The 69,542-nt window shown below is 54.1% G+C and overlaps 3 protein-coding genes across 3 annotated transcripts; all 3 read right to left on the minus strand.

Moving 5' to 3' along the window:
• Positions 1-23,831: 23,831 nt before the first annotated feature.
• On the minus strand, positions 23,832-25,842 carry ADRA2B (adrenoceptor alpha 2B). The gene is made up of 2 exons (XM_054575513.1): positions 24,401-25,842; positions 23,832-23,992 (listed from the first exon to the last, which is right to left on the minus strand). The coding sequence occupies exons 1-2, from the start codon at positions 25,744-25,746 to the stop codon at positions 23,902-23,904; spliced, it is 1,437 nt and encodes a 478-aa protein (XP_054431488.1). The 5' UTR covers positions 25,747-25,842; the 3' UTR covers positions 23,832-23,901.
• A 6,627-nt stretch (positions 25,843-32,469) lies between these two features.
• Positions 32,470-41,679, minus strand: ASTL (astacin like metalloendopeptidase). Its single transcript, XM_054575516.1, has 9 exons — positions 41,634-41,679; positions 40,906-41,031; positions 39,088-39,149; positions 37,850-37,940; positions 36,962-37,079; positions 36,049-36,230; positions 33,497-33,578; positions 33,250-33,404; positions 32,470-32,876 (listed from the first exon to the last, which is right to left on the minus strand). The coding sequence occupies exons 1-9, from the start codon at positions 41,677-41,679 to the stop codon at positions 32,470-32,472; spliced, it is 1,269 nt and encodes a 422-aa protein (XP_054431491.1).
• Positions 41,680-45,560: 3,881 nt separating this feature from the next.
• DUSP2 (dual specificity phosphatase 2) lies at positions 45,561-47,611 on the minus strand. Its single transcript, XM_054575515.1, has 4 exons — positions 47,224-47,611; positions 46,984-47,105; positions 46,505-46,724; positions 45,561-46,407 (listed from the first exon to the last, which is right to left on the minus strand). The coding sequence occupies exons 1-4, from the start codon at positions 47,609-47,611 to the stop codon at positions 46,193-46,195; spliced, it is 945 nt and encodes a 314-aa protein (XP_054431490.1). The 3' UTR covers positions 45,561-46,192.
• Positions 47,612-69,542: the final 21,931 nt, after the last annotated feature.

Raw genomic sequence — 69,542 nt, forward strand, 5'->3', positions numbered from 1 at the left:
CAGGCATGTGCCCTGACTGGGAAATGAACCAGAGACCTTTTGATTTGCCGGTCGGCACACAGTCCACTGAGCCACACCAGCCAGGGCTTGTGAATGATTTAAAGATTTTCTCTCCACCTTCCTTTTCTAGCTTGATTGTAATGTACCAAAGTATAGACAGCCTTCCTTGTGTTTACCCTGCTTGAGTTTCCTAGGATTCTAAAATCTGTATCGACATCTTTAATCAATTTTGGAAAATGTTCAGTCATTCTCTCTTCAAATATTTATTCTGCCCCATTCTTTCTTCTCCTTCTGGGACTGTTAGGTAGGATAGATGGCAAACCAAGGCAGGGAGAAGGAGGGAGACATGTTTCACTCACTGACTCAGCAGTCCTGAGCCTGGTCCAGGAATATTCCTAGGCGTTCTGACATCACAGGAAACACCACACTAAGACGGGAGGAGGGCAGTTCTTGAAATTCTATGTATCGACTCCACTATCTGGGAAAGAAGGCCTTCAAACTGTGCTTTCATCCCAAGACCTAGAAGGCAGGAGAGGGTCCACAGTGCCCAAAGGAAGAAGCCCATAAAACAGCTTTGGTTAATTGCCCACCTCTGGTCACTGTGTATATCATAAGGGAGTCCCTAATGCTTACAGAAAGAGCCTGTAAATAACTTTGAGTTACTGTGCCAACTTTAATTAAATGTTTCCTGCCACGCACCTATTTTACAACAAGATGAGCGAATGGAGTTCGGAGCAAGATGAGGATTTGGGCTAACAGATCCCCACCCACGCCTATGTTTGGGTAGTAACGTCTCCCTGGGAAAGCTGGGACCACCTTTACCCATCAATCAATATATAACTTTTCACCCCCATCCTGCCAACTATATAAGTCCTCAGAACAAAGGATTCTCTCTCGGGTCTCTGGCCACCTGACCTCAGACCACCTGACCTCTGGCCACCCAGGTGTGTGCTTGCCTTCCCAGTCTTTGGCCACCCTTGCTTTTGCTGCCCTTACTCTGTTTTGCCTATGCCTTTCAACCCCCCACTGTAGCTAGGCTGTTCTCTTCCATGGGAACAGATCACCAATAAACCATGCTTGTATGTTAATAGATTTGCTCATCTCTGATTTTTTTTTTTACTGTGTTGGTGAAAAGAACCGAATTTCTGGGAATTTCTCCCATAACAGGACTTCAGTTATACATATGTAATATTGCTATTCAATATTATTTCATATACTTTTGTTCCTCTACTCAATGTGTTGTCAAGCTTTTCCTCTAGAGGGTTAATGTGTAAATATTTTAGGTTTTACAGACTATGCAGTGTCTGCCACTGTGGCACTAAAGTAGCCATAGATAATACTTAAATAAGTAGGAATGGCCATGTTCCAATAAAACTTGATTTATAACAAGAGCAGCAGGCCAGATTTGACCTCATCTGAAAAGCAGGATGATAATGACACCTGAGATGAAACAGTGCATGTAAACGGCATACCCAGTGCACAAACAGGTGTTCAGTGACGCCCATGGTCTTCCTCCCTTTTTTTCTCTCCCCTCTGCCTGGCCTGTGAATGACAGAAGCTTAAAGATGTGACCAAGCACCCACCATCAGTGACCTTTGAAAAGATCAGGGAGACATAAAAGGTGCCAACAGATAAGTAACGGGGAAACTTTGTACCCATTTCAAAGAAGGGAACCAGAAACTTGCACACAGATATACTTGAACTGTATCTCTAGCAAGGTTCTCAAATTATTCAACAGTTTAATTTGTAAGAATTGAGAAGCAGCATCTGCAGACTCTTCTGGAGGGAGGCAGTAGTCACTGACATGCCTCCTAGTCAGGCTCCTAGTCTGGTCATGTTAACCGGAGCCCCTTCCTTTCCTTGATATTTGAGCAGCATTAGGAGGAGGAGGTTAGGACAGCTTTCTTGATTTTTCAAACTATCTCGATACCCTGGAGGTGATGTACACATGTTATAGCTCTGTGGTACATTTTCATAGATGACTGAACAATTGGCTAGTGAGCCTCTGACACTCAGCCATAGGCTCTACCCTGTTTTGAAATCTAGGCAACCAGTTAGATGGGTCACAGAGTACATTTTTAAAAATCTCAAGGATTGTGCTGTTTGGAAAGTATGGTGAGCTGACTGAAAGGTAAGATCCAGATTCAAAAGTAACCCAAGGATGAGGAGCAGTGGGCACATTCCAGACATTGCTGGTGGGAGTGAAAGAATACAGCCACTTTGAGAAGAGATCTATTGTTTTGTCTTAATTTTGTATAAAATTAAAGATACACCTACCTATGAGCCAGCAGTTCAGATATTAAATATGTACCCAAGAGATATAAAGACATATGTCTACACAAAGGCTTGTACACAAGTGCCCTTAGCAGGTTTATTCATAATAGCCAACTGGAAACAACTCAAGTATTCATCAATAGAACAATAGACAAACATATCGTGGTATAATCATACAACAGAACACTAGTCAGTGACAAAAAGGAACAAACCACAGATACAGGCAATACTCTGGGTGAATCTGAAAAATATCATGCTGATTAAAAATAGTCTGATACTATAAAATTCCATTGACATGAATTTCTAGCATAGGAAAAATCCATCAAAACAGTGCTTGCCTTGGAGGGTCGAGATGGACACTGGCTGGGGAAGAGCTTGAAGGAGCTTTCTGGGGTGATGGAAATATTCTGTCTTGATAGCAATTTGGGTCACATAGGGGTCTGAATTTGTCAAAACTTATGTGTGTTTCATTGTATATACCTAAAAAAATGAACAAATATTGATCTCCACTCAAGATATTCATACTGAAATATTTGGGGTGGAGAAGGGTTTTGTGTAGGTACTTGGTCTGCAAGTTACTTGGAAAGTTGTCAGAAGATAAGATGGATTGATAAGTGGGTGGAATGCTTCATAGAGAGGTAGATATGTGACAAAGCAACATAGTCCTACGTAAATTGTAGAATCTATACTTGCCGGTGAAGGGCAAGGGGTCCATTCAAGTATAGGTCTCCTTTGTTGAAGCAGGGGGAGAGAGAGTCCTGATTCACCAGCTGTGCACAAGGAAAAGGTTGTGTTCAAGTTTATTATGAATACATGTGCTGCTGCTGTAAGAGATGCTGAAGTAACAGGTGTACTCATAGGCCCTGCCCATGGAGGGTACCCCATACGCCCCACATTGCTCACATCCTCTTGAGACTAGAGACCCTACTTTCAAAGAGACATCAGCAAATACACAAGTACCTATCAGCCAGGATAGGCTACATTTCATGGCAGTAACAAGAGCTCCCCAAATCTCAGTGGCTTCTCTCTTATATTCCTCATCCACTAGGGCTGGCTGTGGCTCTAAACTGTGTTGTCTTTGCCCTGGGACCCAAGCTGACAAAGGAGACTTTATCTGGAACATTCTCTCTACCCGGTGGCAGTGGTAAAGACATGGCAAACCACAAGCTGCTCTTACAGCTTCTGCTTGAAAAGGACATAGATGGATTTGTCCACTATCATTGGCAAAAACAAATAACATGGCTGTGCCTTGGTTCGGTTGGCCATGAACGTCCCACCTTCCCTCAGGAGTACTGCTCACTGTGACAACAGTGATGTGCTCTGTCCTGAGGACTCTCTCAAGTGTTATGATAGATGATGTGATGAATTTCTACAGACACTTTAAAAGAAGAGACTTGCTCCATAGGGCAGGCTAAGGACATTTTCAGTAGCTGGGGATGACTGGCTTCAGGTCACCATAAGAAGCACTTTTTAACAAAAAGAACTGCCCAGCAATGGAGAGCAAGGTGGGCACACATTACCTGGGCACCTCCCTGGGCTCAGTATGGTGGCCGGTGCAGAAGGTATCATTGCATTCCATCCTGCCTACTCACCTGCAAATACTGGGCCCAGCTGCCTTCAGAGTAGTGAGTTCCTTGTCCCTGGAAGGAAGGAAGCAAAACCTGGGTGGCCAGGTAACAGTACTGTGGATGGAACCTCTGCATGGGCAGGTGAGGTCAGGCCAGAGTGAGGCTCCACCAAAGAACCCTTGGGAGAGGCACCTCGGTAGGATGCTGTGTCCCCTCTCCCCATCACCTGCCCCTCACAGAACTGTCCACAGGGCTGCTGTGTAATCAGCTTCTAAACAAACATACTTTCTGGGTGGGGCCTCAAGGTGGAAACCCCCCAGGCTTGGGCAGCTGCTCAGGGCTCAAAGACCTTGAATGCTAGCCAGGACAGTTACTGATCATCCCTGTGACCTTGGGCAAGGGGCTTAGCTGCAGGAGAGGGGGTACTGAACTCTAGTACTTGTAACTCAAGCACCAGATCTTTGAGACATGTGCCACAGCCACACCTGAGCGTGCTGACCAGCTGGCCAGTGCAACTCCTGTGACTGTCTCAGGGCCTCACTGCTGAGCAGGCTGCTCTCTCATTGACAATGTGCTTCCCAAAGGTCTCAGACCTGTCTTGCCATTGTAATAACCCTCCTCATGAGGACAGTCCTTTCTAGTTTGCAAAATGCAAACTGACAGTCTCTGAAGGCGCTAAACATGTGCGTGGCCAGGGCTGCTATCCAGCCCCAGGGCTAGTGTGGAAGGGGATGCAAAAGAAAAGGGCCCAGCCTGCAGACCAGACACCTGCCTGCCCCTGGGGCCACTCTGCTCAGTTGGATCACTGGCTGGAAGGCCAGTTCTCCACTCCACCTCCCACTAGGGCAGCAAGTTACAGCACAAAGGAAGTTCCTCCACCTCCAGGAGTGAATCTGACCTCGCAGCTTCCGTGGAGAGGAGGCAAGCAGCTTGTCGAAAGCCATGCCACTGGTAGAGCAACCGGCAGGGACGGGGTCCACATTGTCTGTCTCTCAGAGCGCAGTTTACCACAGTGGTCTTCCCTCCCACTCATTTGTGAAATGGCTTCTGCAGCGGGTGGGAAGCCCACCTGTTCCTTCCCCCAGCCCGGGCATGGCTGCCACATCCCAGAGTCAATGCCCAATGAATACAACATGCACTGGGAAGTGTCACTTTAATTAGGCAGTAGATGAGGTCAAGCTTCCAGGCATTCACAGTGACTTCCCGTCCCTTCTGCCCTATGGGTCCCTCCAATTGCAGCCCCGCCTCAAGCAGAGCCGTTGGCTTCCATGGTGGTGGATGATGGGGAAGGAGGGGGAAGAGTCCAAGTCTGGCTCCAGGCTGGCCGGACAGAGGCCAGGGCCACCAAGAGCAGCTCACATTAGTGCATTTCTTAGCATCCACATCCCTTGGCTGGCTTCCAAAGGCCAAGGTCCCTGCCCCTCATTGGGGACAACTGCCTTCTACACTCAGCCAGAGGAGGCCCAAGAATTCTGGCTGGCTCAGCCTTCTGCCCGACCTCAGCAGAGAGGAACGCAGAAGGTCACGTCTTCCAAGCCCTTCAGCGTCTGGCCTGCCTGGTCCTGCATAGTCAAGAGGCCGGAACTCCAGGCTGCTGCGCTGCATGGGCTCCCCTATCCCTGCTCCCTGCAAGGCCACCTGCAATTGCCTCACAGCCCCTGCAGCCACAGTACCCTCCCCAGTCCCCCCTTCTTCCTTTCCAGCACTTGAGTTAGGCACCTGCCTCTATTCATGTTCATGGCCTACCCTCATGTGCAGGCTCTGCAAGGTGCCACCTGTAGGATTTATTTCAGTTTTCCCTTATCCTCCTTCCTCCTTCTGTTTCTCAATGAATGTCCTTAAACACCCATGAATCCTTAGAACTATCCAGTGTGACTCAGGTGTGCTTGTGTATTCAGTCGGCAGTTTCGTGGTATAGACTCCGTCCATCACAGTTTTTCCCTCAGCATTATACCTGTGGGATCTTTCCATTGACATGTGTACCTTAAATGGGCGAATATGGTATACAAGTTAAATCTCAGTAAACGTGTTTTTAAATCTCCTTGGAGGGGGCATTTGCAGCGTGGTTCTCTTTTCCAGGCCACAAAGCTTGAAGGGGAGGAAGGAGCAGCAGATTTCTGGGTCCAGATGCCAGCAGCACCACATGCCTGCCAGTCACCTTAACCAGGCCACCTCCCTTCTCTGGACTTCATCTCTTCTTGAGGATGGAGGGACCAGGTCATTCCTGAGGGCCGTTCCCCCTTGATGTGTGGCAGCTCAAAGCGCGGGAGCCATCAGAGCCAGCAGCCCCCGCTCAGCGAGTCTCCCCTGGAGGGCCGTCGTCATGCAGGAGAAGGCTCTGTGCTCAGAACTGTTCCACAGCACATTTTCTCTTGTGCTGAAAAACCAGATGCCACGAAATTTCCAACAATAAGAGGACAATTACATAAACTGCAGTTGTGCCACTTAAAATGGGGACTGAAATCACTGACAAATGTGGGGTTACACTGCTACTGTGACGTTTGGTGGAAAAGCAGGAGAGGACTGAGTGAGGACAGTGGGGACAGACCATGTAAACATTGCCAGAGAAGGACAGGGAACAGCTGGATCATGTCACCCTCTCCCATTGAGAAACCCACTGATGTCCCTGTAATGGTGTTTGAGTGACCTGCGGGTTGTAAATCAGATGCTCAGCATGTGAGCTCTGTGCACAGGTTTCCTCAGGCCACAGCTGCCTCATGGGGCAGGTGGGCTTGGGGGTAAGGAAGGTAAGGAGGCTTGTGCTCACTCCCCAGGCTGCCTCAAACACAGGCTTCAGGGTGGGCAGAGCGCTCCCAGAGGCAGCTGCCACAGGCCACAGCGTGCTCCCGTGGGGAACCCTGCCTGCACACTCTGCAGAGCATCAAGAACCCCCAACTCGCTCTGGCTGGTGTGGCTCAGTGGACTGAGTGCTGGCCTGCGAACCAAAAGTCTGCCACTTCTGGTCAGGGCACAAGCCTGGGTTGCAAGCCAGATCCCCAGCTGAGGACGTGCAAGAGGCAACCACACATTGATGTTTCTCTCCCTCCCTTCCCCTCTCTCTAAAAATAAATAAATAAAATCCTTAAAGAAAAAAAATGTATTTCTAAAAAAAAAAAGAAAAACGCCCAACTCTCGGTGGTTCAGCACAAACAGATTATTGCTTCCTTCGTAGTCCCGAGTGAGTCAGGCAGCCCTCCTCCAAGCGGTGACTCAGGGACCAGGCTCCAGTCTGCCTCTGGCGCCACCACCCCTTGCCCATCTCTTGCCTGAGGCCTTTGGGGTGGCTGCAGAGGGAAGCTGAGTGGCAGAGTACACATGGGAGACTTTCATGGCATGGGTCTCAGCTGTCCCCCTCCCAGTGGCCCAACTCATGCCCAGGTCAAGGGGACTGGGAAGCGCGGTCTAAAAGTGCTCAGGAATAAGGAGCGCCAGGATGTCAGGAGCCTGGACAGTTCCTCCCTGAGCATCCACCTGGTGCTTCCTCCCACACACCTGGGGGAGCCGGGCATCTTGAGGGCACGGCCAGCAACTGTGCTGGCTCAAACACAGCAGTGGACAAGAGCTAGCCCCCGGGGGGCTGCAGACCAAACGTGAAGATCTCCAGCACCGGTCAAGGCGTCTGGACTTTGTCTGTGGGCAGTGAGGAGCCACTGATGGGCTTTAAGCAAGAAAGTGCCGTGGGCAGATCTGGGTTCCAAAGAGATAAAGCTGCTGAGGAGACGGAGGTAGGGAAGGCAGGGGTGAGGAAACGAGGCCAAGAGGTCACGTGAGCAGGTCCCTGGTGACCCAGAGTGGAGCATCTGGACCCCGGCTCCAATGCGTACCCTCCTTTGTCCCTGCCCTTCACAAAAGCCTGGGCCACGTGGTCTCTGCGGGGGCCCTGGCAGGACACCAGGCCTCACTCGGAGCCGCTGAGGGGAGGCTGCCCTGGCTCTGGGGGGGCGTGGGGGTGAACAGGATACTGTAATTCTATTGCGAGCGTCTGGGAGCTGGCAATGGCAGCAGGACCGATAACCATGTTTTGTTCATTGCAGGCACTGGGGACATCACTCAGGGCCAGAGAGGAGCCGTTCACCCACGCTGAGTGTGCCCTGCGGGGAAACCATCTTCCAGCAGCCTTATTAGGCCAGAGCCTCGCAGCGAGGGATGGCATGGCTGCGGTGGGGCCACTGGGAGGCTGGGGAACTCCTAAAGGGGGAGCCCTGGGGGGGTGGTAATCTGGCCCTGGAACATTGTGGAGAAGGACAGGTATTTCTTGATGTGTACGGGCCACCTGGTGCCCAGGGTACCAGCTCCTGTGAACCCCATCCCGCCCCTTCCTCTCTCTCTGCTGTCCCTCCAGACCCTCTCTTCTTCACAGCTGCTCCAGGCTTCCCATGAGGGGGTAGATGGGAGGACGCCGTGCGGGATTCCCGCAGCCCCCGACCCCGACCACAGCCGATGACTCTTCTCCTCCCTTGTGCCCACTCCCTATCATTGTCCAGCGAACCACAGTGGCTGCCATACCACGCGGCTCCCCAGTGCTGCCCACGGGCTGCCCTGTTCTCATGCTTTAATTGCTTTATCTCACCTCATTTTCATGAACAACCTTGTGAGCACTGTGCTTCCCCAATCCACAAAGGATAGGTTACTGCCCAGAGAGGGGAAGGAGCTTGCCTGAGGTCACACAGCAGCAGCAAGGAGAGCCCGCATTGCTACCTCTTCCCCTTCTCCCACCTCAGCGCTCTGCCCTCCTCGTTCACTCCAGCCACCCCTCATCCCACCCTGGGGAGCAGAGCTCAGGCTCCTTGGTGGGTGCAGCCCTATCTGCGAACAGACCTGCCCCGCTCAGGTCTGGAATGGGTGGCCTTGGAGTTTCATCTCAGTGGGCAGGAGGAAAGTGACAAGAGGAGTAATGCGCAGGAAACCAGCCCCCGGCTACGGGGGCTGCACACCGTGGGCCGTCCCCATGTCGCTGAGGATGTCATAAAACACACACACACACACACACACTCTCTCCCTGATGGCCCAAGAACACTGGGAAACCAGATGCCTGTCTTCTACCAGGAGAAGCAGCCAGAGAGGTCCTTCAAAAGGGAAGCGGGAAAGGCTGGCAATGAGAGGCTTACCTGCAAGGGGCTCTGCAGGCTCTCCGCCCAGCGGCAGAGGGGGGGCAGCAGAAGCTGAAAGCAGCTGAGGAAGAGGGCAGTGCTCACTCCCAGCAGCAGGCTGCTCCCATGTGATGCTCCGTGACAAGTGATGGTGTGTCATTTGAAAGGCATAAAAGGACCCACCCACGCAGGGACACAGGAGGGCAGGAGAAGGTCACTGCAAGAACTGAAAGATTCAGCATAGAGATGGGGGTGGGTAAGGCATTTCCACCATCCTCGGAGGAAGGGAGTCAGCACAGGCACTCAGCACACTTACTGTAGGACCCAGTAAGCTGGGTGTTAGGACCAGCAGCAGCACGCTCTGACGTGCCTGAAAAAGCTGGGGACCCAACGGGGCCCACACTTGGTCATCCAGTGGTTCCAGCTCAAGCTGAGAAGGGCCTGGGGGGCTTGGAGAAGGAGCTACTTCCCTCAGAGGCACAGAAAGAGAAGGGGTCCAGGGCTGGTACCAGCTGGACCAAGCAGGCCAAGCCAGGCCTGGGCTCCCCGCAGTCCCCACGTGGCACATGAGCCTCGACAGCTCCCAGACCTGCAGCCTCAGGGCAGGGAACATACATGTGGGGGGATACTGCCAGGCCCTCCTCAGGGTTGACAGCCAAGAGGCAGCCACCTTGTCAACCCCAGGGCCTCCACAAAGCCTGTGAGGCTCTCCGGCCTGGGAGTGGGGGCGGGGGCAGGGAGAGGGTGGGAGGACCTGGAGTTTTGGTCTCCACCCTTTCTTGATGTCTCTTCCCCTGGCCTGGAAGAAGCTCTGTCGATGAGTCTCAGCTGTTAAAAATAACCCGCCTCTCCATCATCCCGTCAGCCACACTCCGGGACAGTGTGTTCCAAGGCCCAAGCTTTTCTCTAGGGACTAGTGCAATGGGGCAAGAAGGGCTGTGGATGTTCCTGGCGCCCCAAGCCAGGAGAGCAGGCGCAGAGGCCAGGGCCCTACAGGCTCCCCAGCCACATGTCAGCTCTCGTCACCCCCAAGATCCTAAAGGGTTAGGTCCACTGATGGGATCCCGGGGTGCTTGTGGGGCCTGAGGTTGCCTCAGAGGCCTGCAAGGCACTAGAAGATGTGTGGGCCTCTCCTGGTGACCTGGAGCTCCCTCCCCCTTACCTGGATGCTGTGCCTACCTATTGCCATGTGGCTTCCTCCTCTGATTCCCAAAAGCATGCTGGTTGGGCCCGGAGCGGACTTAATAGGGAATCAGGAAGGAGAAGAAGGGGCTTGGATGCATGTGAAGCCCATGCCCCTGTCTCTCTCTGCTGTGGTCCCCTCCGCATAGGAGAGAAAGAAAGTAGCGACCGCACTTAGGCCTAAGAGACCAGGCTCTAGAAACGAAAAGACCTGGTTTGAATCTTGCCAAACCCCTGAGTACAGAGTGATCTTGAGAAAAGTACCTACCCTCTCCGAGCCATGATTCTCTCACTGGTAATAGGGATACTCGTGGTCCCAACTTGCAGGGTTTCTGGGAGGGCTAAATGAGTTCCAGATGTTGCTAAATGCACAGTGCCTGACCGAGTGAGCTCTCAGGAGATAGCATGGTTCTTAGAGCACCACAGTTGAGAGCACTGGCTGTGGAATGGAATTTCAAATCCTGCCTCATCTATTGACCAGCTGTGTGGCCTTGAGCAAGTTGCTTGACCCCTCTGATCTTTCATTCCATGGTCTATAGCATGGAAGGATTCTCGTCACCTCCTGGAGCTGTTGCAAGTCTTCCTGTGAAGGTGCCCTGAGTCTGGTCTGAGCATGTAAGGATCGCTCAGTAAGTACAAGACCCCAGCCAGGACAGCATTCCAGCTGAGCTGCAGGGAAGGGCAGGCAGAAGGCAGAGGGCTAGGCAGAGGAGAAACACATTTCCCTTGGCCCATGCTTCTTTAGGAGCAACTGAAGGCCTTCCTGGCCACACAGCACACAGCCCTGAGGCTCTCAGGTGTGCCTGCCCAGGGTGCCCCCCAGAACCCCACAGGTCTCTTGAAGCCCCCGCATAGCAGATTTGTGCCAGCCGGCAGGCCCTGCCAATCCCCACCCACCTTCATGTTATCCGGCTGCACCCAAGGGTGGGAGGAGAAGGAGGGAGAAAGATATAGAGATAGGCAGGGAGAAAGAGACAGAGGGAAACCAGGAAAGAGGCTGGGGATCCAGGGGAGGGGAAGGAAAAGAGGAGGAGGAGGGAGAGATGGGAGAGGGTGAGGGAAGGGTAGAGGAGGACTGAGAGGGAGACCCACAGACACAAAGTGAGACAGAGAACAAGGAAGTCACAGACAATCTGGAAATTTAGAAAATAGGCGTGACCTCTCTGAAAGGCCAACTGGGAGGCAGGGAGAGGCACCAGCTGGGAGCCCCAAGGTCAGGGGGACCTGTGAAGGAGCTGGAGACAACCGACTCCCCTGCAAACAGGGCTTTACCTAAGGATGGGTAAAATGTTGTCATGACAACGGATATAGCATTTAGGGTAATTACTGTGAAGAATGGAGAGAAGAGGGGGCAGCTCTGGCTGGTGCTGCAGCCCAGGAAGGGAGGTCTTGGAGGCAGCCCCAGCCCTCCGTCTGCCCGTCACTCCCCCGCCTCTTCCCGGGTCTCAGCCTGGCCACGGCCTTTCCAGTCCAAGAGTGCCCTAGGGCCGACCTTCCAAGCCCCTTAACCACTCCCTCATCCCCATCCTCCTAGGCCTGCTAGCAAACACAGTCCCTGCATCTCTGTAGCAAGTATCTCAACATAACTCTCCCCACTGCCCTCTGAACAAAGTACAGCAAGGACCTCCTTTTACAGATGACAATACTAGAGTCAGGAAAGGTGAGTAACTTCTCTGAGGTCACACAGCAAACATGCTAGAATCTGAAGGCAAGTCCGGTGCTCCACACAGCCCCTTCCCACGTGATTCCCTGGACCCAGGGCCGATCCAGGCCTACAGAGGGTTCCTCTTGACCCCTCACCCTGCAGCAGCCACTAGGAAGGGTCAAAGACAGCATTTGTGGGTGAGAAGAAAGGAGGGACAAAACATTTGATGCACCCTGGCTCTCAGTAGACATCATCCCATTTTGTCTTGAGATAATTCTTTCATTTTTATAAATGAGAAAATAGCTTTGAGACAAGTGACTTGCCCCTGGACCCTACTTGGCTGAGGGCAGATGCCGCCCCTATTGCCCTTTTGATGAGGCTCTGGGGCTGCTCCAGGCATGGCTGAGTGGTGGTGGTGGGGGGGAACAATTCACTGGACACCCCAGTTTGTGGAGAAGGGGAGCTTCTGCAGAGTTACAGCAGGGCCTGGGCTCTGTTTGTCAGGGTCCTGAGTTTGGGGCTTGGGGACCTCAGAGACAGGCCAAGGCTCCCATCCAGCTCCCTGCAGTTGAGGGCAACCCCTACCATAAAACCTGTGGTCCATAGCTGTTCCTCTGCCTTTGTCCTCTGGGCCATTGGCCTCATATCCATAGATCCTCTGGACAGATGTCCACCTCAGGATCTCCAGGCTCCGGGTGGTGGGACATCCTGGCTCCTTAGGGCCCAGGGCAGGGGCAGGAGTGGCCTGGTCAGGCACTGAAAGGACAGCCATTAAGTGCGTGCTTGGCCTCGGTGACTCCATCTCTGGGAGGATGAGGTGCTGGCCTTCCACATGCCTTAGGGCCTATGCCTCAGGCCTCAAGGTTAACCTGGCTGGTGTCAGGGTGGGAGCAGACCTCTCGTAATAGCTCCCCTCCCATCTTGAGAGGGCTTCCTCCAGGATGAGACCCTGATCACAGCACCTCCCTGAAACACTGCCCCCGTCCCAGAACTGGAAAGGCTGGTATGGGTGGGCATGACCTAGCTGGGAGGGAGAGCAAGGGGCTGGGGGCTTCCAGAGGCTCTGAGCTGCCTGCCCTGGGGAGTGAGCTATTGAGGGAGAAGGGGCATGTGTGCATGCATGTGCGCACACGTGTGTGTGTGTGTGTGTGTGTGTGTGAGAGAGAGAGAGAGAGAGAAGAAGGGAGGGAGGGAGGGAGAGAGAGAGAACTAATGGGATGGAGCTGCAGTTGGTGAGGCAAGGCTGAGGATTTTGAGCCCTTCCAGAGAATTTATCAATTGTCTTGAAAAAACAAAGAGAAGAGAAGGAGGGGGAGGAATCAAGAAGAAAAAATAAAAGGGGCTGAAGACTGTGCAAGCTGCTGGTCAGCCTGGACACCCTGCTGTGCCCCTGGATGGAGGCCTGTCCTGGGCTGGCCCCATCCTGAGGAGCTCACTGCAGTGTCATGCTGCCCAAGCCAAGTGTGACCAGAGGGGTACAGATAAACAGTGACAGGCATTCAGGGAGCAAGAGTGACCCTGCCCTGAGACTCAAGGGCAGCCAAGTAGACATGACCTCTGGGTGCTCAGCGCTCACCCCAGCAGAAGCTCTTCTGAGTGAGGACAGGGAGAGGAGCATGGGAACGAGGGTGTAGGAGAAGGGGGTGCACGGGTGACAGGCAGGATCCAATTGAGTCTAGGGGACCTGGTGTGCCAAGTTGGGGGCAAGGTAGCCTGGGCAGAGGGAGAGAGATCTGAGTCTTCTGAAGCACCGCCCCCGCACTCCGCCGCCCAGGCTCATGGTCAAGATTCTCAGGGTCAAAACAAGAAGGGCTGTGCTCATACCACCTGATGAGCTCTGCAGCCAGGATGAGAGGTGGGCTCCTCACTGACCTTGCCCCAGAGCCATGGGCCAGAGGGCACAGAGCCCGCCATGTTTACCTCTCAGCCTCTGCAAAGCCACTCCCAACCCCTGGTGTGCGGAGCAGAGGGGGAGGCTCATTATCAATAAGCCAAGCCCCCGCAGCACCTGGAAACCGGGTGGGCGGGCTGAGGTGGGTGTACAGACCCTGACAGCTTGTGGGGTGCTGGTCCCAGCCTCATGTTCCCCACCCACACCCACCGGCCTGTGAGTACACCTGCAGATGGCCTTGCCCTGTGCGCCCTGCCCTTTCCTTGAGGGTGGGTGACAGTGGTTGTGCCGTGCCTGAGCTGAGGCCCCCACAGTGCCCTGAGTGTCTAGAGATCTGGGCTCGGTGTGGTTTCAGGCATTGCCAGCTATGTAACTTGGGAGAGGTCCCTAAACCACCTGGGTTCATTTCTGCCTCTGCAGAATATTGGGGTAGCAATGAAGTTTGAAACACCAGGTTGACCCTCTGCCTGGATCCGAGCTGATCTCAGTAACATGGTCCATCTTGCCTTCACCCGCAGAGTTCCCATCTTCTGCTCAAAGGAGTGCACGGGGAAGGGAGTGCTGGGCATGTAGTGAGGAGTCTGGAGGCTCCCGCAGGCCCATGGAGACCAGAGCCGCTCACCCCGACCCAGGGAGCAGCGGCCTGAGAGAAGAAAATAAACAAGTTTGCTGGCTGCCCTCAGCTGTGCCTGTGTCTCCTCCTCTTTTCCTCCTCCTCCTGACACTCACTCCTCTTCTCCACTTCCGGGAGCCAGGAGACCCTGACATCCCAAGTTATTTTTAGTCAGCTGGAGCAGAGTGCTGGCCCCGGGCCTTACCCCGCCCTGTCCCCTCTCCCTGGGGGGGGTAGCCTGGGGCCAGAAGGCACCTCAGAACGTGAGGGAGCACACACCAGAGCCACAGCATGAGCAGCATCGACCCCTGCAGACTCCCCCACCCCTTTCTGCCTGAGACACCAGCCACAGCCCGCGTCTGCCATGCGAGTGCCCTCCAGCAGGCCTCCTCTCCCGCCCCCTGCACCACCAAGGCCCACCAGTTCTGCCTTCCCCAAGCGTCGAGTGTCGTGTCCCTATGTCCATCCCTCAGTGCTTGGCAGCCTTGGTGCTGGAGGCCTCTCCCCTGGCCCCTTCCTCCCTCTCATAGTACAGGGTGTTGTTGGCTCTCTGCAGCCCTTCGCGCTGGCCCAGGGCTCCATGCGCTGAGAATTGGGGCAGAAAGGGCCCAGGTGTCCAGGCAGACCCTACACAGACACTTCCGAACTGCTCACCCTGCACCAGCTGTCCAAGTAGTGACTGCAGCCCACATAGGTGGGGCGGGGTGCGCGGTAGAGGGCATTGTGGGGGCGGCGTCTGCCTACCTCCAGTGTCCCCAGCAATTCCACTCACACCCCACACTTGCACACTCCACTCACCCAACCAAAGTTGTGCTGTGTGGGACTCACCGCACTCACTCAGCTCCCCCAAGTCAGCTCAGCCAAGAACCAACCCCTGTCGTTGTTCAAGCTGCTTCTTGAAGCTCTAACTGCCCACCCCATCCCCATCCCCATCCACTTTTCTTCTCTTCCAGGGAAGAGTTCAAATAAATATGGCTTTCTTCCCTCCCCATGCTTCCCGGGTGCATGAGCATGCGTGGAGACCCGTGTCAGGGCCGCAGGGCAGCCCTTAGTTTTCACTCTCTGCCGGGCACTGTCAGGCCTGGGCTACACAGTGAACGAGACAGGTAACTGGGCCAGTCCTCATGGTGCTTATAGTCTATTAGGGGACAAAGGCAGAAGCAGACAGGTAAGTAAGGTATCTAGCCTGATAACTGGTGACAAGTACCAAGGAGAAAACTAACAGCAGAGAAGGGAGACAGGTTGTTGGTTGGGGAGCGGCCCCGTGAAGTGTGGGTGTTGTGAACACGTTGATGGGTGGGGCTGCAGGGGGCGCCGCTACTGTGGGGTGCGGTGCAGGTAGATGGAATCCGGGCTCACTTTCTACTCCCAGAACATAGGAAGCCACCACGCCTGCTCACACCAGGTGATCAGACTTCCAAGCGGCGGAACAGGCAGTGTGGGCAGGCGAACTTGAAGCATCCTCACCTGGCCTTTCATACTCCCGAGGGCATAAGACCTCCAGCGCCCTGCAGTCCTTCCTACCCTTCCTGCCCACCTCTGGCTCTGGTCAAGGGGTGCTGTCCCTAGAAGCCCCACACTCGTCCAGTCCCCATCATGCTTCCTGGCCTCGCCCTACATCTGGCCCCCGGATCTCCCCCCTGCTGGCAACTGTGCATCCACATGCAATTTTCTCAGAATCTTTGGGGTCCCCTTGGACACTGACAGTGGACATCTGGGTGCTCCCTACACAACAGCACTACAGGAATTCTAGGGGTCTCCAGAGACAACTTCCTTACACTCCAGCAACCCCCTTGCATCAGGCTGGGCGGCTCTTTCTCCCACACCCACTGGGATGCAAGGCCAGGCTTCCCCCTGGAGTCAGGGGCACGTGGACTTCATCTCTCACACGAGCTGCAGCTGTTTGAGAATGCCTGCCCAGCGCTTCCGGCAGCTTGTGGCAGCTCCTGGAGAGAGTCCTGAGGTCCCTTGCTGAGAGGTCTGTCATGATCACAGTGGTAAGGTTGCAAGCATTTGACTTTGCTGTATTTGACTTTTGTGCCGAGCACCTTCCCCTCTCAGCACCTACACACTTAGAAAGCCCTGCAGAAGCTCTGGGTAGGAGAGGCTGTGGAACCCATGGAAGCATGGGGTGAGGGCAGGGGGTTAGAGCAGATTCCATATGCAGGATGGGGCCAACTTCCAGGCCCCAGAGTCCACCCTTTTTCCATCAGGCCCCTGAGCAGTGAGTCAGGGGACACCTGGGGACAAGGGCTTCTGCTAGGTCACCTTGGGAAGGACCTGGACACCTAGAGAGTAAATCAGGATGTCTCTTGCCATCCGCAGGTGCCAACTTTGCCCTCCCACACAATATTAGGACATCTATATCATTTCTATCTCTTAATACACTGCTCCAATCTTAAAGGAGCCAATGTTATTCCATTTTAAATATAAGAAAATTGAGGCTGAGAGAGGCTTCATGGTTTGCCTGAGACCACACTGCCAGTAAGCTATGAAGCCAAGTTTGACGGCAAAGCCAGTACTTTTCTCATGTTGCCGCCGGATGACCCACCTATGCCTTCTCTGGGCCTGTCCTCTCTCTGTCCAGCCCCATCTACTCTTCTCCACACCAGGATGGGTCCTGCCCTCCCCTTCCCTTTGGATGCCCTGGTGTCCCTCCAGCTCCATGGGACAGTTCTCCCAACTCTAGGCCAGCCAAGGCCAGGATGGAATCTTCCAACAGCATTTCTCTAGAAACTATGGGAAAAACAAAACAAAACAGAAAAGTTAAACACTGAACCAGAGACACATCCCAGAGCACGAGGGCCCCCAGCCTTCAGTGACCAAGGCCAAGGCTGCCACAGAATGCTGGGAAGCCTGAGTCGTTCCATAAGTGCTTCTTGCCTGCCTGCCCTGGTCCAGGTTGTGCGTCAGGACGGGGCACAGGCACCACCAAGGCGGAGCTCCCGCCCTCACCAGGGAGGCCCACCATGACTGGGCTTAACGCTGTTTTTGTTTGTTTGTTTGTTTGTTTAGAGAGAGACACCAATTTATTGTTCCACATATTTATACATTCATCTGTTGATTCGTGAATATGCTCTGACCTGGGATTGAACCCATATCCTTGGCATATCAGGATGACACTCTAACCGACTGAGCTACCCGGCCAGGACTAACGCTGGTTTATTTTCAGGAACCATGGCCAGGCTCTGACCCAACGGCAGCAGGGGTTCCTCCGGAGCACCTGCTCCCCACTGCTTGCCCCTCCCAAAGGACCTCAGCCACTTCCTCCACTGTCGCCCCTCAGCTTGAGTTTCACCTCTGCCTTACTTCAGACACACTGTCAGGCACAGGCACAGCCCCTCTCCCAGGCACATGTCCCCACCCCTGTTCCACCAGCTCCCAGCCTGGCTTAGGGCTATGAATGAATGTCTTTCCAGATGTCCCTTCTAAGGTTTCCACCTCCTGGATTTCCCTGGGACACAGGTGTCATGAGCAAAACTAAAACAGGGTGGCTGAGGGTGTTACTTGCGCCTGGGGTGGGCAGAGGAGGCACCCGCATGGGCGGTGCGGGAAGCTGCTCTCTGAACTACAGATAAGCAGGAAGCGGCAGGGGTGCGGTGAGGGGAAGAGAGCCCTGACTCGGTGTGTCTCCTCTCTGCCCCAGCCCAGCGGTTCCTGGGGCAGCACCCAGGATGTCATTTTAACCATGCTCCAATCCAACGCCTTCATCTGACAATGAGCAATTTGAAGCCCAGAGAGGTGAAGGGATTTCCCCAAGGTCGCCCAGAAATTTGGTGTCCCTGCTGGGACCATGTCCCCAGCCTCTGGACCCCAGTCTCTGGACCCCGGCCAGTGCTTCTGAAACAGCCGAGGAAATCCTTCAAACAGCTGCCATCTTTGTGCCCCTCCTAATTCCAGCTGCCAGGCAAGCAGGAAGTGAAGATCTGCAGCTAGAATAGCTGTGTCAAAGTGGCACCTGTCAAAGAGCACCCAGGGGCCCGGTGGAGCCTGCAGCCTGTGACCGCCCCCACCCAACCCTCTGAACTAGGAGGGGAAGGCTGGGTTTAACTCTTGCTGACCCCCAGTGTCCAGGGACTCCGAGCAGCAGGCACAGGCAGCTCTCACGCTCCCTGCCTCCCAGCTGCGGCTGGGCTGGGGTGGGAACCAGACGACATAAGGACACAGGCTCCGTGCTGTCCCAGCCCAGCCCTATCTCCTCTTGAAGCAGCCCATGGTCCCCGGGGTTGGAGGTAGTGGCATTCTAACTGAGTTCCAGGTGCTCTGAGATCAGAGTGGCCCAACCCCCCGCCCCAGTCAGGCCTACCTCTCCCCATGAAAAATAAGGTAAGGACCCCAGCGCCCTCAGCCAGGCTCAGCACCTCCCCTACCTGGCCTGCCTAAGTGCCAGGGGCCCAAAAGGGTGACACCAGGCCACACATGGCTCCCACTTGTCAGGGACAGAGACCGATTTTCAGTCTCCAGTCTGTTGCAGTCCTCTTACAGCCACAATGATCCCCAAAGCCTGCAGGCCCCATGAAGAGCCAGGGCCATCCCAGGGAGAGGCAGAAGGCAGCAAGAGGCAGAGGGGAGGCTCAGAGAAGGGGGGTGAGTCACTGAGGACCCGGAAGTGGGGAGGGCCAGGAGAGGGGAAGGGAGGAAGGGAAGAGAAGGACAAAACCACTGTGGAATCCCAGGGGTAGAGGGTGGGTATTAAAGGTGGGGGGGGGGGTGCCTCTCCCTTTGAAATCACTGCTAATCAATAGATGGCCACAAGGCCAAGCCAAGGGCAGGAGCCCTTGGCCAAGGGCCGGGGAGGGTGTGAGAAGATCAGGGCCAGTGAGCCCTGGGGAGGGTGCAAGCTGACATTCAGCCTCCTTCCAGCCCTGGCCTTCTGACAACAGCCATCCCCACACTGCCGGTCGGATGCGGGAGCATGAAGGATCCCAGTGTCTAATTTTAGCCGAGTGCTCCCTGCCTCCCCTGCTAACAGCGAGCAGAGCCTGGGAGGGCGGGAGCGCCCCACCCCTGCCCGGGCCCTGCTCTAGTGGAGATGCCCACAGGCAGGGAGATCGCCCCTGAGCGAGGGTCTCTGCGGGTCAGAGGCTTTGCTGGGCTGGGAGGGCCCCTGGCCTGGGGCAGACACCAACGTGAGTTAGTGACACAGTTGAGATTAGATTAGGTGGATTTGTAATCCTGGCTCTGGGTGACGTCAGACAAGATCCTTTACTTCCCTCAGCCTTAGTTTCCTCACCTGGGAAGCAGGGATAGTAATGGTTCGGACCTCCAATGATGCATCGCAGGCACTGGCCCTAACGACCCTGAGCTGCCAATATTCCTCTCTCTGCTGCCCATCTCAAAGGGCCCCAGGCTGATTAGCCGCTCCAGACCCAGCCTGCCTCTGCACTGAGCTACAAAGGTAAGGAAAACAGCCTGATCCTGTCCTGGAGCCCAACTCAGGAACAACAAATTAACTCCAGGGACCTCAGTGTCTGGACCTTCTAGGAGCTGGGGTTGGGGTAGAGTAGAGAAGCAGCCTCAGGCTGGGGATCCCTGGGGACCAAAGGGGCAATCCCTTGTGGGCAGGTTGGGACACAGAAGCCCAAGAAGGACCCAGCCTACCCAGGGGCAGCCAGACAAGTGGTGGCAGAAGCGAGCATGACCCTGGCCTCCCCACCATGATGTTCACCAGCACAGAAGTCCCAGCGCTGCTGCACACAGGGACCAGACACTGGAGTGGAAGTCCCAGCCAGCACCGGGGCAGCCAAAGATTGCCTCGTACAACTCCAGAGGGTTGAACGTGTCCTCCCAGTTAGCAGGAACCCCGTCTGCAGGTGATAGCTGGACAAGGTCGCAAACCCCCTTCCCAGCATGCCTCCAAACATACAAGACAGAAGCCATGCAAAGGATTGAGCGGGTACAAGGACCTGAGGAACCCACACGCCCTCCTCCACCTGTGTCCTGATAGCAGGTTGGCCGGCCCTTCTGCCACAGCACCTTCTAGCAGATGGGTCAGGTGTCTCCTGCAAGGAAGCTCCAGAGAGGAATTTCTAGCACCCCAAATTCCTCAGCACCTGGCCCCAAGCAGGGGCAGAGTCTCAACTCCCTTTCCAGGGTGTCCCCAGATTCTTACAGAGTGAGGGCAGTAGGGGGTAAGGTCTTCCTAAGCCCTCCCATCCAATCTCTTTTCTGTCTTCTCCATCTATGCCTCCCGTTAGTCACGGATGTCTCCAGTGGCAGAAGTGCCCACCAAGACTGCTCACAGCTACCTGGTAGATGCCACGCCTCCCTGCTTGCCTGCTCTCTCCGCCCTCACCGCCAGGCATTTGCTGGGACTATTCCTGGGAGGAGCAGGGCCTCCACACCCATATCTGTTGCTCTGAACCCACCTCATCAACCTATTCACCCTAAGATGGGCTTAGGGTGTAATCAAAAGTAGGTGCTATTCACACAGAACAACAGGAAGGAGTGTAAGAGGAAGAGGTCCATTCGGGAGCCAGCAGTCCCGGGATCCAGCCCAGCTTTGCACACGGCACTGGGCCAGTTCCCAAGATGCTGCTCCTCAGGTACTGAAAACTGAATTAGGTAGCAAGGACAAGCCAAGCGCAGGGCCCGGCCCGCGGTGGATTGCCCTCAGATATTTCCTAAATGCGTGCCTGTCATTCCTGAGTCTGGCTGCAACCCCTCGGGATGGAGATATGGTGTGGGGGACAGACCGGGCAACCTGGGTTTCAGACTCAGCTCCACCACCATGTGGCTAGGGGTCCAAGGCAAGTCCTTCATCTCTAGGTCTTAGTCTCTCCTGATTCCCAATAAAATGCGGGAATCAGACCGAGCTGTCAGGAATGGAAACTGTGAAACTGATACCGCAATGTACACGTCTTGTGCTGGGGACAGACATAGGCAGTCAACCACAGCACTGCACCTACTGAATCCAGCCAGGCCACGGAAGGAAAGCTGGTGCCAAACACAGGATGACAATTTTTCTGCGTCAATTTCACAACGTCGTGACTTAGGGACACAGCTTCAGTGTCCTGGTCTGTGAAGGTACCACACCTGGCAAGGCTGCGAGGCTCAAATGAGATAATGTGTTCAGAATGAGATGCCAATAGTCCAGCTCCAGCAGGGAAGTTCCCTGCCACAATCTCCAGAGACTGGGAGGGAGCCCCTCCCCCAGGCCCACAGGCCTGCCCCTGGCAGACCGTCGGACAGCTTGGAACAGTGTGGTCAAGTGGAAAGAGCTTGGGCCTGGATGACTAATAAGGTAACCAGACAGAGCTCCAGAAGATCGATCAGCTTGGGGAACAGACAAACTACTCTGATCTGCTCTCGTCAGGCCTCAGGGCCTTGGTGGTGGGTGCAGGCTGGTGGGAAGGGCTGGGAACTCCTCAGGGCAGGGCCCGGGGTTCTTGGTAAGTCCTCAGCAGAGCTCCACATTGCCAAGTATACCATTGTTGGTAGGCAAAGGGAGGTGAAGGGTGTCCTTACACTTCCAGACCCTGGGGCCTCACTGGTCCTCCCCACCCTCCCCTTGCAGGCTTCACCCTCCCTGGCACCACCCTAACTACTCGCAGTCTCGCACTGGCCCTGCAGACGGCCTGCTGTGCCTGGCCCGACACTGCCTTCTCTGAGGTGGGACGGGAGGACTGGTGGACAGAACTACCTTTGCACGGGGAAGCTTGGGGCCTCGGGTGCTTTATCTGGAAATGAGGAAACTCCAGCTCAGACATCGCGACTGAACCTCAGTGTGAGGCAGCCTGAAGCAGATCAGCTCCACTCCCTCTCCTGCCCTCACTCGAGGCAGCAGCTTACAGTCCACAGGGTGCCCGTCTTCCCTCCCACACCATGTGGTCGTGCTGGGCCATCCCCGCTGGCCCCCACTCCTGCACCTGACTGCCCAGCAAGGCCAGCCTTCAGCTGACTCTCAAACTGCCCAACCAACCACACATATGGCACCTTTTTGCATGTCCTGTTTCCTTGCCCAAAAGCCTTGCCTCCGCGTGTACTCCTGCTCTTTCCCCCCAAGACCCAGCCCGAAGGACAGCAGCTCTGCTCCAGCAGCCAGTCTCAGGCTCCTCTGACCACTCCACCCCCGCTGGCTTGTAATGAGGAATAAGGGACAATGCGTGAATAAAGCAGACAGGCAGGCAGCTGGATGGTACCAGCGGCCACACCTGGGGGAGGGGAGGGCGGCTGGCCCATGCCGAGTGTGCTGCAAGCAGCTGAGTAGCTACAGTCAGCAGCCCTTGGGAAACGATGACACAGCGTGCTTATTACAAAATATCTTTTATTGATAAAATAGCTCAACCCTTTAAAAAAACAAACAAACACCTGCATATCACAACAGGGGGGCCACAGGCAAAATAGCAGGGGTGCCCTGGAGTACATGTGAGACCAGTCAGAAGATGTCACAAATCAGCCCCTCCTCTGGGCCCACCTACCTACCCAGCCCTGCCCCAGGCGAATGCCCTGGCCTCACACTGAGACTGAGAAATGAACTGAGGGACTCTCTTTGGCCCCCTCCATTCCTTCCACCCCAGAAAATGCCTTCAGCAGCCCTCCCAATCTGCCCAGGGCTGGTAGAGTGCCCCCAGGGCTCTGCCACATATCCCTACCCCCAGCTAAGATCCCACCGGCTTGCTGTTGAAGTCAGGCACTCCCAGGGGAACCACTGGGAAACATCCTTCCTGTGCTCCAAATCGTTCTGGGTTCAAGGGTCTGGGGTGGGGGTTGGGAACTAGGAGGAAGAGGCCCCTGGAGACCCGTTAGTGGGACAGAACCACACAGCTGGGTTGGAGGTGGCTGGCCAGCACCCACCAGGGCGGGATCAGTTGTGCATCAAAGGGACCCATTTGGGGCTTAGAGCTCTGCCTGGCGCGACCTGGCGCGAGGCTGTCCCAGTGGTCCAGAAGGCCACTGCTCACCTGCCCAAGCCCAGAACCCCGCCTGGGGGCTCTGTCAAGGGCCACAGGCTCTCCTGTCAGACTGTTCCCAGGGTGTGGGTATTTTTAGCTATCTTGGGGAAACAAATTTGCCTGCATGATGACAAAAGACATCCCCCATCAGGGGGCCCAAGCCACAAAAAACCCTCTTGGTGTCGCAGGTGAAATGTCAAGAAGTTGTCATGCAGCATAATAACTCAAACCTTTGCAGGCTCAAGAACATATTCTCAAAGAAATCCTTGAACTGAAATAGTTGTTCTGTCTGCCACTCCCCACTTCCAGTTTGGGGTAGGAATTCATATACCCCAGGCACAGAACAAAAGTCTATAGGAAGACAAGCGGTGGTAAACACAGAGAAAGGGGATTTTTATATCACCAAATAATCACATTTTCTGGTTCTCTAGGTTCCCCCACGGAGCTCAAAGCTTTCTGCAATGCCTTTCATCTCCCTGCAGCAAGTAGGCGGCAAGCCATTGTCGCCCTGGATTTTGCAGGGAGTGAATGCTAGTGATCAGGGATGTCCTGTTGAGGCAGAGGCCAGGTCTCCAGAGGGGCGCCGGGTGTGACACGGATCACAGTTCTAGCTTTCAAAGAAGCTACACATCCAAGAGCCAGTTCGGGGTGCGGGGGGGAGGTGGTGTGGGGCGGGAAGAAGGGCCCAGAGACAGTGCCAGCCCATAACCCCCCCACCCAGCGCCTGATGGGGTCCACGGGCACTCAGTGTGGATACATGGCTGTCATCATCTCTGCCTCCTCCTCAACAGCAGGCCCTCTTGGGAAGAGTGGAAGGCTGGCTTCCTGCTCTTTACTAGGGAAGATAAAAAGGAAACAAAACACCACAAGTGGCCTGCCAAGGACCACAAGGTCCTTGAGAAAGCTTACTGGGTTCCGGGGCTCTGGGAGGGAGGTGCTCTATCCCAGCCTGGCCTCAGCCACACTCAGAAAGGTCCAGGCCTCCTCCATTTCTCTGTGCTCAGGCAGGGTGTGGAGATGATGTCCCCCCACAGCTGAGCCAGCAAGGGAAGGCTTAGTGTGGCCCCCTGTCAACAGCACCCCCGCCCATGCCCCTCCCAGGGCACTCCCAAGATGAGGCCTGCAGTACCTGGGTAAGACCAGACGGCCCCAGGGAGATGGCTACATAAAACAGGGTAGGAAGCAGGGTGGCCCTGGTGCCACCTGGCACAAACCCCTCAGGGGCAGCAGGCAGGCGGCTCACCAGGCCGTCTGGGTCCACTGGCGACAAAGGATCCTTCGGAAGGCACGGCGGAAGTCCTGGTTGAAGACAGTGTAGATGACAGGATTCAGAGAGCTGTTGCAGTAGCCGATCCAGAAGAAGAACTGGAAAAGGCCATGGGGCACCTTGCAGTGCTGTGGGCAGATGGCACCCAGGCTGTAGCTGAAGAAAAAGGGGAACCAGCAGAGCACAAAGACGCCTATGACCACGGCCAGCACAAAGGTGAACCTCTTCTCCCGCGTCAGCTGAGCCCGCCGACGCCACCACTGCGCACCCGAAGCACCCATACCCCTGCCCAGGAGCACCTGGCCACGCAGGGTGGCCAGCACCTGGGAGCCCTGTGGCTGCTGCAGGGCTGGGTTGCAAGCTGAGGCAGGAGATGCTGGCAAGGCCTGAGGCTCACACTCATCATCGTCATCCTCCTCCTCCTCCTCCTCCCCAACCTCCTCTTCTGCAGACACCCCACAAGCTCTTTCGTTCGGATCTTGGCATGTCTGGGGAAGGGCAGGCCAGCTGGTTGGCAAGGTGGGGCTCCCAGGATCTTCAGGGGTCCTCCCCTGCTCCTTCTCCCCAGTGGACTTAGAGTGTCCATTGGCCTCTCCGGAAGCAGCCAAACAAGAGGCCAGGTTTGGCTGTTTGACCGAGGTCCCCCCAGGGGCCAGGTGGGCCTGCTTAGATTTACCCTCCCCAGGATCCCCCTTGGCCCTGGAACCTCTGCGGTGGCTACGTTTAGCGATCAGGTAGATGCGCAGGTAGACGAGGATCATGATGAGGCAGGGTGCGAAGAAGGACCCGATGCTCGATGCCAGGATGTACCAGGCTTCTTGATTGAGCTTGCACTGCGGGCGCCCGCGGGGCTGGGGGCCTGGGTCGCCCTTGTAGACGAGAGGCGGCAGCGAGATGACAGCTGCGATGAGCCACACGGTGAGGATGATGCACTTGATGCGGCGCGGGGTACGTTTGGAGTTGTACTCCAGAGCGCGGCTCACAGCCCAGTAGCGGTCCAGGCTGATGGCACACAAGTGCACGATGGACGAAGTACAGAAGAGCACGTCGAGCGCTAGGTACACCTCGCACCACGTTCGCCGGAAATACCAGTAGCCCAGGAGTTCGTTGGCCAACGAGAAAGGGATGATGAGCGCGGCCACCAGGATGTCGGCGGCGGCCAACGACACCAGGAACAGGTTCTGCGGGGCGCGCAGCGAGCGGCTTGTCAACACCGCCAAGATGACCAGCGCGTTGCCGAAGATGGTGAAGAGAATGAGGAAGGTGATGACCGCCGCGATGGCCGCGGTGGCCTGCACCGAGTAGGGCTCCTGGTGGTCCATGGCAGGGTCGAGCAGACCAGAGGGGGCGTTTCTTGCCCAGCGTGAGTACAGCGGGCGACAGTGCTGGCCCCCGCAGCACCGGGAGCCTGGCTAGACGAGGGGCTCGCCCCACTGGCAGCGCGGACGGTGCTGGACTCCCATGGCCGGGACGAGTGGGGCCCAGGAGGTTGGGGGAAGAGTGCGGCCAGGCACCACTCTCCTACATCCTCTTCCACCGGAGCCCGGCGTCCTTGCCGTCCGCCCTGAGAAGTTTTTCAAGTTGTCCCGCTGCCGGCCCCGCCCCGCCAGAGATGGGGGAAAGTTGCGCCCTCCCACCCCGAGGCTGCTGGACGTACTCCGAGGCGCAGGGTCCCACGGGCTGCAGGGGCACCCGCGTTCTCGGACGAGGCGCGGAGGCCGCGGCGCTCGCTCGCTCAGGCCGGGAGCCGCGCTTGCAGGCAGCCCGCGGCGGCAGGGGAGTGGGGACCGAGCAGCTTCTGCAGGAGGGAGGAGACTGGAGGCGGGGGCAGGAGGCGGGGCAGGTGCGGGGCGGACGGCTGCTGGGTGGAGGGCGCGCTTGGGGAGGAGAGGGGCGGGCGGGGCCGGGAGCGGGGGCGGGGCCGCATCCTACCGCGTCTCGCCCCCGCCCCTTTCCCGGCTTTTGCGAACCAGCGGTCCCTCCGAGGGGCCCGGCATCTGGGATCTTCCGGACGCTGGGAAGGATGCTTGTGGGAGTGGAAGGGCCGTGAGCGCTGGGAGCAGGGACGCTGCACGGACGCAGCCGCGGCCACTGAAAGGGACCTCTCTCCTAGGGAATACGGGGCTGGGGCCGAGCCTGGGAAGTTAGGACGGTGGGCACGAGGTGATCTCTGCTCCTGCCGACCAAGGGCCCAAAGGAGAGAGTGGGTGGGTGCTGGGCGCTGGGGCACAATAAACTGCAACCACGCCGGCACCCGAGAAAGAAGCCAAGCAGAGGGGTGGAGGGAGCCGGGAGACTGCCCCAAATCCCCGACCCCTAATGCGTTCCTGCCCAGACTAGGTTCCCGTCGGGCCTGCGGAGCCTGGGGAGACCTTGTGTGGCCGGGTGACGAGCGCCCCCTGCCGCCGTCCACGGCCCGCCGAGACCCGGCGTCTCTGCAGTGTCCCGGGCCCTGAAACGCTCCAAGCCCGAGGGCCAGGTGAATGCTCGGAGATTCACAGCTTCAGTTGTCCTATTTCTTCTGCAGCTGCCTCGGTTTCCTCCGTTAAGGACAGAGGTAAGAGGAAAACTGGCTTGACTCAAATCTCAGCAGCAGCCAAGATGCAGGCAAAGGTTTGTTTGGGGGTGGGGGGCCCTGGGCAAACTCAACCTCTTGACTGCTGGAAGAGGATGTCCTAGGGGGCAGAGCAAAGAGACTTAGTGGGGGGTCTCAAAAAAAAAAAAAAAACAGGTCTCAGGGTCAGCTGTGAAGGGAGGAGCTTTGCTTGCTTCCTGTCCAGTCCAGCTGACTGCTCACCTGCATGCCGTGCGCCCCTCTTGGGTGGCCGTGGGAAAAGGAGCTGAGATAAGAAGACATTTCTGACTAAACACATACCACTCTCACCCCCATCCTGGCCTCAAAGATCTGTGGAGCCATGGCTCTCCTTCAGGCACCGTTTCTACTCACTCTCCCGCTGGCCACCGCCACCCGGGCTACCTGGGCAGCCTCAGGGGCACTTTTTTCCCTGCTTTGGTAGCACCTCATGCTACCACCCCAGCCTAGAGCCAGGCCTTGCTTGCATTTCTCGCGCACAGTGCTGCATGACATTCTCTGTATAAATAGGTACCTATCTGTTCTGGAAAGTAGGGCTGTGCCACAGGACTGGCCTTGGGTCGCTGGTCCTTCCTTCCTGTCAGCTCCATCATTGTGACAGCAGGGAGTGCAATGTCTTGGTGTCCACGACAATGGCTTATCCCTACCCAGGCTCAGATGGGCAGTACCCCAGATCCTCCAGCCACGTGGTATTGGTGGGGAAGTGTGTTCCTCCTTGATCCTGGGCTGTCAGCCTAGCCAGACCCTCTGTTGGGTGCAAGTGCCCACAGCCAAATGGGTCCAGTGCTGTCTTAGGCTGGGTTCCCAGAGGGCAGCCAGCGTCTCTTGCCCTATCCAGAGGCAGGTTTTATAGATGCATCCTCCCCACTCACTGGGCTGGGCAGGGTCTAGTCCCACAGTTGCCAGGGATGGAGAGGCCTCAGTAACCCCTTCCATAAGGAAGGATGGAGGGTGAACATTGGAGCCTGGGGAGCACTCACTTAAGCAAGTTCCTGCCTGTCTCCATGGCTCCCTGTTCGCAGCTGCAGCCTGAGAGCCCTGGCGGCTCAAACGGGCTTGGGAAGCACTTTTTTACCCTCTCCAACCATACTCAGGCTGCGGGGTTGGGGGAGGAGGGTAGGTCTCGACAATACAGCCAGCATCAGCCTTTGTCGCTGGCCCATTTTCCTTAAAGGCCAGGCCTCAAGGCTACTGAAGGAGCTGAGGTCAGAACGACTTTACTCCCTCTCCTGCCACATACAAGCCCCCACTGAGGGGTTCTCACATGGAGAGGCAGCTCCAGGTCTTCCTAGCACCAGGCCCTGCTGGGGATACCAACCCACGTGGAGATAGCCAGAGACAGTCTACAAGCACCCATGAGGCTCAGTCACCACCCCAGGCTCTGTGTCACCTGCTGCCACCTTTCAGCCCCACCCTCCAGATGTGCCTCTGGCTTTGGGGGCAGTGGGGGCCATTATATAACTGGATCCTTGCTCCTCTCTGCAACTCTCCATCTCCCCCACACACCTTCCAGCTGCCTGTTCCATCCAGCCCTGCATGAATCGGAGCCTCAGGCCACAGCAGGGCTTCCTTCCCTCAAGTACATGTGACTTCTCATCATCCTATTCCACCAGGGAGAGTTCAGTTCCAGACCTACAACCAGCCAGCAGCAGGAACTGCCTAGGGCAGGCACTGGTCTGGCTTCCTGGCCCCACCAGGCTACATGTTGGTCCCTGGACAAGCCCTAAGTTCCAACTCCAGGGACTGTTTTCTGTGCCAGAAACTGGTGAGCCCCACTCTCTCTTCAAGGCACAAGCACCTGTCACCATCCTCTCAGGCAAAAGCATATAACCCTTTCTCCAATTTCCTTAATTCCGTGCAAACAGTGCCGCTATTGCACTGAGAGCACTGTACTGAGATGGTGCCCAGCGGGTTTGTTGCATTACTCCCTACATCAGAGCAGGCATCTGGTTGAATGGTGGCAGACAGGTATCAATGGATGACATACACATGAGCCCTTCTCAGGCAGGAGGAGAGTGTCCAAATGAAGGTGCCCTTGAGGGATGTCCTTGGAAAGCGGGGCCATGGGGCAAAGGTGACCTGGTACCATCTTTCCCAAAGAAGGAAGACAGTTGTTCCATTCCTGGCTGTGAGAATGCAGCAAGAGTTGTGCCATCTCAGCTGGGAGCCCTGGAGCCATTTCTGCAGGCCTGAGGGGTGAGACTGGTCCCAGGTCCTCCCAGGCCAGGGCTTCGGCAGCTCAGTGCCCACCAGGATGACCCCCAGACCACCCTGTATGATCCAGCCTCACCCCTTCCCAGACCCTTGAACAGTACTCTCTAATGTCAGTCGGTCATCCTCTCTTTCTCCATCACATTCCTGTAATAAAACCCCAACCCTGGTCAGAAGTAAATCATTCACCACTTTCTGCCTTTGACCAAGCGGCTGCCTTTTCTGGAGCAGAACACTCACCGCATTGACTGGCCTTGCTTTCAATTCACGACCACAAATCTCCAGACTTTCCTAGAGCTCTGTTCTCTGTTCAGAATCGGCTTTGCTTTCATTGTCCTTGCCCCACACCTCCCACCCATCCGCCCTCCACTCCCCGCTGGCCTCTGACCCTAAGCTGTGACTTTGCCTCACACTCAGGTGAAGGTGGAAGCCATCAGATGGGAGCTCCGGGCTCAGTCAGCCCGCATGCTCCCTGATCCACTCATTCCAGTTCTAATAGCCTTAGACTTAACATGCACATTCCCCAGAGCCCTACCTCTCCCTTTGGCCTTCAGTGCTATAAGGGGTGCCCTCAACCCTTGTAACCAATCGCAGGTGTGATTTCCTCAACCTTGAAAATACGCTCCAGAAGCACCCACTTCTGCCCGTTTCCACTGCCCCAATTGCTCTTGCTTGTGCACCTGCCGTGTCTTCCGGCTGTTCCTGTTCCTGTCCATTTTCCAGAGCATCCAGAATGGCTTTTAAAATATTAAATCATATCTTATCACTCCCCTCCCTTGAACCCTTCAGCAGCTGCTCCCTGCTGCTCTTGGAGAATAAAACCTTCCCTCTCCGATGCGCCTGGCTCCGCCTGCTCCCAGCTCCACATCCCCCAGTTCACACTGGCCTGACACACCCTCCTCCTGCCTCAGAGCCTTTGCACTGGCTGGTCTCCAGGTTTTCCCAGGGTAGCCTCATCCCGCCATTCAGGTCTCAGTTGAAACGCCAGCACCATAATGGAATACTCCCCTCCTCCATAAGAGGTGCTTTTTTTCTTTTTACCTGCCTGTGTGCCTTCCATCTTTTTCCACCACCCAAATAAACTCCATAAGAGCAGAAACCTGTCTTGCTTACTCTGATATTCCCAGTGCCTATAACAGAACCTGCCTGGCACCTAGTTCATAACAGATGACTGTTGACTGAATAAATTGATCAGTGAGCCCACGTCGCTATGTGGCTGGAGACTGGGGGACAGGCCACAGGCCCTGGGGTGGGTGGCTAGCCACCTGGGCTCTGGTTAACACCCCAGGGCCCCATGCATACCACACGCCCCTTCAGGGGCTGCACCGGGGCTGGACAACCAGGGGCAGGGCAGGGCTTATGGAACAAGTCTAGGCCCAGAGCTGGCCTGGGGAATGGGCTCTATGGTGATAGGTGGCTTCATAGGGCAGGGCGTGACAAGGACAGCCTTGTCCCTATCACCCCCAAAGAAGAGGAGGGGTGCTCTTCCTTGTACCACCAAGTTCAGCCAGCCTTACCCCAGCCACTGGAGAGTGCAGATTCCAAGACCAAAGCCATACACTAATGAAGGCATGTGTTGGGAAGCTTCTGAGAGCAAGGAGGACCTTACTGGGCACAAAGCATGTCACCTCCTCCAACTTAGGTGGCCATCAGGAAACGCAAGCCCAGAGCCAGAGGCCTGGCTGGGCCACTCAGAGAGACCCACCGGTCGTGAGGCAGCCACACTCGTCTCTTACAAATGAGGGCACTAAAGGTGAAGTGTCTGTCTTAGGGTCTGTCCAAAGACTGCTTAGGGATCCCCAGGGGAGCCGTCACTTGCTAGAAGCATGGCCAGAACCCCCACTCACCCACTCTAAACCCAGACACCCTCCTCCAGGCCTGGGAGCAAGACGACGACAGCATTTCCCCCACATGATCTTCCTCTGAAGCTAAGGTTTGAGATCAGGCCCCTTCCTGTTCAGTCTCAGAAAATCCTTGACCCAAGAGAGACTGAGGGCAGAGGCTCAGCATCCTAGCGTGCGCCCACAGGTCCCCTGAGGTGAGCCAAGACGGCGCCTCAGCCTGCACTCCCCCTCTGGAAAATAGGTATGACCACCTGAGGGCCTGCCCAGGGCAGTGAGGAGTGGCAGAGGCCAGGGGCGGGGGGGGGGGGGGGTGCCGGGGGATGCGGGGAGGTGGGGGGAGGCGTTGGGAGGTGGGTGTGGGTGTGTGTGTGTGTCCCACAGCCCAGTGCCCAAGTCCTGGAGCAAGTACCCAACTTTATTTCCACCTCCCCAAACACCTGAGGTGCCTGGCGCCACTGGGACAGGGCATGGGCTCCTGTTCTCTCCCACCCCAGGTCACAGAACAGCGCCACCAGGGGTTCCTGGACTGCTCGCAGGCACCGCTGGAGGTGTTCGTTGCTCCTGGAACAGCCCTCACCAGGAAGGCCAGGAGCTGAGGAGTGGGGATTGGCTGAAGGAGGGCAAGCACAGTGACTTGGCCAGGCCGTTGCCACCTTTCAGGGCCTCCTCTGGCCATAGGGGGGAAGGAAGACTCCTGGAAATAGCAATGCAGGGTGGTAAGGAGCTTTGAGCTCTGTGTTCAGGGTTCTCACATCCTCACATCTTTGCTGACTTTCCCACTGTGCATTCATTCGTAGAGAGCCCCAAACTCTTCATTTCCCTGTGGGTGACACCCCCACGACTCTGGAGCCTTCCTGAGCTGCAGGGGAGGGAGGTGGGCACTGAGAACCTCTTGGAGAGCAGAGCTGGAAGCTGTAGGGGCAGGGCAGCATTTCCAGCACCCAGACATCAGGAACAAGAGACTCTCCCAAGGTCCCAGCATGGGGTTCCCCCCAACGCCTGACCCAAAGGAGAGATAGGGGCAATGCCATTAGTTCATGCTCTGGGGCTGGGCTTCAGCTACAGGAGGATTTCCACAGCCTTGAAGGCTAGAATCTTCTTCCTCGCCCCTCCAGACCCGTCCCCAGAGCCCTGGAGAATGTCACCTCCTAGACCCAGCATCCTCCAGGGCCGAGGGAGACATGAGAACAGGCAGAGCCTGGTGTCCCCTGACAGACCTAGATGGTCCCTTTGTTCCTAGGAGCCCTTGGGGAAACATGGTAGGGAAGGAAGGGGTAGAGGGAGAGGCCTGTGCCTCAGACAGGGAGGTCAGACTGGGGCTGGAAAACAGGGGCATCATCTAGAGGGGCTGAGGGTTGCTTGACTCAGCTGCTCTGGGCAGAGGATGTCCTCCCCACTTAGGCACAGAAGCCACAGGCTTGACCTCTGGGTGTCCCCTTGAAGTGACCCAGAGCTGGGTTCCCCAAAGCAGCCTGGATAGGTGCAGGCTGGTCTTCTGCTTCTAGAGGCAACACTAGGGGGACAGTGGGTGCTTGGGCCTGCTGGGATGAGTCCAGGGCAACAGCAGGAGCACCTGCACCAGCCCTTGAGCTTGTGGAGGAAGCTGAGCTCTGAGGCCACCTTGCAGAGGCCTCCACACCGAACTTCCCCAGGGTTGGGGGCTCCCACTCCGGTGGGCTCTCTCCAGCCCTAGAGTCGCTGGGGTTGGGGCTCCTGGACTCTGCCAGCAATGCCTCCAGAAGCCGCTGCAGGTGTGGTCCAGAGGCTGGAGTGGGGCTCCCACCATTGCCATGCGCCTGGAACCCTGGAGCAGAAAAGACTGGAGGGTCACGTCCCAGAATCACAGGAGGGAAGTGTGTGGCCCAGCTGCAGAGGGCCAGAGCTGTCTTCAGTTTTATTCACAGAGACGTAGCTCCTCTCACGGATGTGATAACCCACCGTGTCCTTGCTGAGTCCAACACCTTCTACTATGTGTAAGTCTTATATACATCTGGAATCTACTGGTGCATGAGTTAGAAATTCATTTTTTAAAATAGAAAACTGGTTGTCTTAGTCCCTGGTTGTCTCGCTCTGCTCACCTCTGCAACCTCCTCTCCTACCACATCACCCTCTCTGACACCACCTCAGTACAGGGACCTTCTCCAGGTTTCTCAAATCACTCTGCCCCTGTCACTCACCTCTCCCACGGGGGTCAGGGCCACCCGGGCTGCAGTCATAAAGCCGGAGGACCCGTGTGATGTCTGAGCTGCTCAGATTCCATCGCTGGCCAATGTGGGCACTGGGGGCCCAGAGTGGCGTGATGGTGGGCAGCCCACGTCGGCTGAAGGCGAACCTGGAACACAGCAGGCGGGGGTCTGAGTCTGGATCACAGCAAGGGCCGGCCAGGCAGTGCAGAGGGAGGACGAGAAGGAAAGGGGGCCTCACCTTCCGTAGTGCATCACAGATGAGTAGTCATAGGGCACCAGCATGTTGCTGCTCCGAGATTTAATGAAGTTGATTTCAAAGCCTGGCGGGGGGCGGGGGGCGGCGGAAATCAATCGGGAAAGAGAATGGGTGGGAGTGGGGTGGTGGGGGGATAAGGGACTTCTAGGAACTGAGCTGAGGAGCTCAAAGTTACAGGCAAAGGTACTTCTTTCTGCCCCCCGCCCCGCCCCCCGCCATACTGGTCCCTGATCCTGTCTCTCCGGTGTGCCTTCACTGCTTATTACCCCTCACCTGGAAGGGGTCCAGGCCTGCACCCGGCCTCCTCAGCATTTTCCACCTGTCTTCCTCATCATCTCAAGCTCACCTTGCATAAGACTAGTTTTTTGTATTACCTGCCGCTTCCACGAAGCCACTCCCTCTCAGAGTGCCTTGGGCGCCCCCTACCCACCAAATGAAGTGTCTACTCATCCAGTTTTACAGACCTGCTCCTCAGCACCTGCTGGGGTGAACCTGCGTTCCCCACAGCAAGCCCAGCTGTTCTAGCCTCGAGCCAGCAGCACCCAGCCCCCAGGTTTGGAGTCCAGCATTCCCCCACTGGCCAGAGCACCCACTTCTCCATGTTACCTGGCGCTCCAGGCCTGGGAAGGGCAAGGTTCCCTCCCCTTACTTCTCTCCTGTCCTTCACAGTGAGCCTCTGAAAGAAGAGCTGCGCCCTCCGTTTTTGCCCCCACGCCCACGCCAGGCCCAGCCACTTCCACAGCCTCCCCACAGTCACCAGCAACCCCCTCACCATGAAGCAAATGGCATCCCATCACCTGCCTAAAATACCTGCTCCTGGAGAACGCTTATTTCTTTAAAACACACACACACACACACACACACACACACCCTTCAGTTATTAAACAATTTGGAGCAGATAATTTATTCATCTGGTTCAAAAATAAAGTCTAGCTATACAGCGTCTCTTACTCCATCCCCCTTCTGAATCCCCACATCCAACCCCACAGTTAATTAATGTTAATAGCTTGCATGTCCTAGCAGAGTGTGTGTTCTGTACCTATTAACTAAATATAAAAAATCCCATTTTTTAAAATTCTTAAGCAATTTTCCCCATTAGGGTAACAGGTGTTTTCGCCTGTTTAATATTTAAGAAACAGCTCCTCAGTCTATTAGTGCTTTTTGTTTCCTAACTCATTAATTTCTGCTTTTACCTTCATTAATTCCCTCCTGCTTTATTTTTTCTTAACTTGGACTGAAATGCTTGCTTTGTTCTATTCTTATTGATAGAAGTAGTTAAGTCTAAACATTTCCCCCAAGCCCTGCTTTAGCTGTGAACCATTGGCTCTAATGTGTTTTCGTGATTTTTTTTTTCCCTTAGAATTCCTCTATTTCTTTAACCCCCAGAGATAAGAGCTCTTTTTGTTTTGTTTTGTTTGCTCTTTTTGTTTTAACTTTAATTTCCAAGTAGAAGACGTTTTGGGTTTGATTTGTTATTAGTTTCTATTTTTCACTTTACATCATGATCAAGATGTTCATATTAATTCTACTTTTTCAAACTGAAGTTTTATCACTGTCATATGGTAAGTTTTCACAAGTGTTCCATGAACACTTGAAATGGTGACATAGCCTGTCTTCAGGGCACAGAGTCCCCATCACCCTCCACTGCCCCAGGCTAATTCTGATCCCCAATCTCCATGCCCCCAGGGCACCTTCTGAGGCTCCAGGATGCTGGCCTGCCTCAGGCATGCACAGGCCTGACCCACGGCAGCAGTGGGCGTGAGCGCCCTCTGCTTGCTAGAAGCCTCTGCCTCCTCCCTCTACATCCACACCCCAAACGAAACTCCTGACCACATATCTCTTCTGCTCCCCTTCTCTGTGAAACAGTTGTCTGTTCCCCTCACCTCCTGAATCAGGCTATCCCTCTAAGAGGGCAGGGTCCCCCCCATGACCGGGATCAAACCTCTGCACCCAGCACTGTTCCCAGCACACAGGCGTGCGGGGTGCAGCCCCCTCCTCAGACCAGCCTCCGCACGCGTCCTCGGTCCTCCATGCTCACCAGTACCCCCTCACAGGCACCATGCCCCTCAGCCACCCGCATCTGACACAGGATGCATACAGTCCGCTACCTCCAGGTCTCTGCTTGGCTCAGCCCCTGCAGCTGGAGCACAGCCGCTCCCCCCCCACCCCCGCCACACACACACACACAGCTGTGTGCACAAGGAACTGCTAGCTGGGTGTACAATGAGCAAGGCTCCGGGGATACCAGTAGCATATCCTCAGGTAACCAACAGTGTCCATGAAGAGAAATGGTGATGCCCCAACCTGGGCAAGACTGTGGGTGGGCAGGTAAAGGCTTAGAGCCCAGAGCAGCAGCATCTGGGCCACTTCCCAGATCTCAGAAGGGGTACCCCATCTTCCCCATGAAAGACAGGCAGATGGTGGGGAAGAGCTCTTCCAAATAGCCAGGCAACTTCTCAGACATTGGGCCATATCTGCAGCCCTCTCTCAATGGACTCCTACACCCAGCCTGGCTTGTGCACCACCTGGCTTACCTGGTAGGATCTCATTCCAGTTGACACGAATATAACGGTCTCGATCAGCCCTTGAATGTTCATGCCAGAAGCCCAGCACATGCATGAGTTCATGCAGGACAATGCCCGGACCCCTCTGCAGACAGGTGGGAGCCAGGGATACCACCTGCATCCCTCCACTGCGCCCCACGCTGGAGAAGCACCTGCAGGGCCATGAGAATGAGCTGGGTGGGCACCAGCCCCGAGAGCCAGAGCAGACCCAGCACCCCCCCCCAAGTCCTGGAATGAATGAGACGAACATGGGGTCACCATCCTGGACTCTAGTTCCAGGTTTGCTGTTCCCAAGTCCCTTCACTGCCTGGTCTTCTGTGAAATGGATGTATTGAACCTCATTACCATCCTGGGTTACAAGAGGCAGGAAGTCATAGTAACATGGGTAACAGAAGCAGCTAAGTGAATGTACCCACAGGGAGACTTGAATCAAAGCTACCACACATATATGCATAGGCCCCTGACAAGCTAGGAAACATCATCACCCTCATTTCAGAAAGAGGGTAGAATCTGCTCAGAAGCCTAGGGGCTTGCCCGGAGTCAGGCAGCTCCTGCATTGTGGAACCCAGATCCAAGGCCAGGTCTGTCCCACCAAACCTGCGCTTGCCCAACAGACCATGAAGTCCCCTAGGGAAGAAGGCTTCATAAGGGAGGGTCCAGCACCTAACTCCCTCTCCCCACTTTCTGCCCTGAGTACTATAGGTCCGGCTTACATCAGGCAAGTCACTCAGAGTGAGCAGCAGTATTTGGACCTGGGCGGATGGACCCGGCAATAGGTTTTAGACAATGGTTTGGTTCATTCAGGCTGAACACAAAAAAGCTGAGCAGCTCACCCTGCATGTGCATATGAGTGCGCACACACACAATACTCAAGAGCACTTACCCAGACATGGGGATGATGGAGATGAAGTCTCTCTGGCCATGGTAGGCAACAAACCTGATGCATGTGAAGCGTTCAAACTCGGCAAATGCCTGCAGGATGACCTTGCGGCTGGGCTCATCTGAGGAGGAGACACCTGGCTGAAACCACAGCCAAACCCCCAGAGCCCTCGTGGCCTCTGGAAGTCTGTATGTGGGGCAGGAAACTGAGCTTCAAAACAAACAAACAAACAAACAAAAAAAAACCAAACCCAACAACAACAACAACAACAACAACAACAAAAACAAAGAAAAACCCTCAAATCACCTCCAACATGAAGTGTCAAGAACAGGCAGTGTGATCACATGAGGGCAAGAAAGCTGGGCTCCGGACAGAGACTGGCTGTGTGATCTTGGATAGGTCACTGTCCCCTGGGCCACTTGGTCTCAGAATGGACAGACAGTCCCTTGATGTGCCTTCCCATCAGCTCTTCCAGGATCTCAATTCACCCTTTCCCCTGCTCAGGAAACCCTAGGTACAAAAGAGTTTCTTTGTCTATGAGGCTGTTTGTTAGTTTGTTGCTTTTTGGTTTATATATGACAGGAGTGAAATCACATGGTTTTTCACCTGGCTTATTTCACTTAGCATGATACTCTCAAGATCCATCCATGTTGCTTGCAAATAGAAGGTATGATCTTCATGGCTGAGCAGTATTCCATTGTATATAAGTACCATGTTTTTATTTTTAAAATGGAGGGGGCTTCTGAGGGGAGGGCTCTTTGTGTGGTGCTGAGAGAGGGGCTGCGGAGATGTAGAGGAAGAGGAGAAAACCCAGAGAGGAGCACAGGCTATACTGGGAACAGGGGCGGGAGCCATGAAGGGGACGGCGCTGGGCTTCTAGTGAGCACTCACCATACTTGCTGGAGAGCAGGAAGGGTACCTCCACTGCACCCCCGTTTTTGGGCCACTTGTTGCTTGTAGCCGAAAACAGGCGGAAGGGACTCTGAGGAGAGAGGGCAGAGCTCAGGGATCCCTAGGGACACAGACCAGCCAAGCTTTACGCCACACCACAGGTCACAAGAGCCCTGAAGATGTGAGCAGCAGGACACAGGCATGTGATGGTGGGGAGGCCATTAAAAATGGGATAAAAGCTAGGAAGTCAGCCATGTGAATTGCGGTGCATAACCCAAGGGTTTGTTCTGTGTAACACAGAACTTGCAACTGATTCTATCAAGCCAAGGAATCAAGACACCCTGGGGAGGTTGGCTGGGAGTCCCAGCACCCCAGGATGGCCTAGTTCAGAAGTGCTCGGAGCTCTGCCGGCAGCCCCTCCCTGGAGCACAGCAGCTCCCGAGCACCCTGAGTGTGCAGTAGAAAGACAGGGCAAGGTCCTCCCTGGCCTGATTCTAAGGCAATACCCTTGGCCTTGGCAGCTCTTATCTTCCCTTCTGCCATCCCAAACGCTTTGAAGCATAGGCTTCACAACACCCAGCAGGTCCTGCCCCACAGGTACAGGCCTTCCTGGATTCTGCCCTCACGCCATGCACTCGATGGGCAGCAGGGAGCAGGGGCCGCAGGGGCCTCACCCTGGCCAGTCTGCCTCCAAACCACAGGCCAGTCTTGCTCTCACCAGGGTCACTGTCCTATTCTGGACTTTTCTGTCATCCCCAGTCTCCTAAAAGATGCCATTGCTCTCCTGAACAGAGTGTTCGCTTCTTCACTGGCTATTCGCCCCAGGTCCCATCCATCCTGCTCCCATGCTGACTGCCCGCCAACCCCTGCCAGGATGGTGTCTGCCTTGCTCCTTGTTCTGTCTTCCCCAGGCCACCAACACCTCCCTCCAGCGCCACCAGCCACTCTGCTGGCCTGCGCGCAGCTCTCCTTTCATCCCAATACTTCCTGAGCATTTCCCCTGGGCAGGATATCACGCTGGGTCTTAAGAGCAAAAGCCCCTCCTTCAGGGAGCCCTCCCAGGAGGGTAACATCTGGAACGCATTCAGGCTAGTTATTCCTAATAGAACATTCACTCTGACTTTGGCGAGAAGGGGTATCTACTAAGCTATGAGCAACAAAGAGATCCCTCCCATGACATGCCCCAAGACACCTGAGGACAGGAAGAAGCTCAAGTTCATTTATACCTACTCACTCACCGGCCGGAGGATGTCCCCCTCAAGGAGAAAGCTGCTCTCGGGTGTTTCTTCAGGAATGAGCCCTGGGAACGAAGGGAGGATGTGTGGGCCCGGGCCCCCCAGGGCACGTGCTCTAGGGAAGCCTTGCACAGGCCTTGACTGTCAGATCAAGTAACCCCTGAGTCAGTCCTTCCTCCGACTCGAGCCAGGGCTCCCCTGGGCCTGAGGCTTGTGGCCTCAGACAAGTTGCGTAGCCCCTCTGAGCCACAGTCTACAGAAGTGTGATGCTTCTCAGCCTGGTCACACCCTTCTCTCAGAGAGTTCACGTCTCCCATAATCTCCCCAGTCCAGCACCAACTCCTGCCTCCTGTGTTGGGGCCCTCTGCTGTCAGGAGGCACCTTTCTTCCAGATGTCTCCATCCACCCGAGTCCAAGCCATGCTCCTCAGAACTTGCCAAGGGCTCTGCTGTCTCACCTCATGCCCCATCCTACTCCTGGCCCTTCCGGGGGTGATACTCAAGATGCTTGAGGTGGCAAGTGTCAGGAATTTCAGCCCAAACCGCATAGGAGGACAGCGAGCACTGGCTCCGGGGAGCCTGGCTCTCTCCGTCCCCCCACTTCCCTCGCCATCTCAGCTTGTGTCTCCTCTCTTTTTCCAACTGCATTTTCTGCCACAGCTGTAGCCCTTCCCTACAGACTCTTTTCAAACATCTGTGCCCCATGAAGAATCTTGGAAAAGACCTGACGCCCTGGAGGTGCCTGAACCTGGGTTCCCTAGAAGCAGAGCCAGAGGCTGGGAGCCACCTGGAAAGAATTTTCCAAGGGACAAAGGAATGCTGGGAGGCTCCGGGGGGAGAGCTGTGCTCAGCTGGAGGGGAGCCTCAGTCTGATCCTAGGGGAGATCTGGGCGCCAATGGCACCATGGACTTGTCCCACCTTGAGGCAGGGGCCAGACCCACGTACCCATGAATTACTGTGGACCGCCCCACCCCCGGCCCCGGGCAGAGAAGGGAGCAGCTTCCCAACATCCCTGGCCAAAGGCCTTCAGCTGCGTGGCCTCAGCAGCCAGCATTTCCAGCAGCTGGGACCGTGTGCTTCCCGGCTGCTGCTGGCGGCTCATGGACACGTAATTGTCTGGACTGCCAGCAACAGTTAGCTAAAAGCTTTCTCCATTGCATGTAAAAACCAATGCCAGGAAAGCCTCAGTTTGAGCCTGGATACCTCCAGGGAGGTCAACGTCACCAAAGGCGGTGTCCTGCCCTGCTCCAGCTCAGCAGTGCTGGGGCTCCAGTTCGGCTCACAGAGAAAGAGGTGGGCAGACCACATGGTGACTCCATCGCAGAGTCCCATTACCCCAAGGAAAGCTTCTAACATCTGAACCCCAGCCTGTGTTTCTATCAGCTTGGACCCAAAACATCCCTATGTTCTCATTCTCCACCTGAGACCCCAGTCAGGGAGGCCCTGGGCCCCGAGCTTCACTGTCACTGTATCCCGCCACCTGTTCCCTCACACCTGCAGGCCATGCTGCACCAGGCGGCCGACACGTTCCAACATCCACTAATGACTGAGCTGACACTAGACAGAGAACCCTATACTTTTATTAGGCCATTTATAAAAACCTATGCTTCCTCCTGACTATAAAAGTAACAAGCAGTAGAGAAGATACAGAAAAACAGACTTGGAAGAAGTTGAAGGTAGAACCACTCCTCTAGAGCCTGCAAGGAAGCCTCAGGCTTCCTCCCAGCTTTTTCTGCCTGTCAGAGCAGTTAGCGCAGTCCTCACCATACCCCATGGTCCATGTCTTACCCGCCACCCCACAACAAGACGCAGTACCCTCACCTTGGTTAATCGCAGGAATGTCCTTGTCCCAAGACATCTGAGTCTCCTCAGGGATCAGGTCTTCTGAGAAGCTGCTCCCACAGACTCCCGGGCAGCTGGAGGCTGCAGGTGCTCCTAGGACCAAATCTGACCCAGACACACGAGGCTCAAAGTGCCCCATTGTGGGAGAGGTTGTCAGAACATGGGGTGGGGGCGGCCGACATTTTACTGAGGGAGGCCTCCAGCAAGGAACCCTGGGAGCCTGCCTGGCCTCCCCTCTCAGCCCCCGCTGGTGCCAAGCCCAAGCCTAGACAACTCTGAGGAGGAAGCTCCCTTAGCAGGACCAACACTGGGCTCCAAAAGGCAGCCCTGTGCTCTGAGCATGTGGGTGTGTCTGAGGTAGAGGGGGCATCAGGAAGGAGGGGCAGGGACAAACCTCAGGCTGCAACACGGATGGCCCGTGAGGGCTAGCCTCAGACCCTGCCCTATGGCTCCCTTCTCAACCTAGGGTTCCGGAAATGGGGCTCAACCTGGGCAAGCCTAGCCCAACTAACACAAGCAGGAGTCTGGAGTGCCACACCTTCCAGGCAGGACCTCTGCTCCCAGGTCTTTGGGAAAATCCCTGGAGAGCCCATTCCTGAACGATTCAGACCAATTCAGAGCCCTGCAGGCTCCAGCCACACCCTCTGGCCTCACCCCAGCACCTCTGCAGTCTGGAGCCAAAACAGGAGGGGGAGGCAGCCGCCTACCTAGCAAAGACAGCAGACCCAGCACCCACGGCCAGAGGCCCCCCATTCTCATGCTGTCCGTGGTGAGCCCGCGGGCCCCGGAGCAAGCAGGAGCTGCAATCCAGAAAGGAAGAGGCAACCTAATTACAGACTTAGGGCCACCCACTCCCTAAATAGCAGCTACTTCAGCCCCCACCTGCAGCCACTCCCCAATCGACCCCATCTGCAGCCCCTCTCCAACCAACTCCTCCTGCAGCCCCTCCCACCCCTGCCCGTGCTCCCCACCTCCAGCCTCTGGGAGGGTCTAAGTGTCTAGGAGTTCTCCAGCCCCTATGGCAGGTGCAAGAACTTTACACAATGGGGTTAACAGTAAAACCCATTTTACATCCTCACCAGATCCTTCCTGGCCTGGCTAAAGTGGATGAGAGAGTGGGAAGAAGCTGGGTACAAGGCTCCCTGGGGAAGAGGCATCGCACTGGGGCCTGTGCCTCTGCCTAGGTCCTCTCCCGCCACCAGGGGGCAGAGAGGAAGCGAGGTGCTGAGGCTCAGCGCTGGGAGGGACCTCATCCCGCAACTGGGGGAAATCCTTGTCCTGCTTCTGCCAGTGCTCAGATGTGGGATAAGCAGCCTGAGACCCAGAGGCTCCCCCAATGCATCTGTGAAGGAGGGAAAGTTCACTACATTTTATAAGCTTTTATTGTTGCATACATGTAGAAAAGGGTACAATCATAAGTACAGGAATCAGGAAAGGTTCACAAGCTTAACGCCTGGTGTAAGCAATGCCCCAGAGAAGCCTGCCATGGGGAAGGGGGAATTCTTGGATACCTAGGCCATCGCACAGAGGCTCCCCTGTCTTCCCCACAACAGCCTTGCAAAAACTGCCTTGCAAAATCAGCACTGAGCCCCATTTCACAGGTTCAGAAACTACAGCTCCTTGTCCCTATTCCTGCTCCTCTGAACCCCCTTAGCCTTTCAAGAGGCCTGTCCTCAGAGTGTGGTCATCATGCGACTGCCTGGATTAAAATTCTGGAGGCAGAGGATTTGGGGACTCCAGTGAGGGGAAGCCACAGAACCAAAGATGCTAGCTACTGTCTTCAAATACCTCTCAGCATTCTCTTGAGCCTGGAATCCAGGGTTTCTCAAAAGATAGGAATTGGCCCTGGCTGGTGTGGCTCAGTGGATTGAGAGCCAGCCTGCAAACCAAAAGGTTGCCAGTGTGATTCCCAGTCAGGGCACATGCCTGGCCAGGGCAGGCCAGGTCCCCGGGGAGGTCGGGGTGGGGGTGGGGCCGTGTGAGAAGCAACCAATGTATCTCTCACACATGAATGTTTCTCTCCCTCTCTTTCTCCCTCCCTTCCTGTCTCTGAAAAATAAATAAATAAAATCTTTTTTAAAAAAAGAGGAAAGATAGGAACTGGATCATAAACGCAAGTGAAGACAAATTCCGTGGTCACAGGGCAAGGTCTTAACACATGGATCTGACCCTTCAGATGAGAGAGCTCAGTAAAATCATCCTAATAATTGATAATCACCCTGCTCAGGTAGAGAAACAGATTCTTGGTTAAGAAATGTAGTGTGTCTTGAGAACATTACATTGAGTAAAATAAGCCCATCACAGCAGAACAAATACCATATGATCCCACTGATATGCAGTGTACAGGGTACTCAGATTCCTAGACAGATGTACCATGGTGGTTGCCAGGGGCTGGGGCGGAGCATGCGGAGTTGCTGTGTAATCGGGACAGAATTTCACTTTTGCCAAGACGGAGATGTTCTGGAAATCCACTGCATAACAATGCAAAAACACTTAGAATTACTAAACTATACACTTAAAAATAGTAAAGATGATACATTTTGTTATATATTTGTTACCACAGTGAAAAATTTTAAAATAAATAAAAAGGAAGGGGATAAAGAAAGAGAACGTGGGGGAGGGAGGGAGGCAGCAGTGGGGGAGGAGAGAGAGAAGAAATGCAGTTTGTTTGGAAGACAAACTTAAAAACCTGTGGAGAGGAAGGTGGAGTGGAGGGGTTGCTTGGGGTGGGATGGGGTGAGGTAGGGACAGGACTGGCTGGGGTACGGGTGAGAGGATGAGGTGGGCCGGGGCTTCAGCAACCAGTACTGCTGTGTGTGAGGTGGATCTGTGCGATGGGAAGGCCCAATGACTCAGGACCCCAGATGTGGCCACCATCCCAGATGGGCGTGGTGTTGTGGGCGGGTCCAAATAAAAACCCACTCATGCTCTGGCTGGTGTGGCTCAGTGGATTGAGTGCCAGCCTGTGAACCAAAGGGCCAACCGTTTGATTCCCAGTATAGGGCACATGTCTGGGTTACAGGCCAGGTCTCCAGCAGGGGGCGCACAAGATACAACCGCACATTGATGTTTCCCTCTCTCCCTCCCTTTCTCTAAAAAAATAAGGAAAAATAAAATCTTTTTTTTTTTTTTAAAAAAAAAGCCCACTCAGGACCTGAGGAAGCCCTGATGGCCATCCCAGCTCTGCTGTTCTCACCAGGGAGCAGAGAGAACAGGGGCAGGCTGTTCATTCCTGAGCCTGCCCAGTGGAGTGGGCGCCCATCTGTGACAGATTCTTGGCCCAGGACGGAGCAAACCGTAGGCCCTGCCCTCGGAACCATCCAGCTTGGTTGAGAGGCACAACTGCACACCTGAAAACCTTTGCCTCTTGGGCCATCAGGAGCTAACACTACCCAAGCACCTACTATGTGCAGGTGCAGGAGCTTTATGGAATTCATGTGTATAATTCTCGATTCCACTCTGACAGGTGGAGGCTAACAATAAACCCTATTTTACAGACAAGGAAACTGAAATACAGCAAGATGAAGCAAAACTGGCCCCTAACCATCAAACCACACTGCCAATTTAATATATAAATGAAAATAACCAAATAGCCAAAATCTTTTTAAAAAACAGAAACCAAAAAACCTTTCTTGCCCCACTGAGGAGTGCCTTCCCAGGCACTCCAAATGCCCCAAATAAAAGATGGTGTTCTGCAGTGTGACCCTTGAGCAGCATTTGGGAGGACAAAATAAAGTTAGTGAGATGACACACATGCGTCTGAGTGGCCAGGAGAGTCAGAGTCGAGGCTGAAGCAGAATGAGTTCTCGCAGAGCTGTCCTCACGGGCCACCACACCCCCTCCAGCAGGTTAGGCAGGCGCTCTCTGCTCCGGCTGGACTGGGCCCTATCTCATATCTCCCCAGACGCCTTGTTCTCCCTAGACACCCTGGGCCTGTAACCAGTGTTCAGCAAACACACACACTGGGTTGGTGTGAAGAGCAATGAAGCCAATCCCAAGTGACATGTACTCAGTTCCAAACGCCATGTCACATGTATTCTTGGGACGAGGAGCTCTGGAACAGGGGCCATCATGAGCCCCAGCATTGGGTATTCTGAGGCCCAGGGGCCCAACCTGGGAGTGTGGAAGGCCAGGGGCAAGTGGAGAGGCCTGATACATGCACACAGCCACGGGGAGAGCCACACGCACAGCCACACGCAGGAATGTAGGAACACCTATGCACGTGACTTGTAGGTGCGTGCCGGCTAAGAACAAAACACCCGCACCCATAGGACAGCCACATACATGGGTACACACACACACACACACACACACACACACACTTATCCACATTCTCCAGAACAAAAGTGCGGTTCAAGCAGGGCAGTGCTGGGCCATTCTGAGTCATGGACACACAGGACCAATGCCTGTAACAGGAGTAAGATTGGAGCCAGTGTCCAGAAACCACCTGGGAAAGGCCAACAGCACAGTAGAGCTGGTGTCCAGAGGGCACGTTCTGCCAAGGAGGGTACACATGCACCTTCCTCCTTCTGTTTCCCAGGCACCAAGTCACAAGGAAAGGTGAGCCCTGATTAAGAAAGAGCGTTTGAGCATTTTCCCAGACATTGATTTGATACCAGGTGCTTGAGAAGGTATTTTTTTTTTCTAACAAAATAATATTTTATTGACACATCCTCAAAGTTAGGTATAAATATAAAGTGCTAAGTTTCCAGCCCCCGCCCACAGGGCTGGGAGGAAGTAGGGGAGGGAGTGTTAAATGTCAGTTGAACACAAATAACTTTCCAGCGCCAACATGGGCGTGAAATGTTCAAATACACACACGCAAGAGGCTCACACACAAGGGACACATCACTTCCCTGAGCCCAGCTCCCCAGGAGCACAGGGCTCAGGCTCCAGGCCCTGGGGTGTGCCATCCCCAGACAGGGCTCCTGGTTGTCACAGCTTGTTCCTTGGGCTTCAACACAGTGGTGGGGCCATGGGTGTAGAGTCCAGTTAGTTTCTGCCAAAGGTTGGGGTTGGAGGGGAACAGACAAACCCTTCTCTCTTGTCTCCAAATGAGGGCCAGCCCTCAGACCCCTAGCAGAAGAGCACCAGGTGAGAAAATCCAGCATTCCCGTACTTGCAGCGCCCCGACCTGGGGGCTTTCCAAACTTCAAGGAAGGGGCAGCCCTCCCTGAGGTGAGGGGCAGTGTGAGGCCAGAAAGGAGCCCAGCTGTCCCGGGTCAGCTCCTCAGGAGCCCGTGGCTGTGTGTGCCCCGGCCCCACCTCAGTGACACAGCACTTGAGTCTCAAACTGTAGCAGCTGCCCCATGAAACTGAAGTTGGGGGAGATGACCCCCCGGCGTTGCTTAACAAAGTCGAAGGCCTCATCCAGCCGCACACGGTGGCTCTGTATGAGGTATGCCAGGCAGATGGTGGCAGACCGGGAGATACCAGCCTGGCAGTGCACCAGCACCCGGCCCCCGCTGTTCTTTACTGAGTCTGCAAGGGAAATGGGTGGAGGTCAGACGGGAAGTTGGGCAGGAAGGAGACGTTGCCCCAGTCCCTCCCCTGGGTCCCTGCTGAGGCCCCCTCGTACCAATGAAGCCTATGGCCTCCTGGAACCAGGCACTGATCTCCACCATCTGGTTGTCCTCCACCGGGATGCTCTTGTAGCGCAGAAGGCCCTCAAAGTGGTTGGGGCAGCTGGCGGAGACGTTGAGGACAGCGGTGATGCCGCAGGCCTGCAGCCCCTGCAGATCTGATGAGTGGCTGCAGCTGCCCAGGAACAGGTAAGGCAAGATCTCCACGGGGCCACCCTGGAGGGAGAGGGGGAGGAACGGGGTGAGGTCTGCTCCACCCAGGCCTTCAGGAGCCCTGGGCCAGTCCTGACCAGGACCAGGCTCAGGGATATGAGGACACCAAGGGACACACAGGATATACACTCAACAGATATACACGTCCTCTTCAAGACCCCAAATAGGCTGCTGACACCCACAGACCTACAGAGATGCATGAGCCACCCAGCCAGGCACACACACCAGGAGACAGTGACAAGGAGCCCTGATCTCAACTCACCTGGTCATAGAAGGGAGCCCTGGGGTCTGAGCGGCTGTTTTCTGCCCCAACAGGCGGCATTGCTGGGGCGGGGGACTCAGAGCACAGGTCCGGACAGCAGCCCTGGAAGGCGTCGAAGCCTCCTGCAGGGAGGACAGGGGCATGGTCAGCGGGAAAGCCGATCAGGGAGAAGGGAAGGGCCGGGCCAGGAGAGGGAGGGGACTGGAGGGCCCAGTTGGGAGAGTCCGGCTGGCCGCTCACCTCTCAGGAAGAACACGGCGGTGGGCCCGGCACGAGTCTCATGCAGCAGTGCGGCCAGCAGCACACGGGCCGGGGAGTCGGGTGGCAACGCGGCTAGCGAGGCGCCAGCCTGGTCCAGCACCACGGCGCGCGCCAGCTCCCCGCGGGCCAGGCGTGCCCGCAGCGCGCGGTCTGGCAGCAGACAGGCGAGGGCGGCTGCGGGCGGACCGCGCGAGCGGCGCCGCAGCATTGCGTTCCAGGGAACAGGCCGCGCGGTGAGCACGTGGCGCCGGCAGAAGGCCAGGAAGGGGCGGCAGTCGAGCACCAGCGTGCGCTCGGCTTCCCACGGCTCCCGCAGCAAGGCGCCCAGCGCCGCGCACTCCAGCTCGCGTGCCTCTTCCAGCCCCATGGCGCCAGCCTCTTCCTGCTCTTAGCCTCTATGTCCCCACTCCTCCGGCTACTATTGCTCAACGTGAGAGCCCCGCCGTCTGCTCTGGCTCCTTTGGCGGCCCGGCCTTAAATAGCCTGGCCCGGCCTCCGGGTCACCATACAAGGGCAGAGCAGGAAGGCGCCGGCGCCGCCCCCGCGCCTCACGCGGGCTCAGCCGGCGCAGGGGGAGGGGTGCACCGGGGGAGGACAGGGGACCAGAGAAGGTTTTGTGCGTGGGGCACAGACTGGGGGCCAAACACCACCCCGACCCAGCCCCACCGTTGCGCCTCAGCCTTGAAGCGCGCGGGCACCTCTTGATCTGCTCCTCACTGCGCAGTCCTCCAGCACTGGCTTCTCAGACGCACATCCCCCCTCCCAGGGATTTCAGGCTGTGGTGGCCCTGCCCCGCTTTCCTCTCCTTTTTCTCTCCTTTCCCAGGATGTTCTCCGAGGAATATGTTACAACAAAAGCTGGCGTGTGCCTGCAGCCACCGATGATTTCTACAGTTGAGGGTTCACAGTCTCTTTTACTAGTCCTTGGACAGGAGGGGCTTGATTTCCCCTCCCCGTGCCCCATTTCATGGCTGAGACCAGCACTCAGGGTTAGTGGCCAAGCTGAGCCAGAACATGGTCCTCTGAGGCCAACACCCTGGGCATCAAGGAGGACAGCTGCCTGGGGTGGGGAGAAGCAGTGACAGTGAGTGTGGGGCGGAGGTGGAGGAAGGCATAGGGCCCATTGTAAGTTTCCAGTTATGAGCCTGGCAAGTCTCCTTCCCCAGGAGCCCAGGGAAACCCCAGGGGCCCCAAGGCAAAGCACTTCCCCAAGTCACAGGCCAGCTCTGAAGGGGAACTCTGCTGACGAGGCTGGACTCTCCCCAGGACCTCATGGGAATTTCAGGAGTGGCCCCAAGGGGAAGAAGGAGCACTGCCGGAACCTGCCTCCTTCATCCCCCACCCCCAGCCTCCCTAGGCCTGCAGCAGACCCCTGGATGGTGGGGACCCAGTGGGTGCTTTGCAAGGCCATGAGCAGTAAGAAGCGGAAGCTCTCAGAGATCACACCCCTCTGCCCACTCCCACCCCAGCCAAAAGCCCTGGGGCCGGATGTGGTGAGCCCCAGGTGTGTGGGGGGATCTGAACTCCAAAGCAGAGAAGTTTTGGTGGGTGGGGACAGTGTCCTGGAGCTGGAGTTGCCCCAACCCCCAACCCCCTTAGCCCCCTTGCCCCTGAGTCACTACTCTCTGCCCTTTGAAAGACCTCTCCAGCTCCCCTGAAGGCCTCTACTATCCAGACCTTCTTGGAGGGCTACAGCTAGGACCCAGGTACACTCCGCAGCCCTCCGCCGGGCTTGATGTGTCTGTGTGTTGGAGCAGATCCGTATGAAATTCCATGATGTCTGAGACAGCTTGCTGTGGGGGAGACGGGACACAGGTGAGAGAGGCCCCAAGGACGCCCAAGCTACTTGGGGTCACGTCACCCTCTTGTGCCTCAGTGTCCCCATCAGTAAGATGGGAGCTCATAATAGACCAGCTACTGTCCACAGTTGGTTCCAAGGCTAAGAGGCCATGCCACTGCGTGAGCCCCTGCAGTGCTCTGTCCCTCCCCACCAGGCCAGTCTGGAGGCTGATTCGGCAAAGCCACGGCAGAGCCGGGGAGTCTGGGCCACAGATCCCAGAGTCCGATATGGGCCTTATCCTTGGCATCAGCCAGCAGATGACTTAATGGCTGATTCCAGAGGCAAATTACAGAGCACATGAAAGGATAGTCAGGCTCAGGCTTGCTGACCATGGGGCTGGTGTCACCTGCTGGGTGGGAGCCCTGGCCCTTCAGCTCCTTGGAGTGGGGGAGTGAGGACTGGACAGCTGGGATCCTGGCTCAGGAGGAAATCAGCTCCGCAGTGTGGGAGCTCCAGCCCCTGTAATCCATGCTAGGCCGAGCCTCTTCCCCTCCCGGGGGGTGCAGGGTGGTCTTTGCAGAGTTACCCGTTGGAGTCGGGGTGTATTGCTGAGACTTTACTCTAGGGTCATGGGTCCCGGGGGTGCTGCCCACCACTCTGGCCAAAAGTAGTGATTTCTGCCTGTGGTGGCTACATGTATATCACCCCTCAATGTCACTTGCTTTGGGACGGTCCCTTTTCAGCTCTGTAACCCAAGCTCAAGGAGGCCTGACTTGGCCATGAAGGAGGTGCTCCTCTGCCCCCTTCTCCCATTCCCAAACTGGGGAAGCCCCCACCCCCATAACTGGGTGAAAGCCTGAGGCCCGGGGAAGAGAATGTAGCCCACATCCCACCCTACTTCTGCTCTGACTAACAGTCCCCCAACCCTTGGTGAGTCATGGCACGGTTGTCTTATCCCCTCTGCCACCTCCTCAAGGACCGCCGCTTGCTCTGGCAGAGGCGGTACAGGGCTCTGGGCACATGGGTGGAGGACAGTGTGAGGAGGGGTTCCGTTAGCCCTGATGTCCACAGGCTGCAGGTCCCAGAGGGAGGACCCTGCTCCCATCGTTGGGTGGTAGGGGGATGGCAGCAGATGTGTGCCAGACTCAGCTTTTTTTTTTTTTTTAATTAAAATACCCACTGGCCCTGATTGGCGTCGCTCAGTTGGTTGGGTGTCGTCCTGCAAAGCGAAAGGTCGCTGGTTCTATCCCCAGTCAGAGCACATGCCTGGGTTGCCAGTGTGGTCCCCGGTTGGGATGTATAAGAGAAGAAAATGATCAATGTTTCTCTCTCACATCTGTATTTCTCTCCCTCTTTCTCTCTCCCTTCCTCTCTCCCTAAAAATAAATAAAATCTTAAATGAAAATACGCAGCTGGAACACATGATGATTCAGTGTTGCTCTTTGTAGCTGGCTGGCTCAGCGCCACTGCCCACCCTTCCCGCCTCTGGGACCCCTGCCCCACAGCACATCCCCAGCCCCGCTGCAGAGTGGTTTTCCCATCCACAGCCACACAGTTCTGTGCCGAGGTTGCCTCTGTTGCATTTCCCTTCCTTCTCCTTCCAAGCCCACACCCCAAGTAGATGCCCCAGGGAGGGAGGCAAAAATGAATGGTGCGGCTAGGATCCCTGGGCCAGGGCAGGTATGAAGGTAAGAGTGATGAGTGAGGCCACCCCCAGCCCAGCTTGAGGAGTGAGTCAGGATGACGTCAGGTTTCCTGTGCCAGGCTTCTACCAAAACAGTGCAGTGGCCACCCCCACAGGCTCGGCCACCCCCACAGGCTCCTGCCAGACAAGGACAGTGACTCTGTGCTCTGTGAAGACAGACCTTTCCACCGTGGGGAGGATGGGCAGGGAGGAGGGCTATGACCGGAGCACCCAGCCCTCAGTAAGGCGGGCTCAGCAGAGGGCCTGCGTGTGGCTGAGGGAGCTGCACTCTGCCCACGCAGGTGGGCTACGTCGTGTGTGGAGGCAGGGACACACTCGGACAGCCCTGCTGGACATGGTGAATACAACAAGAAGCGAGTCTCCTTGTTATATTCACTGTGAGACTGGAATGCTTTGGTGAGCCTCAAATATTTGCTTTTTCTCATTTTAACAAACAGACTTAGTGCCTTCCCCAAGCATCCATTCCAGACCATGCATTCCTTTCTATGTTTATTCGTTTATTCATTTACTCAGCCCCTCATTCAAAAGATACGATGTGCCAGGTACTGCCCTGGGTGCTGGGGATACAGCAGTAAATCACAAACCACTGGCCTTGGGGCGCTGACCTCATTCATTTTTGCAATTATGTTGTATTCATGACAAGTGAGGCTAGTTATCCACCTAGAGTAATCATAGAGTTTCCTTTTAAAAGAGGTGTGTAACAACTGAGTTGAACGGTATAGATGGCACCCAAAGATATTACTAATTGTGATAAGGTAGGTGACACTAGAGTCAGGACATGCTGCCAAGGAGAGGGCCCTGGCAGCCTCTTCCAGCTCCGGCACAGTGCCTTTCCATGGGGGTCCGGTCCCTCCTCCTGTTGTGGTCTCCCATCAGGAGTGGAGGGGAGAGAAGGCCACATTCCTGAGGAAGGGGATCTGGGAAAGCCAGTCTTGTTGCCAAGTCCAGAGCTGATGCCTCTGGTCTGTGTCCCTTCCTGCTCCGTGGCATGCCTGTCGAAGAGACCTGGGCTTGGCTGCACCCCTGGATTTGCCTGGGCTTGGGGCTGGAGGAGACCCCCTCCCTGGTCTCCTCCCTTGCTGTTCACCCATCCTTGGCACACCCATGGTCCCCACCCCTTGGCAGCAGTGAACCGGTCCATTCCCACCCTGTCAGCCTGTGCCCCTGGCTTAGGTCCAGGTGGCCGAAGAGGAAGAGGTCATTGCTAAGGAAGAGCTCTGTCGCCTGTGTAATAGTTAGGAAAGAGGTGAGGGATTCTCAGCAGTGTGACCACTGTGGTCAGAGGTTACGTGGCTCCGTGTCAAAAGGACTCCCAGGGGACTGCAGCCCAAGCTGGGTGCCGTGTGAAGGTGGCAAGGGGACTTGGAGGCCCAGAGGAGCTGGGACTGCTCCTCCCCCACCATCTTCCCTGACATGGTTACTACAGCCCAAGACCAGGCTGGGCCATCCCCCTAAAGACCAGTAATACCAGCAGCCACGGGGCCATGCAGCAATGGTGCGCATCAGGGCGTGTGGGGATTCAGGAGCCCTGTCACCGTGGGCAAACACAGAGGGGCAGTTTTCGTGCTGTGTGGCCTTGGCCAACGGATTGAACCCCTCTGTGCCCTCATTAGACCACAGCAATGACTAGTGCTAGGTGCCTTCTAGGCACAACTGCATCCAAGCATCAGGCCTGAGGGGCAGCCTCAGCACCCTCACTTTGCAGGTGGGGCACCAAGGCCACACGCCAGTTAAGTGGGAGAACTGAGATTGGAACCTGGGTGTTAAGCACAAGGTTGTCCAGCCTCTGGGCAGGGTCTGCTGGGCCCCCTGCGCCCTGCGTCCACCCCTTTCCCACCACATCCCTCCTGCCAGGTCCCGTCTCTTTTCGTGAAGACACTACAACAACTCACACTGACATGCCTGTCATGTGCCCCACCATCTTCTAAAACCCCAAACGGTCCTAAGAGGTGGGAGGACTGGCACCCCAAATACAAATAGGGGACGAAGGCACCAAGAGGCCAACTAACTGACCCCAACTGTCACAAGTGATATATGATGGAGCCAGTGTTTGAACTTAAAATTCTGAGGCTCTCCATCCTGCCCCCAAATCCAGGTTCCCTACCCAACCCACCCAGTATCTTGCCATCTGCCTCCCTCTTCGCCCAAAGCCCTCCTGCCTCTCAGCTGGGCTCTGGCACGCCATCCACCACGCGGAAGGACCTTGCTGATTTTAGGCATCCATTCTGTATCCCAGTTTCACTCTAAACTTTGGGGAAGGCACGCCACCCAGGGCACCAGGAAGCACAGCGCCTGCCCCCAGAGCTCCCTGATGCATCTCTGGAGGTGTGTTCACTTGCCTCTGTGCCCCCCATGAGTCCTCCTCGTGGGAAGGGGATTACATTAAAGCCTGAAAATCCACAATGTTGGACAGAGGTGAGTGCCAGGACAGGGCCCAACTGGGCCCCTCACCCTGACTTGCCCTGGCTCCAGAAGAGGGACTCATGGATCCCCAGAGCAGGGGGTGGTTCCAGACAGTGAACACGCCTGTGTGTGAGTGGAATTGCCCCATGTAACTTACAAGGAGAGCTAGATGTCCTGGGTTCAAGGGCAAGCTCTGCTACCCACAGCCGAGAGGCCCTGAGCAGGCTGCACTGGTTCACGTAGCAGGTATGTACTGAGCATCAGGCTCTGTGCTGGATGCTGGGGATGCACCAACAAGACACGGGTTCCTGCCTCGCGGGATGACCTTTCAGTCGGGAGACAGGCAAGTAAACAAAAACTGAGCTGATGTTGGACAAGCGTCGCTGTGGGGGAGGACGTGCAGAGAGGGCAACGAGGTCCAGCACGGGGCCTCTAGGAGGCGATGGCCTTGGAGCTGGACCTTGCAGAGGAGAGGGCCAGCCAGGGCTGGGTAGGGGAGTGCTGTCCAAGAGACTGGGGCAGCAAGGACAAAAGCACTGAGCCAGGGAGGAGCCCGCAAATAGTGGAGTCCCAGAAGCGGCCCCTGTTGGACCTGGCTGCCAGAGACTGTCTGATTTGATTGCAAGAACAATGGGAGTCCTTGGAAGGTCTTAATAAAGGAAACAGACCAGCTGATGGACACCAGAGCAGCCCCACTGTCTGTGGGTGAAGAAAGGATTGTGGGAGCAGGAGTAGCTGCAGGGAGAGGTGAGGGCTGTGGCTGTGGGTTCAGGCAGCTGTCCCCAACTTTTTGGCACCAGGGACTGGTTCCATGGAAGACAATTTTTCCACAGGGTGGAGGAAGAGAGGAGGAGGAGAGAGGAGGCGGAGCCCAGGTGATAATTCGAGCCAAGCTCTGATGCAGACCCACTACTCACCTGCTGATGTGTTGGGGTACGGTTAGATCCCTGGTTTAGGGGATGGTGGTGGACCAGGAGTGGCAATGAACATGAGGAGGCATCCAGGATCCAGTGGGGGCAAAACCAACAGGAACCGGACAGAGCAGGGGAGGAGGGCTCCAGTTGGGGCTGAGCTGAGAGGGGCCAGCTGGCAAAGGGCAGGGTGAGGCACAGCTTCCCTCCCCTTCCTCCTAACCCAGAGCCCTGCCTGGGCACCTGCTCCTGAGACCGCAACTCAGGAACCAGCTCAGGGACGCCAGCCTCTGTGTGTGCTTCCCCCCCCCCCCAGGACTCAGTTTTACAGCCTGGACGAAGGGCACACCCTCAGCACCTGTGAGGGAAAAGGGCAAAGAGGGGAGGTTGCTGGGGGGCTGGAGGGGGTGGCACCGAGAAACAATCCTGGTTGGGGCCCAGGCTGGGTGAGCCGCACAGATGGCTGGAAGGGTGGACACCAGAGAGGAAGTGCTTGGAGAGGATTAGGGAGGATCAGGGCTCCGATTTGGGTGGTACTGCCCTTGGAGATGATGAGCTCCTGAAAAAGAAGAAGCCATCACTGCTTTTATTTATTTTATTTTATTTAAAAAATATTTTATTTATTTATTTATTTTTAGAGAGAGGCGAAGGGAGGGAGAAAGAGAGGGAGAGAAACATCAATGTGTGGCCGCCTCCCGTGCACCCCCCACCAGGGACTGGACCACAATCCAGGGACGCGCCCCAACTGGGAATTGAACCCACAACACTTTGGTTTGCAGGCTGGCACCCAATCCACTGAGACATGCTGGCCAGAGCCATCACTGCTTTTAGAGCTGCCCTGGATATCCGGAGAAGGCCATGCATGTGCACGCATGCACACACATGCACGCAGACTCATACACTCACATGCCTGTCCTTATACTCAGGGTGTCACATGCCATCACACACAACCAAGCTCAAGCATCTTCCCCTCACTCGTGGACACTGGGACGTCCTCCCAGGCTCCAGGAGAGCCCACAGGAGCCCCTTTGTGAGCAATCCCCCACCCGACTGTTCCCAGGGGTTAGTGTATAGATCTGCAGGCCCCGCCTTGGCTCTCGGGCCCACTGAGCTGCCACACGCACCCCACTCGCCCCTTTGCAGCTCACATACCTGCATGCGGACCCCCGGCCCTGAGACTGGCCCTGCCCACCGGCGCCCACCTGTGTTTAGCATGGAACACAGGGCCAGTCTGGCCACAACTTCCCAAGGGCATTTCCCACTCATATAGCCAGATGTGACATCCTCTTTCCTTGTCGGCTACTCCACCCCATGAAGGGAAGAGGATGTCGCACCTCTGCGCCCTCACTGCCCCAGAAGGAAACGGGCTTGAACAGCAGGAGTCCACGTAGGACCACTTCTCCGAGCCTGGCCTTCTAGAAACACACACACGCCACTCACACCCACACCCGCCATCAGTGCTGCTCTGTGGAGGGGTTATCACGTGGGAGATTTGAGGCTAAAGCAAGACGGCCCATATTAGTTTTTGGTTTGCAAATGTGGTGGTAAGGGCCCCCGGGTGCCAGGCCCTGCGCTGGGTGCCTCCAGGGCACCTCACTGTCGGTCGGGCTTCGCTGTTTCCCCATTGACACGATCTCTAGGAGCCCACTCACTGCACCAGGTCAGAGCCCTGCTCCAGGGAGAGGGTGTCCAGTCAGAGATATTGGGGTGGGGGCACATCCTCAGCAGGCCCTTCTGAAGCACCCCAACCAAGAAAGCTTATCCCTGCTGGCACTGCTCCTTCCCAGGGTATAGCTGCTGACTCTGTGCCCAGCTTGACTCACACACAGCATGACCAGGGCAAGAGATGTCTGCCTCGGTTTTCCCATGGGAAGGGGCAAGGCCTCGAATTTAGTCTAAGGCAGGAAAGGCCCTGGAGGCCAGGCCAGGCAGGGCGGTAGTGACCTACGCCAGCTTCCTGGAGCCTGCAGGGGCCAGGCATGCCCAGAGGCCTGGTGTTCCTGCCATCATGGCGCTGGTTGGCTGGGGCTGCAGTCGGCTGAGTGGCAGAGGGCAGGAGGCTGGAGGAGACCAGGGGCCTCAGGGCACAGCCCCAAGGATAATAATCGTTAGTCCAGAAACCTAGGCGGCCAGAGCCTCCCCTCTGCTGGTCTGGGTGCTGAGAGTGGGGAGGGCCACCCAGGACACAGCAGGGCCAGGGCAGGTGTGCTGCCCTTGCCCAGAGCCCACAGGAGGACCCCCAGAAGGTCAAAGGGATAGAGCCCTGAGGAGGGGTCTTGTGCAGCAGCCACAAGGCATGCAGATGGTGGGGTACCTGCCCCAGTGGAGTCCCTGCACTCAGGCTGCCGCAGGCCCGCCTGCCCCTCTGGGGTCGGCTCTGTCTCAGTGCCAGGCGTAGGACTACAGTCCAGGAGGAGGGTGCACGGGGCTCTCATGTGTGCTGCCTTCCTTCCTTCTCGGCTTTGCTTCACCCAGGCCTTACCCTGGGGACTTTCATCAGCCTTACTTTTCAGAAGAAGAAACGGAGGCCGAGAGAGGGAAACTGGACATCCCGCAAGGCCATGTCCAGGGCAGCGGGCTGGCAGGTGGAGGACAGGTCTTGTTCAAGCTGCCCAGAGCAGCGCTCCCTTCCCTCTGTGGAGCTCTGCCACGGCCCCCACGGCCAACCACGGAGTAGCCCCTGCCAGAGCCGCGCTGGGCAGTGGGGCTGTGAAGCAGATGCCAGAGGAGCCGTCAGGCCTTCCCTGTGATCTCAACCTCCCCATCCAGAGCCCCACGGGCCCAGGAGAGCTGTCTGTCTGGAGCAGAGGGATGGCCACGTGGGTCTAAGTCATGGGCACGGCAGTGTCCAGCAGCCTGGAAGCACAGAAAAGAGGCTAGAAGGGGCACACCCCATGCTCCCACCCTGCAGGAAACAGGACAGCTCCCCCAGACTGAGCCCCATGTGGGGGACAGGTCCTAGTAGGGAAGAGGCCCCACATAGCACAGGCAACAAGGGAAACAGAAACTGCTTATATACCGACACGGGCGCCTTCCCCTTCCCAGCGAGCCCTGCTGGGCAGCCCAGTGAGTCACTGCAGGCTCAGCCGCCCCTGGGGAAGGGACCAGAGCAGCACAGCCCGCCTGGCTGTTGCGAGAATTGAATGAGCCACCATTCAGGAAGGGCATTTTGGAAACTGTAAATAATGTAAATAATTAGGGAAAAACAGACCCATGAATATGGATGTGGGGCAGCCCCCACCTATGCAGCGACCCCAGAAAAGGCCTTTCTCCCCCACCCACCCCATCGCCAGGCACAGGACGGCCTTCTTCACCCCACGTGGCCGTCCTCCCACAGCCGAGGACAAACCTTCCCCCAGAACCCTCTTCTTCGTATACTCCTCAATCTCTCAGTCCTTTACACCCCTCTGGATCCTGTGGGGGTTGCCCACTCTATTTTCGGCCCCACGCCCTCTCACACCTCTTTCATCTACCCTGGAATTTCTCTGGAGGAGCCAGGGCTGCCAAACCCCAAGCACTCACATTAGAAGGGCCCAGCATGGCCCAGGGACCCCTGTGATACTCACTCAATACACATTTGTGGAGCAGCTTTTACATACCAGGGCCACCACTGGCTCTGGGACACATGGCTATGCTGGCAGTTCTGTTGCCCTCCCTCTTCTAGACCCCTGCACCTCCCTGCTCCAAACTGTGTGGACACCTCAGCTGGGCTCCCTGGCCCTCTGCCTCCTAAGGGTCAGCCAGGAGGTGCCAGCTGGCAAAGGGCGAGCAGGAGGCAAGTCTGGGTGCTTCGGCCCTAACTCCCTCACTGCTGCGGCACCAGGAGCCTTCCTGAAGGACGAGCAAGAGGAGCGTGCCCGCTGGAATGGCTGACAAGCTGTGTTCTAGGATCCTGGCCCCTCAGTGAGACAAGAGAGAGATGTGGGAAGAGAGACCAAACCATTGTTATTTGCAGAAAATATGATTGCCTGTCTGAAAGTCAAAGGAAAGCATCTGATAAGTATTAGAACTAAAGGGAAGTCAGCCAGGGAACCCGATACAAGATCTCATGCTGGGAAAACCAATGAGAAATTGTAATAGAATTATGTCATTCAAAATATTAACAGAAAGTGTAAAATACCACGAAATAAGCCTAACAGGAATGTGTAAGACCCACATAAAGTTGGCTATAAAATTTGGCTGAAGCCCTGACCAGTATGGTTCAGTGGGTTGGCATCACTCCCCAAAGTAAAAGGTCGCTGGTTCGATTCCCAGTCAGGGCACACGTCTGGGTTGCAGGCTTGGTCCCCAGTTGGGGTGCCAGTGAGAGGCAACTGATCAATGTTTATCTCCCTTTCTCCCTACATTCCCCTCTCTCTAAAATAAGTAAAATATAAAGAATAAAACAAAATCTGGCTGAAGGACAGGATGAAGCAAATTCTACAGAGAATTGTGTCCCTCCCAGAGTGGGAATAGCTGACATTAACATGCCGGGTCCTACCTGACTTGACCTGTAAATGTACCGCAGCTCCATCAAAGTGTAGGATGTTTTCAAAGGACCTGACATGCTGGTTTTCATATTCATCTAAGGGAAAATGGACCCAAAAAAAGCAAAGACATTTTTTAAAATTAAGAACAAAGGAGGGGGGAGTTGTCCCACTTGATATAAAAGTAAACTGCAATGAAAAATGAAGAAAAAAAAACAAAAATAAACAAGAAATAAAAAAGGAAAGAAACTACAAAAGTCTAGTGATTTTGTAAGTGTGGTCCTGGCATAGTACTGGACAAACGGATCTGTGGAACCAGTTAGCCCCAAAGCCTAATTAGTGATAAAAGTGGCACTTAAAGCAACAGAGCGAAGACTGTACTGCAATACTCAGCATTTGGACAGCTGGCAATTCATTTAATATTTTTTTGATCCCTATCTTCTGTCATTCACAAAATACATTCCATGTGGAATAATCACTTAAAATACAATCAAAATATACAAGTATTAGGGAATATATACATATACCAGAGTATGTTTACAACTTTGAGGTAAAAAAGACCTTAAACAAAATGCAGAACACAAAAGCACGTGTGAAAAGAACCAACAGGTTTGACCTCATATAAATTAAAATTTTCTGTATGATCAAACTCAGCGTAACCAATGGTAAACGCAAGTAAGAATGGGGAAACACAAATAACAATAAAGGGTTATTATTTACTTCGTTATTTCATTCATTCGTAGAACAATTAACTAGAGGGGGTGCCTACTTCAGGCAGTCGTAGGTGCTGGTAACAATAAAATGAACAAATGATAAAAATCTCTGCCCTCTGGGTTCTTATATTCTCATGGGGCAGGAGAAACAGGCAATAAGGAAATAAACTTGCAGTATGTCAGATAGCAGTCATGGGAAAAAACACAACAGGGAAGGAGGGAGGGGAGTGTGGGGAAGGCAAGCAAAGATGTGGGGACTCCAAGAATGAATAAGAAACAGTCAAGAACACAATAGGAAATAGGGCAAAAAACAGCAATAGGCCAAGAATGCAAGTGTCCAGTAGACATGCGAAACTCATGTACCCACTGGAAGAAGGTCATGGATTTATTCACCCATCAGGTTGGCAAACATTCAGTACGGGAGAGACAGATAATTGAGTAACCACATGCCTTTTGGTGGAAGAGGGTGTTGGTATTGCTTTTTGTTTTAAAGGGCAGTTAAGGAGGACCTATCCAAATGTTGAAAGCACATGCACTTTGACCTGCAACCCTGCTTCTGAGTATTATTCTACAAAGAGAGAATTGCACAAAGATGTTCTGTGCAGCATTGTCTGTGTTGGAGGAAATGGAATACACAATTTTTTTGGTTTCACCAAGTGTGTATGAAAAAATGAAGCAATAATGAAGCATATCTGTGCACACTCATGCACAACCTGCTCCAAGACTGCATGAGAAAAGTGAGTGGCAAAACAAGGTCACAGAGTATGATACCATTTCTGTAAAAAAGAGAAAGCTCTAGATTGTATATAAGCATAAATGTGTATGGAAACTCTCTAGGAGAAAACGCCTGGTAATAAACCAAGGAAAAGCACTGAATCCCCAAGCACTTAGTCAGAGCTGGGGGGTTGGTACACTAGAGGTTTGCTGGGGGCATATGGGGCAGGGTGATGGCTTTGACACGGAAGAAAAATGCCAGGTGTTAATGTTAGTGAGAGGCCAGGCCAGAGGGGAGATTGTAGATCCTGAGCAGGCCAAGGCGGTGGGCTCTGGCCAGCTGGGCAAAAAGAGGCCCTTAGTCACACTCACCCACATACCTCAGGCCAGGTGTCCCATCAGCACCCTGTGCTGGCTGGTGCTACCCAGGATGCCCTTGCCCACCCTCACCCACCCATCCTGCAAGGCTTCCCAAATCCTCAGGCTGAATCCAGGGCCGCCCACAGCGCAGGCTCACCTCTGCCCTTCACAGGCCCCGTCACCAGAGCCTCCGGCAGGGAGTGGCCTTGGCTGTTTCACTTTCCCTGCTCTGGCCTCAGCCTGGCCGAGCGGGCCCTCTAGCAGCGTTGGCTGGGTGGAGGAGAGAGCTCTTTGCCCTTCTCCTCCCTTCATTTTTGGTTTCACCCTTCGGTACCAGGCCCCCCTGGGGAGCCGGGAGACCTTGTTAAGATTGAATCCCCTTCTCTCCAAAAGGCCACATTTCTGTCCTCTCACCCAGCACCTGTCACCCACCACACGCCCAGGAATCAGATTCTGCCAGGAGCCAGGTAGTCTGGGGGAGGCCTGGCGGGGAGCAGGATGTGACACCTCCCACGCGGCCCAGGGTCTATTTCCGGGGCTCAGAACATGCTGTATCAGGTGGCTGCCTTCGCTGGGAGCCACCTTGCTTCTCACAGCCCCCTCTCTGCTCACATCCTGTTTCCACTACTCTGACACCCTGGGGCCCCGCCCTGGGCCCCCACCCCCGCCTCCTGGGTTTTCACATGGCCTTTCGTGGGTTGTTCAAGAGGGTATGGGTCTCTTGTTTTCAACTCCTGGGGCCTGGAAGGAAATTATACTTGATTCTGCTCTCTAGAAGGGACGGTCTTAATTTGTCAAATGTGGTCTGATGGGCAGGCTCAACTTAGGCAAGTGCCAAAGCGGAGGGAACAAAGATGAGGGTCGGGTCAGGGCCCACCCCAAGATATCAGCCTGGCCCCCCAGGATGCCACACGACCTTGGTCAGGCCCTTAAGTGACCCCAGCCCCACTTTCCTTTGTTACCAAGTGGTGATCCAAGGGGATGGCCTCCCTGGTGAAAGCCAGTGACAAGGGCACCACAGATCAGCCCGGAGGGCCTTGAGACGCCCAGTCCTATCTCCCTGGGGACAGAAGCCTCACCCACCCCACCATACCCATCTGCACACATTTATCATACATTTGTGATTTCCCTAGTTGTCCCTGAAGTCTGTCCACAGTATGGAAACCGGAACGAAGAGAAGAGAGGGGAGGAGGCAGTACAGCGTCACCCATAACACCCCTTGGCTCACTTGTGGCGTCACTTCCTTCCAGGTGTGAGCCCTCTGTAGCGCACTTAGAGAGAAAGGGCAGGAAGAGGGCACTGTGACCGAAAAACAAGGTCTGGCAGGGGTCCCTGGCGGTACCCAGGAAGCCCACCCACCTCCTCCTCTTCCTTCCTGCCAGCTGGTCTCACAGCTCCTCTGAGAAGCGCAGGTCCCCCTGGGCCTTGCAGTGCCCCCCTCATTAACCCCTTCCCTCCAGGCAAGTCCAGGGGGAGCTGGAGGCCAGGGTAGGCCCAAAAGGAGGCCATTCCTGACTGGGACACTGCATCACACATACTGTGGCAGACGTGACTGCTGGTGGCCGGACCCCACCTGTCTGGCGCTCACCTTCCTGCAGTCTGGCTGAGCCCTATGACTCATTCCAGCCAATGAAACATCACTGCCAAGCTGAGGCCTAAAAAGCCCTGTGGGATTGTCCACTCTGGCTCTCTTCCTCTGCCTCATTGGTGGAGAAGACCTCGAGGCAGTGCAGCCACAGAGGCCGGAGGGCTGTGGGCCAGCCCGGAATCTTTGTCGATGGATTAAGTGGCTGGCCTGTGGGACTGCTGTGCTGCATCACCTGGCGCAGCTAGAGAGCTCCACCTTTGCTTCTACTGGGACAAACCACGCTCTGTGGCCCTGCTCCCCTGCCCCCCTGACTCCCAACTTCCCTCTTACGTTAGGTCTATTAAATCCTGCTGCTTCCTGCAACTCACCCCCACCCTGGTCCTGAGTGCCTCCTCAGCCTTCAGACATGCAGCTCGTTCACCCACCCCATTCCAGATCCTGACGGCGAGGGGGCTCACCTATCTGGTCTGAGGGCCTGTGCCTTCAGGATAATCCAACTACTCCCATGCGGAAGGGTGGCTGCTTCTGGGCCTAATTATGATAGCCATTGTTTTTAGAGCCTCTGCTATCAGTCTACCCTGGTCCACCCTGGTCTACCTGCTCCGCATGGACTCCAGGAAGGACAGAGGGTGTGGAGGAAAGCCCTCCTATCCCATTCGGGCCCGGTGCCACTGCCCGCACATTGGCCTGCCGGGTCATATTTTCATTTCTTGTAATTCAAACATGTTCCTGTGTCTCAAACACCTACCCACAGGGAGCAAACCCCTTGCTCCCGTCCCCAGCAATTCATGGCCTGTCAGGTCCACTCTGCCCCTGCGCAGTCCTGAACTCGCTTCCCTCCTTGTTGTGCTGACTCTGACACCTAGGGGGGAAAAACCAAACAAACCCTGATGTCATCTCAGTCCAGCTCCTGGCCCTGATAGCTGGAGAAAACCACCGACTGGGTCAGTCTCTGTCCCCCACTCAGGAGCCCCTGATCCTTGGGTCCCTCTCTGACCCTCGGCTGCCTAGCCACTGTGCTTACTATAATTAGCACACGGAGCTGGTAACCAGGATAGAAAAAATAAAGTTGGACCCCACATACACATACATTTGTAATGGAGTAAATAGCTACAACACATATATGATGGAGTAAATATCTGAACATAAAAGGTAAAACCATGAAGCTAATAGATGAGCATGAAGGAAGACATCCTTTTTAGCTTGAGGGAGTAAAGATTTTAAAAGTACAGTGTATAGCTGGTGCATCTCTCCACATCATGCCCCTCACCTTTCTTGGAGAATGAATAAAATCTTTTCCTCTCTACACTTTCTTCTCTTTGTGAGTTCTTTCGCAGCCCCATCACCAACCACCCTAACATTTTGGTGGCCTGTATGGGGACTTTCTCTATTTCTCCCTCTCCTCCGGCCTCCTGAGACTTGCAGTTAGGGGAGCAGTGGGCGGCAGAAGCCCGACCCAGGCTAACCCCCTAACCCTGCCTCTGTCCTTCTGGACTCAGCGGACAGCCTCCCCGTCACCGATCTTCACGGTCAGCACGCTTGTCCCCAGGACTGGAAATTACTAGAAAGCAAGAGCAGAACATGACGAACCCCTCCCTACAGCCACAGGCAGAGAGGATAACATTGGAACCAACTGCAGCCTCATGTTACAACACCCCCAACAGCCCCGGGGCCTCGCGACAGCAACCCTCCCCCTTTTTAATCCAATTACAGTCCAATAAAAGCTCAAAGCCCCCACCCCTAATCCTGGCACATCTCTCCACGCCACGCACCTCTCCTTTCTTGGAGAGTGAATAAAAACTTTACTCTCCAAGAAAAACAAAACAAAACAAAAAAACCAGAGTAGAGCTGAAAAAATGATGGGTTTGACCGCATAAAAATTAAAGACCTCTGTTCAATAAACAACACTATAGAATTAGCAGATGCTGATAGAATGAAAGAAAATGTTCACAATGTCTAAAACTGACAGCTGCAATTGCGTGTGTGTGGGTGTGTATGTGTACATACATACATATGTATGTGTGCATATATATACACACACACATTTAATTTCACAAGTAAGATAAACTATTAAGGAATTCAAATTTAGCATAAACAAAGAATTTTTGCAAATCAAGAAGAAAATAGAGGAATTGTATAAAAACATCAATAATGGATATAGCCATAATGGACAATTCATATAAGGGAAATATGAATGGTTAACAAGTATGTGAGGAAATCTTTAAACTTCCTAGCAACTAGAGAAATAAAAAATAAAACTGTGAGGTATCCCTTTACACCATCTAGACTAGAAATAAAAAACAAAATCCTATAATAAATACCAAGTGTTGTTAAAGATGTAGGGAAAACGATGTGGCAATATTGAATCAAAAAAGTATACTCAATATTGGCAAATTATATCTGTGCATTTCCCTTAAAATAAGAAAAGCACAAAAAACATAAATGAGAACAAATTTCTCTGTAAGGAGTGTGGGTCAGGTGGAATGGGTGAGGAGCATGACACTCCCGTTCTGCCTCACATGAAATATAAAATAATATGTGATATATATACACACACACACACACATATATATATCAACATAGAATGAGAAAAAATTGGAAATATCTTCAAGGTCAAACATGACCCTTCCCTCACAAGATATAGAAAGATAACTTGAACAGATCACAAACCTAAATGTAAAATGTAAAACTACAAAATGGCTAAAAAAAAACAGAGGGGAAAAATCTTTGCATCTTTGAGTAAGGCAAATGTTTCTTAGGTAGAACACAAAAACACAAAACATAAGAGAAAAAAATTGATAAATTGAATTTTATCAAAATTATAAACTTTGTGTCTTTGAATTATACGATTAAAAAAAAAAAGGCAAGTCACAGTCAGGGAGAAAATATCCCCAACACATACATCAGACAAAGGACTTGCAGCTGACATATATAAATATACCACTCCACAATACAGTGACAAGTAACCCAATAAAAAATAAGCAAAGGTTTTGAGCAGATATAACACCAAAGAAGATGTGCGAATGACCAATAAGTACACGCAAAGCTGCATAACATCATTAGTCGTTAGGGAAATGCAGGTCAAAACCACACTGAGCTATCACTTCACATCCATTTGGTGGCTAGAATAAAAAAAAATAGCAAATGTTGTTTAGGATGGGCAGAAATCAAGCTCTCATACGTTGCTGGTGGGATGTAAAATGGTGCAGCTGCTGTGGAAAACAGTCTAGCAGTTCCTAAAAAGTTAAACATAGACTTTGACCCAACAATTCCACTCCTATGTGTTTACTCAAGAGAACTGTAAACACATGTTCATACAAAAATGTGTACGTACATTTTCAAAATGATGTTATTCAAAATAGCCAAAATAAGAAAAACTCAAATGACCAGCAACTGATAAATGGATAAACAAAATGTGGTATATCGATACAGTGATGTATTATTCAGTCATAAAAAGTAATAAAGTACAGATTCATACCATAGCATGATTAGCCTTGAAAACATGCCAAATGAAAGAAGCGAGTCAGAAAACATATACTGTATTAATTCCATTCAGAGCAAACGTCCCATAGAGACAGGAAGTAGATTTGAGGTTTCCAAGGACTAGGGGAGAGGGTTGGAGATGTGATCGCTGATGGGTCTGGGAATTATTTAGGGGGGAGGATAAAAATGTTTGGAATTAAATAGTGGTGATAGTTGTACAACATTGTGAATATACTAAAAACCCCTGAACTGTAGGCTTTGAAAGGCTGAATTTTATGGTATGTGAATTGCAACTTGTATTTTAAAGGAGAAAAAATAAAGTTCTTATGTTGTAAAAAGTCTTGCAGTGTAATAAGATAAACAACCCAGTAAAAATGAGCAAAATATTTAAAATGACACTTCACAGAAGACTTATGAATGCCAATAAGCACATAAAAATGCTAAACATCAGTAGTCATTAGGAAAATGCATAAAGGTATAATGAGAAGACTGGTCATAACAAGCGTGGGCCAGAAGATGGAGCAGCTGGGACTCCCATACACTACTTAGTGGGAAATAAAACAACCACTTTTGAAAAACAGTTTTGGTGGTTACTGAAAACTATTTCAACATACACCTACCATGTGACTCATACATTCCACTTATAGGTATTTACCTAAAAAGAAAAAATTCACACAGAGACTTGTATATAAATGTTTATAGCAGCTCTATTTGTAATAGCCAAATCTGGAAACAATCCACATGTCCCTCAATGGTGAATGAATAAACAAATGATGGTACATCCATTCAATGGAATGATACTTAGCAATATAAAGGAATGAACTATCTGATAATGCAACATGAACAAATCTCAGAATCATTGAGCTAAATGAAAAAAAAAAAAGCCATAGGAAAAAATTAGTATAGATCTGGCTGGGCAGTTCAGTTGGTTAGAATGTCCTTCTGATGCACCAGGGTTGTGGGTTTGATCCCTGGTCAGGACACATACAAGAAGCAACCAATGAATGAATAAACAAGTGGAACAACAAATCAAAGTGTCTCTCTCTCCCTTTCCCCCTTCCTGTCTCTCTAACATAAATCAATAAATGAAAATGTATAAAAGAAAAAAATCAATATATACTATATGATCTCATTTATATAAAACCCCAGAAAGTGTAGACATTTTATGGAGACAGAAAGTAGATCATCGGTTGCCTGGAGGCAGGGCTGGTGGAGAATGACAAAGGGCCCAAGGAAACTTTTGTGGGAGGATGAAATATTCGTGATCATAATTGTGATGATGATCTCACAGGTGTATGCACATATCAAAACTGAATAGACTGTTGCCCTGACTAGTGTGGGTCAGTTGGTTGGGTGTCATCCTGTAATGTTAAAGGTTTGATTCCTGGTCAGGGCACATGCCTGGGCTGTGGGTTTGGTTCCCGGTTGGGGTGCGTAGGAGAGGCAATTGATGTTTCTCCCACACATTGATGTTTCTCTCCCTTTCTCCCTCCCTTCCCCCTCTCTAAAAAAATAAATAAATAAATACAATCTTTTAAAAAAAACTGAATGAACGATTTTTCATTTTAAATACATGCAGTTATGTGTACTTTGATTACACATCAATAGAGTTGGGGGAATAAACTATATAAAGAAACAAACAAAAACAGACCCAGGTGAAGATGTCAGGTTGAAAAGACAGGTTTACTTTTGCTCCCTCTTGCAACCCCACTTCAACAACAGTAAAGGAAGCATAATTTAAGGCAAACCCCACATGATTAAAGAGAGGAAAAACAGGAAAATGTTTTAGAAACGGGAAAGCAGTGCACAAAATCATAAATGGCTTAGGAGAAATAAAAAATTGAATTTCTAGCCAGTAGTGGGGATGAGAGCCAATCCATTTACACGGCAGAATTCCCAAAAGGCTCAGGATAAGTGGGACACCAGATAAAAAGAAGGGCTAGAATAAGAACCAGAGAAGGTCTGTGGCATACGCCACCAGCACACCGTACAGTGAGCGAGGTTCACAGCCAGCCGCTGACAGGTACGTGCGTAGAGCTCCCAGTCCGAGTTTCTTAATGCTAACCAATAGCCAATAGCTTTTATCCCTCAGGGAAAGCCTCTGTCACGCAGGGGAGGAACCTAATACAAAAAAGCAACTCGGATGAAACAAATTATGTAGGAAAAAGAACACGTTAACAAAAATCAGAAACATCCTTAGTGGGGGAAGATATGGCACCCACAAATTCAATATTCAATTTCACAAAATAAAAATTCAATATCAGGGTTGAAAGATAAAGATGAGGGAAACTTTCAGAATGTAGAGCATGAAGACAAATGAATGAAGATCAAAAGTAAAAAAGATAAGAAAACGAGAGGCCGAGTTAAGGTAATTGAACATCTGAATAACAGAAGGACCAAAAGAGAGAAGAGGGAGAGAAAATAACTCCAGGAAATTCTCCAGAACTGAAAGACATGAATTTTAAAATGAGGGTCCAGTGATAGCACAATAGGTAAAACAACTCAAGACAGAAACCAGGAGCAAAGAGCAGAGCTCACAAGCCTGGAGGTGGAGGATGGGATAGGCGACGCATTACAGGCAAAGGATCCAGAACATTGTCAGACTGGGCCCAAATTCTAAAAGCAAACTACCTCTCTTGAAATATCAGCACTTGGTTGAATTGGCCAACCTATGAGAAGCTGAAAAATTCTACCCTCTCTGGACTCTTTGCCCTTTGACCATCGAGGAAAACAGGAAGAATGGGGCACACGGCACCCCGGCAGCATGAAGGATCTCAGGTGAGGAGGAAGGGGGTGTCAGCCACCAAGTGGGCACCAAGCGCAGCACCATCTGCCCAGACCTCCTCAGGGAGGGGAAGCTTAATCCCTGATCGGCTGCATGTCTAGAGATCACAAGGGGCACAGAGGGTGGAATTGAATTGGTGATAACATAGCAAATGAAGCAAATGAGACGCCAAGCGCTCACTCTCAGAACATAAAAAGGTGTGCAAGAAAGAAGTCACACTGTTGTCTTGCCTGTGAATAACATTTTCATGCTCATCACAACATAAATGCTCAATAATGCTGGAATTAAAACTTAATGTAACTACTTAGGGAGGACGAGGGGATGGGAGGGGCGGAGGAAGGGGAAGGAAGAGAGCAATTTTCATATAATGCCTAAAAGGAAAACTTAGAGGGTGGTAAATATAAACACGTTATCCACCACCCTGAAGGGAACTATCAATATAATCCCTTTGAGAGGTGAAGCTGTTATGGATGGGGAGTCAGAAGGCCCCCTCCCCTGCCTCCATTCTTGTCTGGCCCGCAAGAGAATAATTAAATCAAGAGACAAACACATGGAGTGGAAATGAGATAGTGTTACCTAACAGCAAGTTGGGGTCCTGCTACCCAGTGCCACCCTCTAGGCAAAATTCCAGAGGCAAAGTTTTGGTGATAAAGGAAAGGAGTCTTTACTCAAAAGCTTCACAATTTTGAAATAACAGCTTTCCATAAGAATTAGTTACTTAAACCTACTGATTAAGGCTCAGCTCTTTTAACACTTGAGTTTTCCTATCATTCCTACCTGTTAGTTTTTAAGTATCTTATTTCTATAGGGTTAGTTTACAAACTAAAACAACATAAGATAAAAAAGTTACACAATTCTGGAAGAATGGGGGACTTCTGCCTCAGAGCTCCGCCCCTCCAGAGCTCCCAGAGAATAAGCCTGCCACCCTCTGCGAGGCCAGCAATCCTAGGCTGTGCCTGGACAGAGTTCCTTCCCATCCAAAACACCGTGTCCTCTGGGAAACGCTCGCACTCTGGAGGAATTGAGCTTCTCAGCCAATCCCGTCCCAGGCTGTTTACCATTGCCTTGGGCAACCTCCTCCTACGGCCCCCTTTCCTTCTTCTTCCCGATGATCTGATCAGATCTCTCTGTATCAATAGCAAGTATATGAAACACACAGGAGTACAAAGCTGCAAACAGGCACCTAGCTTGTCTAATGGACCAGGTATAGAGGAAATAAAGTTCTAAATTTGTTAGTAAGTTAGTGAGTTTGTTCTATATACAGGAGCCAAGGCTACAAATGGGTCCTTAGCTAATCTAAGTATGCCGTCTATTGGGGTTCAGGGGTTATATACCTTAGCTGGCTTCCAGAGGTACCCCTTCTTCTCCCCTTCTAAATCTTGGGAATAACA

Source organism: Pteronotus mesoamericanus, unplaced genomic scaffold (assembly GCF_021234165.1).
Source record: "Pteronotus mesoamericanus isolate MK-2021 breed Mesoamerican mustached bat unplaced genomic scaffold, CSHL_Meso_final contig_309, whole genome shotgun sequence".
Lineage (NCBI taxonomy): Eukaryota > Metazoa > Chordata > Mammalia > Chiroptera > Mormoopidae > Pteronotus > Pteronotus mesoamericanus.

What these genes read in the sequence shown, in the direction of transcription:
- ADRA2B (XM_054575513.1), bottom strand. Translation starts at nt 25,746, where the DNA reads ATGGACCACCAGGAGCCCTACTCGGTGCAGGCCACCGCGGCCATCGCG. An exon ending in CAGTGGACCCAGACGGCCTG is followed by an intron (nt 23,993 to 24,400) that starts GTGAGCCGCCTG and finishes TATCTTCCCTAG; the next exon opens with TAAAGAGCAGGAAGCCAGCC.
- ASTL (XM_054575516.1), bottom strand. Translation starts at nt 41,679, where the DNA reads ATGGGGGGCCTCTGGCCGTGGGTGCTGGGTCTGCTGTCTTTGCTAG. An exon ending in AGGGGGACATCCTCCGGCCG is followed by an intron (nt 37,941 to 39,087) that starts GTGAGTGAGTAG and finishes CTCTCTCCTCAG; the next exon opens with AGTCCCTTCCGCCTGTTTTC. An exon ending in TCCATCATCCCCATGTCTGG is followed by an intron (nt 36,231 to 36,961) that starts GTAAGTGCTCTT and finishes ATGGCCCTGCAG; the next exon opens with GTGCTTCTCCAGCGTGGGGC.
- DUSP2 (XM_054575515.1), bottom strand. Translation starts at nt 47,611, where the DNA reads ATGGGGCTGGAAGAGGCACGCGAGCTGGAGTGCGCGGCGCTGGGCGCC. An exon ending in CGCCGTGTTCTTCCTGAGAG is followed by an intron (nt 47,106 to 47,223) that starts GTGAGCGGCCAG and finishes TCCTCCCTGCAG; the next exon opens with GAGGCTTCGACGCCTTCCAG. An exon ending in GGAGGCCATAGGCTTCATTG is followed by an intron (nt 46,408 to 46,504) that starts GTACGAGGGGGC and finishes TTTCCCTTGCAG; the next exon opens with ACTCAGTAAAGAACAGCGGG.